This window comes from Coptis chinensis, chromosome 7, assembly GCF_015680905.1.
Source record: "Coptis chinensis isolate HL-2020 chromosome 7, ASM1568090v1, whole genome shotgun sequence".
NCBI classification, from domain to species: domain Eukaryota; kingdom Viridiplantae; phylum Streptophyta; class Magnoliopsida; order Ranunculales; family Ranunculaceae; genus Coptis; species Coptis chinensis.
In genome coordinates this window covers 93818629-93890717 of record NC_141462.1, presented here as the reverse complement: position 1 = coordinate 93890717, position 72089 = coordinate 93818629, and the positions used below count along the sequence as shown (strand labels likewise).

General features: G+C 38.1%; 1 protein-coding gene, 3 long non-coding RNA genes and 2 pseudogenes across 5 annotated transcripts; 3 read left to right on the top strand and 3 right to left on the bottom strand.

The window, feature by feature from the left end:
• Positions 1-8812: 8812 nt before the first annotated feature.
• LOC147490113 (beta-fructofuranosidase, soluble isoenzyme I-like) lies at positions 8813-10339 on the bottom strand (annotated as a pseudogene).
• A 1599-nt stretch (positions 10340-11938) lies between these two features.
• On the bottom strand, positions 11939-12841 carry LOC147490112 (uncharacterized). The gene has a single exon (XM_086574802.1). It carries the CDS (start codon positions 12839-12841, stop codon positions 11939-11941), a length of 903 nt encoding a protein of 300 aa, XP_086430928.1.
• A 32633-nt stretch (positions 12842-45474) lies between these two features.
• Positions 45475-47945, top strand: LOC147490111 (putative clathrin assembly protein At4g32285 pseudogene; annotated as a pseudogene). The gene has a single exon (XR_015200907.1). The product of XR_015200907.1 is annotated as a putative clathrin assembly protein At4g32285 pseudogene (transcript).
• A 4849-nt stretch (positions 47946-52794) lies between these two features.
• On the top strand, positions 52795-56822 carry LOC147490110 (uncharacterized). Its single transcript, XR_015202930.1, has 3 exons — positions 52795-53058; positions 53392-53490; positions 54988-56822. It is a non-coding gene; the product is annotated as an uncharacterized LOC147490110 (long non-coding RNA).
• Positions 56823-57265: 443 nt separating this feature from the next.
• LOC147490109 (uncharacterized) lies at positions 57266-60154 on the bottom strand. The gene is made up of 5 exons (XR_015202931.1): positions 59675-60154; positions 58720-58816; positions 58501-58635; positions 58008-58137; positions 57266-57906 (listed from the first exon to the last, which is right to left on the bottom strand). It is a non-coding gene; the product is annotated as an uncharacterized LOC147490109 (long non-coding RNA).
• A 2695-nt stretch (positions 60155-62849) lies between these two features.
• Positions 62850-63969, top strand: LOC147490108 (uncharacterized). Its single transcript, XR_015203144.1, has 3 exons — positions 62850-63010; positions 63267-63344; positions 63584-63969. It is a non-coding gene; the product is annotated as an uncharacterized LOC147490108 (long non-coding RNA).
• The last annotated feature ends 8120 nt before the right edge of the window (positions 63970-72089 follow it).

Here is a 72089-nt window from a genome sequence, read left to right as displayed (position 1 = left end):
GATCGGGTGGAAATTATCATTTTTACCCAATTTCACTCATAAAAAAACTTTCTAATTTTGCAAGTAATATATTTCCAATTCACAGCATAGAGAAAAAATTGAATCAATCAATAAAAAATAAACAAAAAATAAAAAAAAAAAAAAAAAAAAAAACTTGAATTTGAACCCAAAACCATATCTGTAAATTTGAAACTTATTTATCGTGATTTACCATTTGTAAATTGATTATTTTCCATATCATGATAAAATGAAGATGGGAGCGAGGATCTCTGGTACAAAACAATAAAATATAAACTAAAAGAATTCGAAATTAATATAAGAATGAATGATTTATCTTCTCCAAAATTCGAAAGTTGAATTTGAATTTTTGATATTTTCCCAATGTTCAAACTTGAATATCTGAAATTGATGTTGAACTCATAAGTTTGTATTCATATCTCTCAAATTCCTACAAAAGTTAAAAGAAATTATAAACAAAATACAAAAATATTAGAGTTAGAGTCTTGAAATTGTGCGGGTCAACGGGATTGGGTCAACGGATTTTGACACTGTGCGGGTCGGGTGGCTTGACGTGTCGGGTTTGAGCATAGAACCTACACCCATAGCCCGACCGCATAAAAACGGTGGCGGGGCGGGGCGGGTCTATTTTTGGGTCTGTGCAGATTTGGGTGGCGGGTGAAGACGGGGTACCCTACCGGATGATGGGTCAACAGTTTTTTTTTACACTCCTAATTGGGTCTATGAACTTGGGCAGTCCGGATGGGCCCTGGACCTATTGTAAACTTTGACAGATTAGAGAACCGGATGATCCACAACTAGGCCCACACCTGGTCCATGGTCTGAGTACACTCTAGACCGGAAATATGACGTAAGGTTTGCTAGTCCCACACCCGATCCATGGTGCGAGTCCACTTTGTACCGGAAATATGTTATAGTGGGGTACACACATTGCCCCCTCTTCAACAAAGGAGCAAACGAAGATGAAGGTGGTATGTTGAAGAATTAAAGTAACAATATAAAAAATAAAAATAAAAAAAGGTTGGTGGGTTGGTGAAAAGTGTTTAATAATTGGGTGAGGATGAGTTAAAAAGAATGAGATAACAAATGGGTGGGTGTTAGAGAAAGAAAAAGACAAGAAGACAAAGAAAAAGAAGATGACAAGTGAAGAACTAAGCATCCCATGTAAGTGTGCTTCCCTTGTTCACTTAATGTTTTGTGTATTTGTCACTACATTTTAACTAGGTAAAGCATTCCACTTCACCTTAAGATCTTTAGGGAATCACATAAAACACATAGCTTGAGTACTTTATTGGGTAAAATGAGTGGCCAATTTAGTGATATGGTCATAGAAGAGTCTAACCTGGCCTAAAAACGACCAAAATAAGTTGAAACTGACCTGACTCGGTAAGAAAACATACTGACCCGGTGAGAAAATTGTTGACCCGGTAAGAAAACATGCTGACCCGACCTGAAAACGCTTCAAAAAGCTGGCGAACGCCTAAACAAGCATGAAAACCGCCTGAACCGGCTGGAAAAAGCCTGGACCGGTTGGAAACCGCCTGAACCGATTGAAAAAATGCCTGAACCGGTTGAAAGAACACCAGTGCCGGTGGTAGAGGTCAGCATAACGAATAAGATCTGATAGATCTGATGGGCCTGTTGGATTGGCCTCTTATTTGTTTTTGTTTTTGTTTTGTTTTGTAGTTGTTTTTTTAAGATGGGCCTTTTGTATAAGATTTGGAAGGCTATTCTAAAATGAATAAGAACATAACCGAATGGGCTATTGAAAGGCTTAGCTGTGTAGAAATAAAATGAAATGGAATAGATGTTTAAGGTCATGGGCTAAAAAGATGAATTAGAACATAACCATATGAAACATATTAATTTGTCGTTTACTGAAGGACGACACATGCACCACCAATTCAACGATGGGTGTCAGGAGACAATTTGATAATGGATCGTACGGTGAATAGGCTTATAGTTGAAGATATCCGACATAGATTCAACATACCTGACTACATTGGGATCCGAAAACCGCGTGAGAGGGGAAAAACGTTAACGGATGCAGTGAGACAGGGTGAAGTGATTGTTAGTTACTATCAACTTCTATGTGGTCTGCGTTTTCCTCTAAACAAGCTCTTGGTCTATTTACTATCCATGTGTTGATAAGTTGGATATGTTGAATGTGTAACCATCTTCATCAAATATTAGACGGTGGTCTACCGTTGCCGCGACTATATCAATTCAACTAAGTCACTTGAAGAACAAGCCTAGTTACATTGCAAAGATTTTCCAGTAGATGATCCTTGTGGAGACCAATGGACAACCAAGAAGTGCCTCATTAGTTGGGTTTAAATCTGAGTGTAGCTTAGACTTCGTCACCAAGGGTATACGCTTGATGTAATCTAAACAATCGCACCCAGACCAAAAACGATATATTATCGTTCTTGGGTTTGCATTGTCGAACTAGGATACCAGGCATAGGCCCACTGCATCACGTAAGCCAAAACTGAAGTGCAGGATGGCCTTCGCCACCCGGGTTTAATAAGTGTAAAACTAAGTGACCAATTTGAAATTAAAACACAACGTAAATGGAAATGAAATTTAATGATGATAAATGGAAGGAAAGTACAATGTATGTGAAATTTATTGGTGGAACTAATGATAAGTAATTTACTTGTGAAATAAACGCAAAACCAGGGTTTGGTTAGAATATCGCCAGTCAAGTTCTTGAGAAAATAAGAACCCTTGGATGCGAGCCTTTCAATGATAAAAGGGCCCTCCCAGTTTTCATCGAGTTTCCCGCTGTTGGGTTCTTCGTTGCTCCTTTGCCTTGTACGTAAGACCTAATCGCCTGGTTTGAATGCTCGTACGTGCAATTTCTTGTCATAACTGCACTTCATAGAGTCTTGGTAAGTCATGAGATTCTGTAGGGCTTCATCTTTAAGCTCCTCCACTATGGCTTTGTCACGAGCCAAGATGTCAACATTCATCTCTGTGGAGATGGCTTGTGTTCTCGCTGTTGGAGTGATTATTTCAGTTGTGAGTACTACTTTTGTTCCATATGCCAATGAAAAGGGTGAGATTCCTATTGAACGACGGGGGGGTTGTCATGTACGCCCAAAGCACCCATGGTAATTGTTTTGCCCAGTTTCCTTGGGCTAATTCAAGCCTTTTCTTCAACGTATCAAGAATGACATGGTTCATTGCTTCCGCTTGTCCATTTCCCTGGGAATAGTAGGGCGCAGAGAAGTTATGCCGTATCTTCAGGGATTTGCAAAAGATGTGGATCTCAGTAGAATCAAACTGTCGTTCGTTGTCCGATACCATTTCAGTGGGACTCCGAATCGGCACACAATATCACGCCAGATGAATCGTTTAACATCTGATGAAGACTGAATCTAACTCAAGGATACAACTTCAACCCACTTCGTGAAGTAATCAGTTGCGACCAAGAGAAACCTTACGTTACCTGGTTGTAGGAACCGTTATTTAAGAATGCAAATTTCTACAAACTGCGAAAACCAAGCGCAGCGGAATTAATGGTTCTCATGATTTTGGATTGGAAAACATACCTGTAAATCCGGCTTAGTGATAACTTTGAGAATACAATAACTATGAATCCGAATCAATAATTAACCCCTTGATCTTATGTTGTATTCCTTTAGAATAGATTGGACGTTGTGTGGGCAACGATCTACCAACCCCCTTCTTTCTCACAAAGCTAGATCTAATTTTGGATCTATCTTTCCTTGCCTCTCTTTTCAATCCAGTGAATAGTAAAAATGGCCAAGAGAAAAAGGATTCTATTTATAGGCTACAACAGGAACCATGAGGAGAAATTAGGGTTGGGCCTCCTGACGGGCTTGGGCTTCCCATGTTCGCCCAGAACACACAACCTAAGTCCGTCAACAAATGGCTTATTCCACTAAAGGCCATTGTTGCACTACCGACCTAATCCCAAATTACGTGTCAGCGTTTATGGGCTCCATATTATATGCTCGTTGATCTCCTCGTGTTTAAGATATCGAATGTCCGTTGATTAAGTCAAGTTACTGACAACAACATCAATCAACTTCTTATGTCCATGAGTAGTACCACTCAACCTCATTGTCATGTCGGAATAAATCCACCTGCAGGGTTTACATGACAATCTTTTTGAGCTCCTCAATGGGACATTATCAACCCGACTTCTTGTGGGTCACGAATTCCTTCTATAATCAACAACACACATTACATACAATGTCATTACCCAATCCATCGAGTTTGTTGATTCACAAATGAATCTCACTCATTGATGATTTAAAGCAATGTACAATGCACGTAAATGCCCGTTATTATATCCGGATTAAGAGGACAAGCATCCATAATAACAGAGGCGTTTGTTTTCTTATATAGTCAGTATAAAGAGAAACAACCTCACTTGGTCATGTTCAATACACACAAAGTGTACTAGTGTAATCCTATAGTCAAGATAAACTAATACCATATTATACTACAACCGTACCAATGGTTTGTCCAAATCCATCTAGGTTGTGAACAATTACTTATACTTTATAAGGTATTGATAATATGATCTTCTATGTGTTCACACCATATCATCTACAACATAAAGTATTAGACACATGCATATAACTAATAACATATATAATATGCATAATATTTTTCCATATGATTCTCATTCAAAATATAAATAATTAGAGTTAATACAAAAGTAATGCTTTTATTATATAACCCTATCACTAATGCCTTAGATAAAGGACCCACAATGTCGAGTCCCTACTTAGCAAATGGCCAAGGGCTAAGTATAGGATGAAGCTTATTTGCAGGAAGCTTAACGATCCGAGCATGTTTCTGGCATGGTACACAGATATGGACAAATCGTTTGGCATCCTTTTGCATATATGGCCACCTGTATCCTTGGGTGAGAGCTTTGTGAGCGAGACTCCTGCCATCCGAATGATTTCCACAAATGCCTTCGTGAATTTCTTTAAAAATTTGTTGTTCTTGTTCAGGAGTAAGGCACCGGAGGAGTGGCCCTGAACCCATGGGTTTTCTATAAAGGTGGGATCCCCCCTTCGTGGTAGGTAACAACACAAACTATCACGCATCCCGTTTGACTTTGTCAGATAAAGCCTTATCTACAAAGAGTTCTCCAGTTTTTAAGAATTCAACCAGATTCTGATGCCAATTGGGAAGTAGAAGTTCCATTGACTTGATGTCGGAAAACTGATCGTCTGGTATTTCAGGAGTATTGTTAACAAGATCTGTTTCGGAATCACCTGCAGAGTCTTCCTCTTGTACAACCTCATTTTCCACCACTGCAGAGTCAGTATCCATCGTGGGAGAGATGTCAGTGTCCTGCTCATGGTTGCGAGGAGAATCCTGAGTGGGATGCTTTTGTGCTTGTCCCGCCCTTTGCTGCGCGTCGTGACAGCGTAAATCCGCGTGAATGCCTTGCATTCTGCAGCGTAGACATCAGCCATATCTGGTAATAGGAGGTCGATGCTAGGCATTAACTGGACCTCTACCCTAATATTTCAAGGTTCAATTGAATCAACTGTTGCTGAAAGGTAGGCCAATGCATTGACATGCCGAACATCATTCCTTGGTCTTTGCGAAATTGAGATGCACTCAAATTTTGCAGCGAGATCGCGTATAATATCTAAATAAGCTGCCATTCGCTCATCTCGTGCTTGATATGACCCTCCAAACTAACAAGCAACTAGCTTAGAATCCGTTATCATATTGATTTCCTTTGTCCCCACAGACGGCGCCAAAGAATGTCGGGGCAAAAAGTTAACCCGACACTCCCGATGTAGTGGTGCTTCCGAAAGCTTGAAAGAGATGGGGATTCAGTTCTTTTAAGGAAGAGAGACTGCACCAACGTTCTGGTTGCCTACGTACCTAGTGAGGAATCTAGGATCAAGTCTCTTAAAACATAATTCTGGAGGTTGCAGAAACCTCCGTATATATAGCAATCTCCTGCCTTGGAGGCCAAGAAAGTGATTCTCGAAGATTGTCTTCCTTCATGAATCCTAATATGATCATACTTCTCAAATAGGATAATTCCCCACGATTCTATTATATCATTGTGTAAGATTTTATCGGATTGCACTAGGGTTTCTTGCTTCCGCAGATCCAATTACTAGATCCGACTGATCAGAATGAATTGGGTCCATGAACTTGGGCAGTCCGGATGGGCCTTGGACCGGCCTGTTGTAAACTTTGACGGATTAGATAATCGGATGATCCACAACATTTTTAACAGCTACCAGGCTGGTCTGCCATTGGGCCCACACTTGGTCCATGGTCTGAGTACACTCTAGACCAAAAATATGATGTAGGGTTCGCTGGTCCCACACCCAGTCTATGGTGCGAGTTCACTTTGGACCGAAAATATGATGTAGGGTACACACATAACCAAAATACAAACAATCTCGGCCAAATACTTGGATTTGTCTATAGGTAGATGCATGACTACAACTAATTGGTTTTAGCTTCGAGTATTTTTCTTTAATAGTTCTATTTTGGTTCCTAGTCAAGTGGATATGTGTATCTCTAGTGGCTTTCACAAACATAATTAAAGTAGGAGAGCGGGGAGAGCGGGTGAGGATTTGAGAGAGACGAAGAACGAATACTTTGTTTTATTTTGTGGGGTTTCTTTAGTATGTTATTTACCTCTTCACGTGAGAAAACAGACAATGAGTTTAATCTCCCTGGTACTTAAATGGTTGCACAAAAATCCCCTGTAAGCGAACAAATGCATAAAACCTTCCTATTATTTAAAACATAACATCAAAGCCAAAACAGACCAAAATATCCCTATGAAAACCGGACTGACGTCATCAATCTTTACTTAGAATTTCGGCTTAAGGACAAACCGGGCTGACGTCATCCTATGTAAATTTGTATTTACATATGACAATATAAAATTACATAGTCTTCTTAACCTATTTAAATTTAAATTTTCATATGAATTTTTTTTTCATGGGAAAATTTAAATTTATATTCTGTCTGGTGTCATCGGAAAATTTTCAATCCCAAAAGTTATTATGTAAATTTAAGTTTTCATAGCTCCAATGACTATATAAATATAGTTTTACATATATATGACTATGTAAAAATACATTTACATATATTCTGTCAGGTATCGGGAAATTTTTAATCCCAAAAGTTACTATGTAAATTTAAGTTTTTATAGCTCCAATGACTATGCAAATATAGTTTTATATTTATATATATATATGACTATGTAAAAATACATTTACATATAGTCGGGAAATTTTCAATCCCAAAAGGGTAAAAAAGAAAATAAGATAAAATGGGAAATAAAAATAGACCAAATTTTATTTCTTTTTTGGAAAATAGAGAGGTTATTTAACGAGACCTAAATAATAGGGAGGTTATGCAATATGGGTCGATGGGAGGGAGTTTATACTCAACCGAGTTAGAACCAAGGGGCTGAACCTCATTTCTTGCGTGAGAAAAATAGACACGGTCAACCGGTCACAAAAAACGGGGCAAACAAGCGGTCTCCTTAGAATTATTGTTAAGATTTATGAAACCAAACTTCTAATAAATTGGGCACAACTAGAGACGTTTTTTAGTGCTAATATTCTCACTGCCCAACATATATAAGTTCACCCCAACACAACTTATATATGTATTAGAAAAAAAAAAAATGCATAGATGGGTAACTATACACGAAATTAAACATTGGCGTATAATTATTTTTTTTAGCAAATTTGGGTATCGAAGTGTACCACATTTTGCAACATTGGCTTCTGTTTTACTTCCGTCCAATTTTTTCATACGTGTCAAATTGCTACTAGATAGCTCACATAGGAAATTAAGTGACACATAATTAGAGAAAAAGAAAAAAAAAAAACTTGGCACGTATGAAAAAACTGAACGGAAGTGAAACATAAACCAACATTGTAAAACGTGGTACACTTCATTATCCAAATTTGCTAAAAAAAAAAAATTATACACAAATATTTGATTTCGTGTATAATTCGTTATCCATCTATGCATTTTTTTTTCCTATATCTATTATAACCCTCTCTTCCTCCACCATCATATCACCACTTTTTTTTCTAAAACTCGCTTGGAAAAAAAAAGAATAATCAGTCCCTGAAACCAAACTTTTTTCCTTTTTATCAAAAAAAATAACAATCTAGTCAATAAACATTGTTCGTGACCAACAGGTAATTAGTCGTTTATTTTATTTATTTGTTTGTTTTTTCACTTTGTTTTTGATAATTAAGGCCACAATTTCCAATAACAATACAAACCCAAACTGCTCCTATATGAATGACTTGTATCTTGTTGTCAGGTGTTACTTAAGGACTAGGGTATGCCCGTGCCTACGGCCCACGAGACCTCTACATGCCTGCGGCACTATCCCGAAAAATGAACAATCAATGTTCATATATGTTTTGGGTATGAACAATCAATATTCATATTTGTTTTGGGTTCATGTTTTTTTTGGTATGAACACGGATTGTTTATACCTAAAGAAGGTATGAACAATCAATGTTCATATTTGTTTTGGGTGTGAACATTTATTATTCATATCTGTTTTGTTCATACCTTCGGCGCGAAATAACTTCGGCGTAAGGCGAACATGCGCTTTCGGCGCAAAACAATATACTTGTGGACTTGCGGTTAGAGGTAATTATTAGAAGGCAAGTGGCTTAGTATTCTCAATTCTCAAACATCTTGGACCAACAGGCGGAACATAAAATGGAAACCTGAGTTAATTTTCTGCCATCCCAAAATCCAAAGGGGATCCGTATAGACCAGATGTGTCTCTTAAAACAGCAGCCTTATTTCTACGAGTGTCACCATGGCCTTTGCAATGTAGAAGTACACTGCTGTATGCTCAGAACGCGCTTCATTGGCTAGAACTAATAGACCAAATGGTCCTAATGTGCTTCTTCCAGCAGCCCCATTGCCGGTGCTACAATTGTAGCCAACATCAGCTTCCATGACTCCTAAAGCTTTCTTGTCGACCTCAAACTCTGCGGTTATGTCCAACTGTCACCAGTAAGGAAATGCCATACAAAAGTGAGTCTAAAACTGCTCTTAACATGTTTTGATAACATTACAAGTTAAGAGAAAGCACAGACCTGTGAGGCTTTGCCCACAATTGAGAGGCACAATTGACCCAGCTTCAAGCTTCACAGTGTTGAATCCATTCGTGTTCAATCTCAAGCTCTCTACCTCCTTTACAGGCCATTGAAGTACATTGGTCTTAGTCTTATCATCAAATAAAACAACCCTTGGAACAGTCTGTAAAAAGAAACAAGGGAAAAAAAATATAAGGCCATCATACATCTTAATACTCTTTTAATAATTGAATTCATCTAATATTAATGCAATTCAATTTGCAAACCTATACCTGAACTGATGCCCACTCTTTCTGAATATCAGCGAGTTCGCTGTCAGTCTCTCCAGTCCAGTCCCATAGTATTCTCCTCTCTTTGTTCTGATCGTAAAAGGTTTTTGATGCGTAAAACTTTCCATAATCATATCTGAGTCCAATTCCAACATCCAACTCAGAATCATCTGGTGTCCAAACATCCTTCTCAGCATCATAGCTTCCAAGTGCATAGTAATCATGTTTGTCGTCATCAAGGCTAGCTCTAAGAACATGCTTCACTCCGGGGCCATTAACAGACGTGTCAAGGCCATACGTCCCTGTCAATGAGACAGGATAAAAGTCTATACATTCCCACATTCCAATACCAGGAACTTGATGAAGCAAGCCATCCAAGAGTGTGTACTTACTGAAGTCTTTTGTTTCGTAGACAAGGGATATTCCGGTTTTGTTAACCTTTGATCCAATCGTGATTCTCCAATTCCCATTTGGTGAAGAGCATGCAGTGGTGGGGTCATGGAAGTCCTTAATGCATAGCATGACAATGGATCAAAGGTTCTGAACTTGGACACTCTCATTTGTGGATCCAGTATAGAGCATGACAATGGAACCATCTGGGAGGATCGTAGCTGACCCAGTCCAGACACCATTAACTCAGAAATGCATAGCAACATTTACATTAATCTTAGCTAGACCGTAATCAATATATTTGTGCGCATTTCACATTTATTTGTGCGCCAAAATGACAGTAACTCTGTCTCCAGAATCCAGACACAGAATGTCACCTCCTCATCACCTCCTGGGCCACTAAGTACCAACCAAAACAGCCTAAACCATAGTTGTTAGATCATTGTAAATTCTCAAATGAGTCTACATAAAAGTGTGATCAGATTCTAAAGCCATACTTGACATAGAGCAATATTCTGATTACCGAAGATGCGAAATTTCGTCCATCTTCTAAATGTACTTAAACATAAAACAACACCAATACAAGCATATATCAATAAGATATGAGAAGCATAATAGATTAATAGATAAAACAGTGTTCTACCAAAGTGAGGGTACATTGAGGAGAAATCCAGCAAAAGATTACAAAGAAGGGACTGTAAGAGGACCCCACAAAAGTATGCCCTAAGGAGAAATATCACTATTTACGATCATAACTTGTCCATAAACCCCATGAGGACCTTAATTTGAGTTGCCAAGGTCAGCACCTCTGTCGTAAATCCCATGCCTGAAGAACACTTAATTGAAGAATTAAGTAATTGTCTTGTATGTCTTCTTGGAAAGCATTAAATAAGAGCGTAAGTAAAAAGTGAAAATATTATCTAGCAAAAAAGGAACTAAAGATTCAAAGTGAAACAAAGACATAAGGCGATGTTATAGTAAAAGTAAATAGAAACTGACCACGTTGCAAAACTGGTTGTGAAAGACTCTTGGCTAGTGTGAACAAAAATTGAATATCTATTCAACTGCAGGAAGTAAAGTTTTTAAATAAAGTGAGTGCAAATAGATGGACTTGTTGAATAAGTAAATGTAAACAACCATGAAAAGAAAATAAAACTAATAATAAGGAAAAGAAACTACTTATGCACTGACCTGACAAATGCTTAAAGCAAGACTTCAGGGTATACGACATTTGTAGTAAGCTTTTCAGCGTTTGGAGGTAGAAGAATACTTATGCGGGCTGCGGAAGTGCACCTGGATAATGCCACATATAACTGGCCATGGCTGAAAACTTCAGTTCGAAGATCAATTCCCACAAACTTCACAGATTGTCCTTGTGATTTATTTATAGTCATGGAATAAGCCAACCGGATAGGAAATTGTCTTCTTGTCATATCGAAAGGAAAATTTGAAGAGGATGGTGACAAAGAGATCCTTGGAATAAATACACGGTTACCCGATTTTTCACCTGTAAGAATTCTGGCCCAGATAATGTGTGGTTGACATTGCAACACTATCAAGCGAGTCCCATTGCATAACCCATCTCTGGGGGCAATATTGCGCATCAGCATTATTGGACAACCCTCTTTTAGCTTGAGTCGAAATGGTGGCAAACCCATGGGATCAAGTGAGTTTAGGTACTCATTTTGATACTAATTAATATTTTTTGGATTATTTGCATCTGCCTCATCCAACTTGTCAGCAGCCAGGAAAGTCATAGTTTCTCCGGGAACACATCGTAAAAGGCTTTGCATTAATGGTATTGACATCATCATTCCTTTGCGAAAGAATTGTCCGCTTCGGTTAAATAGTCAGGGGTGACAGTGGAAGTTTCATCCAAATGAGGATAAGTAGCAGAAATCAGGTCCTGAAGATGTGTGCAATGATGGATCGTTGAGGGTAGCTCAATAACCGCTTCAGGATCGTTTCCAACCTGATGACATAAAATGTGAAATAGAATATTATGAGAATTCTAATATAGAGGAATATTATAAATTAGGACAAAAATGTTCGTACCTTTGTTAAGAACTCTGCAAATAGTAAATTCTCATAAGTGCCACGCTATAATCTCATGTTCTGTACCAGGGTGAGAACATTGACGTGATTTCAAAGAAAAGAGCATCGCAAGGAAGCACAAACAATTTGCTCTCGGGCCCCTCTGGGTATAACCGATAGGCATTGACGGAAGTCACCACCAAGAACCACAGTAATCCCCCCGAATGGGTTGTCATTGTCTCGAATATCACGAAGTGTGCGATCAACAGCTTCCAAACAAAACTTGTTTTGCATCGGGACCTCATCCCATATGATTAGGTTAGCTTGTCTGAATAATTCAGCTTGTGGTGAACGCTTACTGAACCCACATATAGAGTTATCCATAATATCTAATGGGATGCAAAAGGTTGAGTGAGCAGTCCGACCACTTGCCAATAGCAAAGAAGCTATTCCGAATGAAGCCACCATAATAGCAATGTGTCCTTGAGTACGACACGTAGCAGCAATGGTGTTGTAAACAAAAGTTTTTCCTGTGCCAACTGCTCCATTCAAGAAAAATAGTCGTCCGCTGTTATGAGCCACTGAATCTGTCACTTCACTATATGCAAAGTGTTGCTCAACATTTAAGTGGATGGCATTAGCGTGTGTCTCTTCATTGCATGGATCAAATTGAAATTGCCTTTGCTCCCATATAAGTCTGTTCCCAACAACCAAGCTCCAATTTCTAATTGGGAGCGGCATTGTAGGAAAATGAGCAAGAGTTTTACCACCTGACTTGTAGAGAATATCATTTAGGAGAAATAAACCATAATCTTGTACTTGTCCATCTGTAGGATGAGGAATGAAAAACATGGTTTGAAGCTTGTGTGGGAGGTCATCACAAATGCTTTTGCAAAATTCATTCCATAAGGCTTCGGGTTGCACGGATTGCACTCTGTGAGAATAATACAGAAAAGTCGACGAAGTTGATACCCAGTTTGCATGATTGCAGCCTCTTGTAAACATTGCACCCATTCTCTGTCGTCTTCAAGAAGTCCACGCATAACACACGCTTCTTTGAAAGTAGGAAGTGAAGGACCATTTCCAATTCTCTTTAGATCATCAAAGGATTGCGGACCTTTTACAACAGTTAGAAGTAACCGCAAATAAAACCGCTAACCAGAGTTAGGACTTGCAAAGTACATTATGCCAATAGCAGGTGCTTGAGTCCTTTTTGTCCATCTACACTACACCAGAAAAGGCAAAAAACGACGGCAATTGCCGTCCTAAATCGAGATTTGCGACGAAAAATATTGTCCTAGAGTTCGTCGCAAATAGCCCTGTCGTTAATATTAACGACGGTAAAATGCGTGGTAAAGCGAATTAGAAATGCGACGGGTGTAAGACACTTAAAGCCGTCGTTAATAATAGGACATTCAAAACCGTCGCAAATTGCCTTTTTGCTGGGCCTATATCTTTTCAAATCTAGAATGTATCGAACCGTCGTAAATTTTTGTCTTAAATATCTTATGGAAGTCAAGTACCGATAGTATTCTCCGTCGTATTTGTTTAAAGTAATTTTTTTTAAATAATTAAATTTTTTGGTAGAACCTATTTTTTCCCAACACAGCTACTAATACTACATGATTCTCATATCATAAAATCAATTACACAAACATACTAAAACAACACATTTCAAAATTTGATATATTATACATTGGTTTTCCAAAATTTACAATGTTTCCAAATTGTTGATTGCCAATAAATAACTAAGATTTTAAAGTACACAAGGCATAATAAGAACATAATGGGGAAAAAAAACAATTTGTGCTTTGAAATTCCTATCTTCATCACCTTTATGCAATTTGGTCTTTCATTGAGTCGCACAACGCCACAACCTTTCATGAGGGTAAAGCCAACTCTTCTGCAAGTTATGAAAACATGATTCCACCATATCGATAATGTTACAATTTGCTTTTGGACGGGCATTCACAAGCGGAATGTAGAATAAATATTGAGATTCAAAATCTTCCTAGGCGAAACTTATCTAAAGGACCATTGAATCTCCTCCAGAGTTCTACCCTTAGTCTCGAAAGTACCCACAAATGCCACAAACACAACAAGTAAAAGCACTCACAAATGTGTAAATGGTAAAGGTCCCCTGTCACAAATAAAGCTTATTTAGAATTTTAGATGTCTTTGCAGTGTGGTAGCTAGATACAATATGTAATCTGATGACTGTGAAAGGGGGGAGGGGGAGACACACACCTCCCTGACTCCAGTGTAGAAGCAAAATCTAATACTTCTCAAGATTCCAAATGAAATCTTCAAGCATATATTTCCATTATTTCAATTAAAAGGACCACCACTCCTAATTACACTTACATGTATAATAATAATGTTCACCTTTAGGCCATTATATAAACCCTAACTGAACCTTGAGAGTGTCAACTGTCAACCATCAATCATGTGACTCTTTTAGCATTTGCACTCTCAGGATAAGAAATAGTCAAAAGTCATGAAAAGGAAAAAAAAAATATAGTACCCAAAAAAAAAAAAAATGGAAAACAAAGGACTGTGTGGCCACAAAGGGTGTGGCATATGAAAATCTTGAATTCAGTTGCACAGCACGTTAGAAGTTTTTCAGAGCAATTTCGTGGTCCTTCTGCAAACTATAACAGTTTCCTATAGCACACATGTATGACCAATTCATAAGGACCACGAAATGCATGTGAAGTTAAAATAAGAAAGCAGAAAATTAGAGTCCAAAAGCTTTAGTTCATTTCAAGCATTTTAATTCATGGAAGGATGCAACATTTAGAAATAGAAATCGCTAGGGTCCAACGAAAAGGTGCAATCACAAAAGATATAAAAGCCATAAGTGGATGAACAAACATTCCCAGCCCACTAATCAAGCTAGCTATGACTTGGATATCCAGTGTCAGGTTCTGAAAGTGAAGAAAACAACATAGATTAAGGTTAATACCAAGATTGAGGAGCCAAGCGATCAGTTGAAATCAACTCCTGAGCCAAGTAGCTCAACTTCATCTCTTCCTTTAAATGCTGCCAAACAATAAGGAGGGTTTTAGTAAAGAAGAATAGGTAATTACATGACGGAATAAAAACCAGATACCATAAAGCAAAATAAAATGACCATTATTGACAACATAATTAGTATGTATGATAGTCAAATAAAAAATCAGCCGGAATATGGGGATTTAAGGGCTTAGGCGAGTAAGGTTGTAAGGTTGAAAAGAAAAAAAAAAAGCCAAACTGAAACGAAAAAAAATAGACATTAATAAAGCGAGTCCGGACTCGGAACCTCCAACTGGTAACACAAACTAACCATCTAGCAAACTAAATTAGAAAAGTCCATTAGGAAGGATCTTAACCTGTTATTTGAGCAGAACATACCTCTTGAATATAAGATTAAGATATATTTTTGCTAATCGCTAAACAAAGTTAAAACAAAAGAGAAGCTTACATAAAGAGGCGTCGAGTATATATCCATTCCATCTAAACTATAAGGGGATGCACAAACGTGCAAGAATAAAAAGCATGATCGACTTCTAAATAATCTACCAAACTCAAAATAAGCTTTCCCAACCTGAAATCGACATGCAAAATTTTGTAAACAAACAAAAGGGCAGAGAAATCTACAAAAAATCATTATGAAAATATTACATCGAAACAATAATGACTCCAAATTCAATAAATTAACGGCTTCAAAGGCAGATTTATAAAAAGGAGCTAAAAGGCTGCCCCAACAAAGATAAGAATATTTGCTTGGGTGATTTTCACATAATTATGATGCTCCAAACACATAATATCTCTCTCCAAAAATTATATATTTTTTGGATAAGTTCTCAAAAAGTTCTAATGATCACCTCCCAATAATAAACATTCTTATCTAGGTACCCTATTTGGTAGGGAAATACATTATACATTCTTTGAGCCTCATGGAACTTCTGCTATGCAATCAACTACAGTTTTTGGAAATTTTGGTTTGATATAACACCATTAACAATAATTAAACAATATTAAGAATTTCGGAGAGCAAGCTCATACCACAAGACTGAAACAAACTACAAAATAAATAAGTTATTCTGACAAACAATGAAAATAAACCTACAGATCTTGAATCTGCTCCAACCGCGGTTCTTCAAATTTAAACCTCCGAACAACCATTCTCTCCCTATCGTCCTGTGCAATTAAGATCATGATTTGGTTGACCAATACAGTTTTGAAGGGGTACCGCTAAACGAACATTATAAAGATTTATAACACATTAACATAATACCTTGTTTGAATCCTTGATATTGAATAAAGCATGTGACTGTACAGCAAGATCTTGAAGAGACACAGGAATCTAAGGTATTTATAGTGCATTATCTCATGTGCTTTTTATTGTCACTAAGGCATTTCAAGACATCTGATAATATTCCCTGCAAGAAACCAATCCTCAAATTACTCGCTCCTCCAAGTCACAAATAGATAAATGAGTAGACACATTTAAATTGAAAGCAAACTTGTAAACCTTGCTAGACTTTTCAACCATCGGTCCCATTGCAGATGCAACTCCACCAACAACCAAAGTTGCCATAACCAAATTTTTGTTATTGTCATAAAGACGACCTCTAAGATCACCAAATAACTCAAATTTGGGGAGGCCAAGTGAAAAGATAAGCTATTAATAAGCAATCAAAATTAGATAATAGCAGTCAAATGCATGAATAAAGTTAAATATGTGCATAATTGATATACTGAGGAAATAAATGAAAACCATACCAGTTCCAGTCGGTTGAATGCGCTTGTTAGCTTCTTCTAAAATTTTATTCACTGAATCGATGATAGACTCCAAAGCGGATCTTGAACATCAGAAAAACAAGCAAGCTTAGTACTACAAAGCGGTGAAGCGATGATTGAACACCACCACCGACACCCGATCATTGGGTGCTTAACAATATCCAAATAATTAAGTTAATGCAGAATGAACAAAACCCCAACACACCTTCCAATCGGGGCTAGACAAGTTCTTGAGAAAAGTAGGTGTTATCTTCCAACTAATATCTTCCGCGTGGGCGGCCATCCAATCCACCGGCGGACATAGACAAGGTGGATTACGATGCTTTCACAGTTTTCCTTAGTGCTGCGCAGATGTACCCTATTGCAAATGATATTAAATACTAGAAGCGATTGCTCTTGGAAAAAAATGTGTGGATAGAGCGGCATACCTCAAAAGGATTTTTCTCATACTTTCTCAAGCATCAAGTGCGAGAAGTCGCGGGCTTAACATCGAAGAAGAAATCCTTTAATGTCTGCGAGAAAATATATTGGAAGTCCTACCACTACTTTAGATCATCAAACTCACACAAAACAAATTAAAACAATTAATAAACCGAAAACTCACCGGACCAATAAACTTGTGTATGCGCCCCAATAAGCTTGATAGTCGCATTCGATGGTAGCATTCTTTGGATTGCAATCCGGTGTCTTTGCGAGAACTCAATTAAATCCTGCAGAGAAAATCCAGAAAAGCTTGATTAACATGACAACATAAAGATACACGAGCCAAAAATGAATGTCACTAAAATGTGGTAGGAAAGAAATTACAACCACCTTAAGCTTTATAAGTGAAATACCAAAGTCTTCAAACTGCCGAAAACCGTATATCCGGTAATCCCCTCACTAAGAACCTTCGATTCTTGTGTTCTTTCATGATTTTATACAGCTATAGCGGTGTATATAAAGCATGTTAGAATTATTTGGGAGAAAAAACAAGTGAAGGACAATGAAAACGCACATGAGGATGGCGTACATAACTTGTTGAGGAAAACATAACATAAGACAACTTCCACAAATGACCATTAATAAAAAAAAAAAAACAGGTAAAAACACGGCGAGTCAAATATACGCGACTCTAAAAATGAAGCTGGGCCGGACGGCCCGAGAAAAGGAGGTAAGACACTTCATCGCATGAATGCGCGTTTTAATATCTGCTACTCGTTCACTTAGACCTGCAAATGAAGCAAAGATACAAGTTTACATTATTACGTCAGAAGCAAGTTGTACCAAGTAGTGCAGACAAAAAATACAATGCATACAGTTAATACTAGCGTAAAGGGTGAAAGCGAGCTATGGAAAACGCGTTCATTCTAATAGAAAACAACTTTTTATTAACATAAAAAATTTACCACTTATTAAGATTCTTACCACTTCAACGCAATGCTCTTCAATGGGGCAAGTGCCGTTGTCATTGGTATGTAAAGCCACATACAAGACTGTTCTAGTAACAGGCCGGAGTGTTAGGATTCTTTTCTTTTTGAAATATTAGAAGAAAAAATCTATGTTATGTACACAATATGAGGTTTTTCTTTTAGTCGGGTACCACTTTCCACGTCTGGAATACAATTGAAGCATGGTCACGATTGATTTCACCAAGGGAACTAGAGAAATTCTGCAGATTTGCCTCCAATGAGGTCTTCCATCTTCATCAAATAGAACACACTTCTTTTCAACAATTGCTATAACAAAGAAAAAGATACCTTAGAAAAAAAAAATACACATCATATAATTTCCATTAAGTTAACAATACATTAATTACCATCATCACCATGCTCACTTTGTCCAGATCCATCCCCACCCTCTGAATGTTGAGACTTGGAAGACGTACATTATGCTGAAATCTTATACAAAACATCAATGACTAACTTGAAAGGGGGGAAAAATAGATGATAAAAATATGCTTAAAAATACTCATAACATATACACTTTCATCTATTAAACCTTCAACCATTCCATACAAACATGAAGTTGCACCCAGAAAAACAAGTCCACACAAAAAGAACAAGTACAAACTAGTACATACAAAGAGGAGCTGCATTCAAACAAGGAATGCGACACATGAAGTACAAACAAACAAATGGACCATAACAAAAATGATGTTGCCCTTTCGAACATCCATTTATTCTATCTCTTGTTCATACCCAATCACAACAGATTACTGTTTGCTTCAGTATAATCCAACTCAAGAATCAAGTTTACAACACCATAATAGGTCATGTCCCCATCAACATAGTTCTTATCTTTTGCACTTGCTCTAAAGCTTGTCATAGCATTCATAATAACCTCGTTGTTTTGTGTTGTCTTAGAAATTTCAGACTTTGCTGTGCAAAATGTATACCCATTTACGCTATACTGATTATATGACATAACTTTGAAAGACGGGCCTTCGGCAAGCCTTTTCAAAGTGGACATCTCGTCCTTTTATAACTGGTGGGATGAAAATGCATAATGTTAGAATTCTTGTAGAACCTAAATGACAGAAAATACGAGAAAGCTATATAAATTACTAAAGAAGAATATATGACTCATACGAACTTGTTCTCTAAGCCATGGAATGTAATGAACACTTCATGTAAGTTTCAACATATACAAAAACATTAACAATACAAGAATCACACAAAGATAGCTTTTTAGCAAATAACCAAACCAAATTTTAACAAAAGAAAATAATTTCTACAACAAAACTAGTTTACAACTAAAAACTGAACAAGATTAATTAATAATAACATTTGTCAACAGTAACAACTAAGATCTAACAACCCTAAAACAACCAGCACCAAATAATTCAATATCAATCAAATTAACATAACCCAAATACCAAAAAGTAGATGAATATTTCATACCCATAAAAAAAAAATCGAAATAACAAATACCCATGATAGATTCAGCGAACCCCATTGAATCCATAGTAATAAAACAATAAGAAATGAAAAAGAATGAAAAAAGGAAAGAACTTTACCTCAATTTGGAGAAGGAACTTTGATTTGATCCAAGTTGCAGATACCCATTTCAGTTTAGTGAACAATACATCAATTTAACAAACAAAAATCAGACGAAAATAAACAAACTTGAAGCTTTAAAATCATTAACTAATTAAATTTTATGTTTTGAAGAGAGAGAGAGCGCTTACAATTTCACTGAAGCTCACAAGCTCTTGCTTTGTGCTCCTTGTGTTCCTTGCAGAAGCTCTGAACGATTTGTTAGAAGTCACCTTTTTTTTTTAGTGTTTCTCTCTCACTTTCCACTAGAGTCTCTGCGCTGTGTTAGTGAAAATAATGAGCGCGAGAATGGAAAAAAATGAGCGCAATAGTGAAAAGGCAGTGAGAACGAGAATGAAAAGCCAGCCCACCACCTAAGCGACGAGTTCCAGAACTACCTTTACCGTCGTGTATTTACTACACCAAAATCCGCCCCTATTTTAGGTTAGATCGATTATCTGACGACCTTATGCCATATACGACGGTTTTTGCAGTCCTAAATTAAAGACGGTCATGACAGTCCTAAGCTAGTGTCGTTTTTCATCAATTCTGGTGTAGTGCTATGCCACCTTTTACTCCAAACATAATGTTCTGGAAATTCTTGATATGTAAGCCCTTGTGCATTAGGGTCTGAAGCACACCGCTCGAAAAATGCAGTTAGAGTTGACTTTTGTTGCTGAGCCCTTAAGAGAATAGCATCTGTTGATTCATTCGGATTGTAAACTACTCGGTGCATTCTAGGGAGATGAAGTGCTAATCTCACAACAGACGGGTTCTCTTGGTGAAGAGAAAACCCGAACAACCTCCAAACCGCTTCAGGTGGCCCGATATATCGTGCATCTAAATATTGTTGTATCTCATCCAAGTCATTGAACACCGTACCACTGTTGTTCTGTCATGTCCTTTGAATATGTACTTGTGAATGTATTTGACACAACGTATCCCGATACAAACTTCGACATTAATATGGCAATCGAACATCTTAGAAAGATAAGGATTGTATGGAACAACATCCCTATTATCAACTTCATGCTCTCTAACATTATATTTCTTGCCAGTGTCACGACGATGGTAGATAGGATATCCAGTCTTATCCATGGTGGTAACATTTTCGAAAGCACGGGGATACTGACTTTTGCAACGCCTATTTACCATATATGGACAACTTGGATTTTTTAAGCCACATGGCCCATGAACCATACATTTGATAATAGTGCGGAACAATTTAGGCTCAGTATCTGGATCAGGAAATTCAGCACAAACAATGCGGTCAACTTGAGCAGGCACACGAATTTTGTCTTGATGTCAAAGATATATAAGGGTGTGCATATGTGGTAGACCACGTTTCTGAAATTCAATTGTGTACACATGTGCAACAACAATACCAAGCACACCCTTGTCTTTGATCTCTCTCATTAAGTGTCACACCCCGAATTTCAACAGAATTCGGAAAAACAATATTTGTTTCCGACTCTTCGATCTTCGAGGTGTGACGCACTCTCAACTCCCAAAAACCCATAAACAGTTTAAATATGCTGGATAATTAAAAACCCATAAAATTTTTAACTTAAACAAAAGTCCTCTTCATTACAAAAATTTACAAATAAGATTAGGTTATAACTCTCATTTCAATAACTATTTATTTAAATTTACAAATAAAAATACAAATAACATTGTCTCAACTGAAAATCTATATCACCTCAAGGAAAACAAAACCTATCTTGAAATGCAACGCTAACGCAAACCACAAGCACCAACCAACCTTCTTCAACACTAAACTTGTCAAGACTTATCAACTATGTTCATTTAATGAACACACCCGATAAGCAAACATGCAAATCGGGTCAGCATTATAAAAATGCTGGTGTGAGTAGCCCTTAAAATACAATATATATTTATACATATATTTACACACTAACTAAGGCAATTAGTTCCTCCACCGAGGCGCCTTAACATCCAACGAATAATACAACATCTTTAAGTACCATAATTAAGGCAGGTAGTTCCTTCACTGAGGCGCCTTAGCTTTCCGACAATAATACAAAGGCATTTAGTTCCTCCACGAGGCGCCTTAGGTTCTAACTAAACTAATAACCAGCCAAACATATTCTATACTTACCGCATTTCATGCTCAATTACAGAGGGGGTCGTCTCTGCACAAGTAATTAGTTTGACCCACCCTTATGGAAAACCATATACAATCATCTGTCTAAAGATATATCATTAACCAATATATTACCATAATTATATTATTTAAGGCTTTCTTTGCGTGTCCCTAAAATCACGTCGTATATATGTCTTACCTAGTTTCCATGGCTACCACAATCGCTTCCCAACGCTAAACATGTACATCCACATGCCTCCCCTTACATAATGAACCACTCCGTGCGTAACTACCATGAGTGGGATGCCGCACACCAGGTAACCCTCACACGAAAGTCATTATGTAAGTACTACCATTATACGGCATAAAATATCGCGCGTCTCGTTCTAATTTTGCGAGCGGAATAATCAAAACCACCATTCGGGCTATGCGGAAGGGCCATTCACTTCATCGAAGCGCCCGGAAGGGCCATTCAGATTCATCAAAGCGCCGAAGGGCCAATTATATCACATACGCCCATCACAAAGGCCAAATCATATGAGTTGTGGTAGCTAGGTTCTAGGATTTTCGTTACGTAATTTATTCAGGTGTCATACATTTATATCTCAGAATAATCATTTCACTATATCCCGTGCATGTCAAATACATTATTGCCCTAAGCCAAATATATTTAGAATTATCTCAATACATCTCATAACAAATTTTCATTCTTTCACGTGCCAATATATTATTGCACTAAGCCACAATCCCGTGGGAAAATATCCACACATACTATACTACCTCATAGTAGCATCTCACATATATAATAATGGAGTGTTTATATCCATTTATTTCTCCAAAACTATTGCATTTAATATATATATCCCAACATGTTATATAATGTCACAATTGTTTCAAACGTATCGCATAACATTTTTATAGCGTTTTAGGAATATTGTATCTCCTAAAGTTTCTATCTCGTCACGTGTCAAAATATATACAATATCAACGTCAAATCTTTCTTAGATAATGACAACCAAATTTATACAATTTCTGACAATATTTTATTACTACATTTGTCCATATTCTTAAATATGTGAAAAACTGGAAAAATCAACATTACACAGTTAACGGTCAACTGTCAAAGTCAACACATCATTGTCATAGTCAAACTGTTGTTTCCATGTTCAACAGGTTTATGGTCATAGCCATGGTTCATGGCTAAGGGCAAAGGTGCATGGTTCATGGGCTCATGGCTAAGGTCATGGTTCGGACCCACTAGCCAAGCCCAAACCCCAAACCTTATAACCCAAAAGTCTAAATGTGGAAAGACCTATTGGACCCATTTTTAAGTCATATGGACCGGTCCAACCAAAAAGAAATGAACTGGTCCAACACAACTAATAGAATCTGGCCCAACAACTAATATAGATTTTAGCCCAAAACTAAATTAGATTTCGGCCCAACACAAAAAATTAGATTTCGGCCCAAACAAAACCAAAAGGCTTTGGCCCAAAGCCCAAGCCCAGCCGGTCATCTCCCTCACCAGCTCTCTTCCTCCACCACAAGCCCAAATTTCGGCCACCACAATCTCCACACACCACCCATTTTTAACCAAGCAGTTTTGACCCAAATCAAAAACCAACCCACTTTAACAAAAGCCCCCACTCAATTCGCTACCGAAATCTTACTCCTTCTAAACTAGATCTGTAAATCTTCATCCTCCATTAATGGCTTCTACAACCTCCGACAGCCCCCACCCAATCCAGTAATCACTCAAACCTCAACAACCAACAATTCAACATCAAAAAAGTTCAAACATCTCAAACATGAGGAGTTCGTTCTCTTGCTGGGGCGACGCCATTAACACTTCTCCAAGCTCCCCCAACCGCCTAAAGACTCAAACCCCTCACCACAAGTCTACAACCCATCATCAGTCAACAACAAAAACAAAAACAACAATACCAGTTACATAAAATTGTACTGGCGATTTCTTGGTATTGGGCTTTATCTGCCATTAACGCCCATGAAGCTTCGACAGTCAATACGACATAGTTTCAGATTTAATCGTTTATCAATACGACAGGAGGAAAAATTATCGACAGTAAGCATAACCAAAAATATACCGAGCCCGAAGCCAAAACTCTGACAGTACCGTAGGTTTGGTGAAAATTTAAAAATATAACCACTCACCTGTATTAACAGCTCCTACGAATTCCTCCTAGTCCGAGTCGTCGTGCTCCAACGCTCGAGCAAACAAGCCGCCTCCATTTTTATTATTTTATTATCTCAGAACCTTATTCTCCAAAACAATATATGTATATATATATATGGGTTTGAAACCTAAGCCCAACACAGACTCGGGCCCAGAAACCAGACCCACATATCCCAAATCCAATCCAATCAAATTTTAATTAAATAAATAAATAAATTAATAAATAGATAAATACGTATTTTAAATACGGGCGTTACATTAAGGCTTTTCGTTTGAGTTCAAACACACGGGCTACCACTTCTGGTCGATCAGTAGCAATTTTGTTCTTCTGCAAGGCTTTAATAACTTCTAATGCGGGTTCGCAGTCATGGTGAGGAATATATCTGGATGGTTGTTGAACTGAGTTATAGCCATTGAGTCCTGGAATATCTCAAACATATGCCTTGGACTGCCAACGTATGATGCTGGTAGAACTACGCGTCTTCCAACTTGATCTGGATTTAAGGTTTCTGCTGGGACATCAGTGAGATTTTGATATAATTCAGCACGAAGTACATCTTGCCTAAATCTGTAGTACCGTAATCTGTTTTGTTCAATGGCAGCCCATGCATCAACTAAGAATTCCTGAAATAGTTTTTTCCCTCGCAGAATAGAAGAATATTCGTTGGGGTGATGAAACAGCAGGTAAGAATAGAAGTCCATCTATGTGAGGCGGTTAGCAGTGGTGGCTGAAGTTGAGGGGTCTGAACGCCTCAGATCTGGGGACCACCCCAGCTCTCCATGAGGGAACATTAACACACAGTGCAAAGGTAAGTAAGCTGGATGACATTCACTGATATGAACAAATTCATTTCCCCCTTTAAGATAAATCATAATGTCTCGCATACTGTCCCACTCACTACCATCTCCAGGTAAAATAACAGCAATCTCATCAGCTGATGGCAAGTTGTAGCGGCGTCGGTCAGTGGCCGCACTATAATGTAAATAAGCATGTATGTTGAGATTTTCATCATTCCTAACAGAAGCCGATCTAAGAACCTCGTATGCATGGAGGAAAGTGTCAGAGAAACGATTATATTGGAGCATAGTTTCGTGCAGGATCCTAAGAACATCTACATCCCGATTAGGATTCCGAAGCTGTCGAATATCCAATGCTACACTTGGATCATAAATATAGAGTTGAGAGTATGTTGCCTGTCTGCCTGGATCGGGAATAAGAGCTCCTATTCGGTGTCGTAGTTCTCCATGTATAGTGAAAGGTCGTGGACCTCGGCCAACAAAGACACGTTCATCAACACCTAGACTTGTAAATGCAAATGACTGATTGTACTGTCTTCTGTACTTTCGAAAAGACTTTGACTTGCGATCATCTCCCTCGTACAAAGCTTTAAGGGCAGTAGGCAACGTCTGCAATGGAGGCATTTTTATTTTCCCTTGCAAATAGCAAGTCCCAAACCGAGGATTTGTTAGCGACGATCTAATTTTGCGAATGAAATAATCAAGCCACTATTCGGCTACGCCAGAAGGGCCATTTAGATTCACTGAAACGCCAGAAAGGCCAATCAAGTTAAGAAAGAGGACTTTGATTATTTAGTAGATAATGTACACAGTAAGATAAAAGGTTGGAGAGCTAAAGTCTTTAGCCAAGCTGGTAGAAACACTCTCATTCAAGCTATAACTCAAGCTACTCCTTTATATGCTATGACAACTTACAAGCTACCTAAATCCACATGTAAAAAATTGGATAAAGCCTGCAGATATTTCTGGTGGCATGGTACTGTTGACAGCAAAAGCATCCACACCATTGGGTGGGATGATATTTGTAAACCCAAAGCCTTGGGAAGCCTAGGGTTGAGAAAAGCTGGGGACATGAACAAGACAATGCTTGCTAAACTGGCTTGAAAAGCTATTAAGGATACCACCTCCATATGGGCTAAGACTTTCTTGGCTGTCTTTGGGAAAACTGGTTTGATAGTAAAGAGGAACCTCCTCTTAGGGCCTCTTGGTTCTGGAAAGGTGTGCATAGAACTGCCAGAGATATACTTCCAGGGTTAATATGGAGCATTGGAAAAGGGGACAAGGTGAGGTGAAAGTCATGAAACAACCTTGGCTCCTCCTAAACAATGCCTCTATTACTCTGGAAGAGCTGATACCCGACAGACTAGACCTTGAGGACCTTAGAGTGAGGGACCTGATGCTTGGGGATGGCTCTGGCTGGGACTATTAAAAGGTGGAGTTTCTTTTGCCACCTGAGATAGTAGCCCTGATAAAACAAGTGGTGATCAGACCCACTAGTCTGGCAAGTGACACTGTCAGATGGGTGAACACAAAAAATAGGCTTTTAACTGTTAAATTTGCTTACTAGTTTGTAACAAGAGAGGAATGGCAAGGAGGAACCTCCTCTTTGAATTCCAATAGCATCAAAACTCTTTGGAAAACACAGCTTACTGGCAGCACTCAGTTGTTCTTATGGAAATTGTATATGAACATTTTCCCTACAAGAGATGTCTTGATTAGTAAAAACATTAAGGAATAATATACTTGCCATTTTTGTTGGTCTACCCCTGAAGACCCCATACACCTCTTATTCCAATGTGAATGGATAAAGGTAGTCTGCTTTGCCTCTGAGTTAGGGGCTCGAGCTGAAGAGAATGCTAATAAGTCCATAAGGGATTGGCTGGATGTCTTCCTTGACTAGACTCAGACATCAAACCCTGGACTTGCTGAAAAGGGTCTGCTAGCAGCTTGATAAGCACCCAAAACTCTAATATTAAACCCCGAGAGACATAACATTTTGGTCGATTATGTGTTTAATAATCATGTAATAATTATATTTTCGTACTTTTGCAGGATTCCGCAATTAAAATAAATATAGTGATAAAACATGCATCGAAGTACGGGAATACGGGAATAATTGAAGTTTCCCACTCGACCCCCGTGAAGCCCAACAAAGCCTGACTAAAGCCGAAGTTTCCAAAAGAACAGAACCAATGCGGAACGGATCCACATATAAAGAAGCAGCAAACTTCCGAAGCTCAAATAGGATAAATCTAGATGCCGACGTTGGCTAGTGAAGCTGCCAAGTACAGGACTACGGGAATATTTGGAATTCCCACTCAATTCCCGTGAAGCCCAACAAAGCCTGACTAGAGCCGAAGTTTCCAAAAGAACAAAACCAGTGCAGAACGGGCCCACATATAAAGAAGCAGGAAACTTCCAAAGCTCAAATCGGATAAATCTAGACGCCGAAGTTGGCTAGTGAAGCTGCCATAGCAACCCAGGCGACAAACTCTGCGCAAGGACAAAAAGTCGTAAAAATGCCAAAATCGGCGTCGCCACTGGACACACTCTGCGGGCCCAGAAGGCATGATGAGTCAGCATAGGCAGGTGGCAAAGGATGGTTTCAAATTGATACCACCTGGCAAGAGAGAAGATACATACCAATTCAAACCATGTGGTTTGAATTGACATAAGCTAAAAACAAAACCTTAAATCAGCAAAAGGACAAAAATTAAAACAGTTAAAAACAAAGTTTTGTTTCGAACCATTCAATTAGCATAAAACAAAATCTAAAACATTCACGGATCACTCAGTATCAGCTCTATATATATATGAAGGGGTCACCTTCATTATTACCCCCAAAGATATTAATGCTTTAGCTACACGCCCTAGTTAGATTTTTTCTTCAAGATTACTTACATTTTGCCATTTCCATTTCAAAGAAATTTTAAATATTATAAGTTATTTTTACCTTAATAGAGTAATTTCTTTTTCTAGTTTAATTCTTGTCCTGTATTTATTTACTTAATGTATACAACAAGTTTTATTATTCCTTTCTATGACCATGAGCTAATCCCCCCTCCTCGGGGAGGGTTATCCGCTTCGTGTGAAAATCGGATTATTTCGTTAATATTCTAGAATCACTATTTAGGAATTAGGCATAGAATTGACATCCGGTCCCAAAATGACCGAGATCGCACAAAGTTGGATCAGCGATGCTCAGACGGTCTCGTAGCGACTCTACAGTGTCGACTGACTCTCCAATTCGTCCGGTGATGTGAAATCGAGCCAGAGCTGAAATAATATACCGAGAGAGATGCGGTATTATTAAAACTCCTTATGCTAGTGAAATGCGACCTAGAAATGTGGGCATGCACTAGGGATCAATACTCGACGCCGTCGTCTCAAAACGAGGCGAAGTAGAGATGTAGTGGCGATGGAAATATAAACCGTTGTTGAAAAATGATTCTCGCATGAGTATGACTAACTCTCTCCCCTGTTTTCTATTTTTGTTTACCTACATCTATTCGGCCGTAGTAATTTATATTATTTGCATTACCGTTATTTTAATTAAACCAACTAAAAGAAACCTAAAAATCCTACTCACCAAAAGTTGTAATTCGGTTGTGAACCTATCCGAGCCCTAAGGTTTGGACGATCCCTTACTCGACCTATCCTACCAAACCCCATGAGTAAGGTAATTTGACTAAAACGTACGACTATCTGAGGACGTTGGACTTTGGACTTCGGACTTGACTGTGGACCTCGGACTTTGGACTGTGGACCTCGGACTTAAGAAAATAAGTAACTGAAAACCAATAAACGTTCGAGAATAAATACGTGCTTAATCAAATGGCGCCGCTGCACGCCGAAGGACTCTGGACTTAACGTAATAACTAGAATACATCCATAAAAAACCCCTCCCCTACCTCCTCATCTTTTTAATTTTCATTTATGTTACAATACTAACTCTTTTCCGTAATTTTTTCTACTAACAAATATCTGTGAACCAAGTTGTTTATTTTCATTAGCACAGTCTAAGTACTCTGTAGGAATTTGAAGTACTGAACAGACAAAAGAGTCTCGGACGAGACTGAATTAGTAGCACGCGAGACTAACCTGGAGTATCAACACTCCGGTTTTCAGGTACAAGCCACTTTCCTTTTCAGTACTCTTTTGGGCTCTTTGGTCCTGTTTTGCTAGTAAGCATAAGCTCGGGAGTAGTCGATCGCTATACGAGGAATCGCGGGACGCCAGGTTTCAAACTCTTAAACTCCTCAAACTTTGTCGAGGATATTATTTGCTATAACCTGTTTTACCTCGTATATTTGTATGTTGGCATGAGAACTCCGTGCATGTAAAGGTGGTTCGTCATTACATATTCACGTAACACAATTAATATGATTTGAATATATTTTGATATACGCGTGGCGTTAAACCACTGCTTAGAATATTTTTGTATGTGTATGTTACATCAATTCAATTACCACGGTATTCAATTGCATGAGTTCGTTCTCGACATCCCCTAACTCATTATAACTTACACATAGTTGCACGATAAGTAATATAGATTTTTGCGGGGGTAGACTCTGCGTAAACTAGTATATGTTAGTTAGTTTCTATTTTGGCATCTATCGTTTTTAATTGCATATTTCGTAATCACGTCTCCATAATAATTACGTAAATTAAAATTAAAAAAAAAATCATAGTAATTAAAAAAAAAATCATCTAAATCATCTTAATAACACCCCGCATAATACACCATTATAAATTATCATCCTATTCCATCAGTGCCTAGGAAACTTGAAAAAAAATTGAGGTTGCCTAATTAAGGAACGCGTCGCCGCACACTAACAACCTCCCTCAATTCTCTCGGTGACTCGTGGTGCTAGAATATTCACACGTTATCCTAGCTTCCCGCTTTCGAGTTAGCAAATATTTCGAGGAAAAGCGTGCTTCAACTCCCTCCTTCCTAACTTCTAAAACCTCCAGTCATTATTCGTTCCTTATGAGCACTAAATTAAAATTTATATTTGTATGAGACTACGGTCTGGTAAACATAAGGAATTAGAACTTACATATCATCGTCGAAAATACAAGAAACAACTGTTTATGTTATCTCCTAGGCATAGTTCCTCTTCCGTAAATCAACCTCGTCAAACATCTCCGTTTCCATTATCTCCTTTAATTATGGCTGAAGAAAATCTCACAGTCGAGAAACCCCTTTCGGATTTCTATACTGCCTTACAGGAAGGACCTGCTTCCTGCATTAAACTCGATGCGATTGTAGGTGATTTTCGTATTCCGCCAAACATTTTCGGTTTGTTACCTGTTTACCATGGTTTAGACCATGAAAAACCGTACAATCATCTTCGTCGGATGCAACAAGTAGTCACCACTTTCCGCCATCCGACCGTTACCAACGAACAAGTCTTGCTTAGGTTGTTTCCCTTCACTTTAGCGATAAAGCTTCGGTTGGTTTCGCTCCGGACAAAGCGCCACAATCCATTGACACATGGGCCAAACTTGTTCTAGCATTCATGATAAAGTTCTATACTCGTAAGAAAACTACGAAATGCTTCAAAAGATTCAATTCTTTTCGCCAAAGACCCGTGAATCCTTTTCGGGCGTGGAGCGATTTATTGATCTACTTCTCGAATGTCCCCATCATCAACTTGACACATTTGTATTAGTCCGTTCATTCTTTAATGGTCTCTCTAACCATCAAAATGAAACATTAGATATCATGAACGGCGGTTGTTTCATGGACAAGGCGCCATCTTGAAGCATACACTTTTCTTGAGAAAACAGCCTCACGAAGCACCCATGGGGAAACACTCGATTCTTCTAGATCTTCTAAAGACACTCCTACCAAAGTTACGTCTATGTTCGAGGTCAAACCCGATCCGAATTAAAACTCTAATCGAAGTCCCTAAACAAAAAGGTCGATGCTCTTTCAAGACAAGTAAATGAACAAAACCCAAACAGTCATGGTCGCCAACGCTTCCCCATGCCCTCTTTGTTTAAGTCTTGAACGCGCCGATTCTTATTGTCCTTTGGTATACGAGTGTCCTCCCCAACCTTCGAAGAGGCTTGTGCTTTCAACATCCTTAATGCACCTTGGCGACAACATCCGAATTTAGCTTGGGCACCCCCTGTCCAACAACAAAATCCTTCAGGTGGCAACAACGTTCCTGTACGACCACCCGCGAACTACAATTCCTATCGTCAAGGAAATCTTCCACAATTCCAGCAAGGGCAAAGTAATTTTCCCAACAACGCAAATATAGGGTACCAAAACAACCGCAACCTTGTTCCCGCTAATCAAGGATATGGCTACAAAAATCAACCCGTGAATAATAATCGTGAACTAGTTCCTGCTACTCCCTTGGTACAATCCACAGCCGATAAAATGGCTGAAACTTTCCTGACATACATGAATCAACAGAATCAAATCTTAGCTTCTATCCAACAGTCTCTTCAACTGTTAGCTCAGGATAAAAGTCAAAAGGGCGTGTTTCCTGGCCAAGCAGTTCCAAACCCTAAGTCTACAAACCGCCTTTGAACTCAACAATGCACGGGACCTAGTAATCCAAGCCGGGTGAGGTAAATGCCATTACCACTCTTCGCTCGGCGAACCATCGACAATGATATAAGAATGCCAGACGAGGAATCGACGAAAGTCACGACTGACGTCCTTCCAACTCCTACCTCGCAACCTATAACGGACGAAGTTGTACCTTCAAAATCTACACCTACGTCCCTAGGGAAAGACGCCACTGATCCTTATACGCGATTCCGTCCAAAAGCTCCGTTCCCTGCCCGTTTGGTAAAGAACAAACATGATGAACATTTTAATGAGATCCGTGAAACCTTCAAAAATTTGACCATAAACTTACCTTTCCTAGATGCGCTAAAGCATTTGCCCAAGCATGCCAAGTTTTTGAAGGACATGTGCACCACCAAATGACGTACCAATGTACCTCAACAAGTGTTCCTCACTGAGCAGTTTCCCTCGATTACCACTACCAATGGTGTGGTAAAGTACAAGGACCCAGGTCGACCAACTGTACCATGCACGTTGGGCGACAAGTACACCGCTACTGCACTTTTAGACCTAGGTGCCAGTGTTAACCTACTTTCCTACTACTTATTTAAGCAGTTAGGTCTTCATGAATTAAAACATACCAATATGACTCTGCAACTCGAGGATCGCTCCATCAAGTACCCAAAAGGCATAGTAGAGAACGTTATAGTAAAGGTCCAAGATTTTTACTACCCAGTGGATTTTGTCATCCTACATACTGAAGTAGCCTGTGACTCCATCCCTATTATCTTGGACGTCCTTTTCTTGCAACTGCTAATGCTCTCATAAATTGTCGGGACGGTTCAATGACATTATCTTTCGGGAACCTTTCTGTCGAACTCAACGTGTTCAAATTAATGAAACAGTTTCCCGATCCTATAATGGAGGGCGAGATTAACTTGGTTGATAGTCTGGAACATGATTATTTCACAAACTCTTTTCCCCCAGACGAGATACACCAATTTATTTCTTTTGATAATCCGGAGTTTGACGATGACTCGTACATAAGGGATGTCCATGCATTATTAGAGTCAGTACCACTATTTGACCCTAATGTTTCGGTGCAAACTGATTCAGAAGAACCGGATTCGCTCCTTTCCATTGAAGAAATGATCCCTCACGAATCCTTGATCCCCAATCCTCCAACTCCAGATTTAAAACCTCTACCCCCTGATTTGAAGTACGTGCATCTCGATCCCGATGGTAGTCACCCTATAATAATTTCTGCTCACTTAACTACAGACGAAGAGGCACGTTTGATTCATGTCATTCGTGAACACCGCTCCGCTATCGGATGGTCCTTAGATGATATCAAGGGAATAGACCCTAGCATATGCATGCATCGTATACATCTTGATGACGGCACAAAGACATCGCGAGAACCACAAGCGCCGCTTTAATCCCGCCATGAAGGAAGTGGTGAGAGAGGAAGTTATGCGTTTACTTGATGCTGGTATTATATACCCTATCTCGGATAGTGATCGGTTAGTCCCGCCCACGTTGTTCCCAAAAAGTCCGGCATTCAAGTTGTGCAAAATGAAAATGGTGAGTGCATCTCCACTCGCATTCCTTTGAAATGGAGAATTTGCATTGACTATCGCAAACTTAATGCTAGAACCGTAAAGATCACTTCCCTCTCCCATTCATTGACCCGGATGCTAGAATGTTTAGCGGTCATGCTTACTACTGTTTTCTTGATGGCTATTTCGGATACTTCCAAATTGTCATCGATCCCCCGATCAAGAAAAGATAAATTTCACGTGTCCCTTTGGAACCTTTGCATACGCATCGAATGCCTTTTGGTCTTTGTAATGCCCTGGGCACTTTCCAACGCTGCATGCTTCACATTTTTAGTGATATGGTGGAACGTTATATGGAAGTCTTCATGGACGACTTTTCCATTTACGGAAATTCCTTTAACGCATCATTTCTAACCTTTCCAAAGTATTAACGCGTTGCGAAGAGAAAAATCTGGTACTCAATTGGGAGAAGTGTCATTTCATGGTTACCAAAGGACTTGTTCTAGGTCATATTGTTTCAAAAGACGGGATAGAGGTTGATAAAGCTAAAATTGTTAAAATTTTTCTTCGCTACCCTTCCCGCGTCGCATTCGGGATATCCGTGCCTTTTAGGCCACTGGGTTTTACAGAGATTCATTCAGGATTTTTCTAAAGTTGCTCGACCCTTAACCAATCTCCTGCTTAAGGATGCAATATTCGACTTCAATTTCAATTGCAAACAAGCTTTTGATACTCTAAAAACCGCTTTGACTACCGCTCCTATTATTCAACCACCTGATTGGTCTCAACCATTCGAACTGATGTGTGACGCTAGTGACTTTGCTATTGGTGCCATGCTAGGCCAACGACGTGACGACAAACCCATTGTCATTTACTACGTTAGTAAAACTCTTAACGACGCTCAACATAATTATACCACAACCGAGAAAGAGTTCCTAGTCATTTGTCTATGCTTTGGATAAGTTTAAGCCCTACCTAGTTGGAACATCGACCATCGTGATATACCGACCATGCCGCATTCGGTACTTACCGAGAAAAGGGACGAAAACAACGATTGTTCCATTTGGATCCTTCTCTTACAAGAATTCACCCTAGAAATCAAAGACAAGAAAGGAACCGAAAATGTCGTAGCCGACCATTTATCAAAGCTGGTTGGTGACATCGATAGTGATTCCGAAGCTATCGGTGATTCCTTCCCGCATCGAATACTTGTACTATATTTTCTCATCTACATGGTATGCGGATATCGTTAACTACCTAGTTATCGAGGAAGTCCCTCCTTTTGGTCACGCCCCGATCATAAAAAGTTCTTATCCATCGTAAAATATTATTTACGGGATGAACCCTACCTCTTTAAGTATTGTTCGACCAACTCATTCGCCGCATTTCGACCGGGAACACACCGACGTATTATCCTTTTGCCATGAACAATCTTGCGGAGGTCATTTCAGTGGAAAGAAAACTGCGGCCAAGGTGTTACAATGTGGTTTTCTTGGCCTACCTTTTTCGCGATGCACACCTAACATTGGCGTAGCTTGCATTCGTTGTCAACACCTAGGTCGAATTACCAAACGAAATATGATGCCCCTAAATCCTATCTTAATTGTGGAAATTTTTTATGTTTGGGGTATTGATTTTATGGGACCCTTCCCTATTTCTCAAGGTTTTTTATACATTTTAGTCTCTGTAGACTATGTGTTCAAATGGATTGAGGCACTCGCATGTCACTCAAATGACCATAAGACTGTCGTGAGATTTGTAAAAGAAAACATTTTCTCTCGTTTTGGTGTTCCCAAAGCTATCATCAGTGATGGGGGTACACATTTTTGTAACAAAATTTTTGGGCTTTTAATGAAGAAATATGGAGTTACTCACAAGGTTGCTACTCCATACCACCTACAAACGAGTGGCCAAGTGGAAGTCTCCAACAGAGAGATAAAGTCTATTATGGAGAAAACTGTCAACCCATCAAGAAAGGACTGGTCTCTCCGCTTATTGGATGCCTTGTGGGCATACCGAACAACATTTAAGACACCTATAGGGATGTCTCCTTACCGCATTGTTTTTGGAAAACCTTGTCATCCGCGGTTGAACTTGAGCATCGTGGCTTTTGGGCCATCAAAAGCCTCAATTACAATATCATCGAGGCAGGCGAAGAAGCGAAAAACCGCAATTAAATGAGCTAGAGGAGATTCGAGTGATGCTTATGATCTCTCAAATCCTACAAAGCTAATATGAAAAGAGTGCACGACAAGCACATTTTGCGTAAGGATTTCAAAATTGGCCAAAAAGTTTTACTGTACAACTCCAGATTACACATCTTTCCTAGTAAATTGAAAACACGATGGTCTGGTCCTTTCATTGTGTCAACTGTGAAACATTATGGGGCAATCTCTTTGCTTAATCCAAAAGATTAACAGCGAATTTCAAGTCAATGGACAACGCCTAAAACATTACCACGAATTACGCTCACCAGATGTTGAACAGACTCTTCTTCAGAATCCAGTTTACACTGACTAGATGTTTCATTTGGCGTACTCAATCTTGTTTCTATAGAGGGTACGCCATGTTGGTAGCCGGGCCATCTTCTATCTTATGATCTCCAAAGTTCTTTGAAGTGTGTGGTTGCAAAGCGGAACCTTAGTCCACGAAAACTCTTTTGCGTAACCGAAAGTATAAACGTCTTTCGCAACACACGAGCAAACGTACCTTTCGTTAAATGATGGGTACCTAAAATTTCACCTCCTTCCTTCTCTTCCCTTTTCTACTCTCTACCTTGCGAACTTCAGCTAATCATTTGGTGTAAGTCTTACTCATCACGAATAGGGAATGGTCATAGTTCTTTTGCTCGTAAACGACGTGCGCGAATAATGGGCTGGTGTATGCATTGCCAAACACCATTCTGTCTAGGCCCTGACTTCCTATCCGATACTAGCCAGTTTAAGGTATACTTTTGTCTAACACCAGCTGCGCAGGATAATCTTCGTCGCCGCGCCGTTTCTCCCACAGGTTGGGATTCGTCTTGAGGATCTGACGTTAAAAGACTCACCTTGTAAATATGTTTATTTTGTTACCTTTTCCCTTTGCATTAAGTTTTGCACATGGGATTCATGTCAAACCTCAGATGTTGCATACTTGGAACACAAACGGGCAATGGATTCCACCAGACCAACCCTAGAATTGGTTACTTTGAGTCCCTTGGGGCGGTTTGAGGATAGCCGTATGTAAAAAGGACAATTTTATTAGATCAGAAGCGACGGTCCAGGATGGTACCGCCCCTCGCCCCTTAACCCCATAATACATAGAGGTGAATCCACAGTCTGGCTAGATTAGGTTCGCTCCAGAGCCGACATGACAGTTGTCTATGATTTAAGATGGTGACTCCCCTGGACATCCAGTGTTTTTCACGTATATCTCCCTTGTATGTAAATAAAACCTTTACACTCTCCTTTTCTAGTTTAAAAAAAAAAAAAAAAAAAAAATTGTGACTTTCAAGAATGACTCATACAATTGGATAGAATTTTTTGTGCCAATCGTTTCGATATCTCATTCGTTCAATTTGGAGTCCAAACGAGTCGTGGGTACGCAATTAGATTTTTAGGTTTAAATCAGGCTTTAGGCTTGATTTGGGCTTCGAGAAAACAGGTTTAAATCAGGCTCTACGACCAGCAATGGCCGGAAACAGGCGGATTTGTGTTGAATTTTTTTTTGGGAATTTGTTTGAAAACGGGATGTTTGCTCCATTCTTTGATCACGAAATTCAGTCTAGAGGATGGGAGAGTTTGTTATATGCCAATGGAGGGCTTTATTCCAAGGATTTGGTGATGAAATTCTACGACAATGGAAGCTTTAATGGCGACCATTTTTGGGTCACCGTCGAGGGTGTGCACCACGAAGTCATACCGGTGTTGCTCTCCGGGATCACGGGCATTCCACTGGTCGACCACGTACTGACTCAGCAGCAGTCCGTGTACCCACGGACTTACGACCTAATGCTCGATACGCTAATCGAGGGAGAGTACAACATCGATGGGAAATGCGCGTATCAGCGCTCGGTGCGATGGAACCAGCTAGCAGTGAGTCAATGGCTGGGACTAAACGTCATTGGCACCTCGAAGCCTTCCGACATCAACAAGATCTTCCTCCATCTTCTCTGGATCCTCCAGGAGCGAAAGGGTAACTTCTGCATCGTTACCTTTCTTTTTGATATTATCACACATGCCACTCTTAGGTCAGCCCCCCTTGCCGTTCTAGTAACGCAAGTCATGATTAATCTGGGTTTTCTGTCTGCCACCCCCACTACTCCCTATACCACAAAATGAGAATATGCTTGTCTTCAAGAAATGCATACAGGACCCTTGGGAACCCACAGCACCTAGGGCTGCCGAGCACGCTAGCGTAGGATCCTCTCACCCACCATACTTTGATGAGACTGCCATGAGTAAGATCACCCAACCCATAGAGGCCCTACGTGCAGTGAACAGTGATCTGAAAGACATGTACACTCACTAGGTATCGATGAGACGTACCTTGGGCGAGTTAAGGACAGATATGACCACTCGCCACGAGTCGATGATGAGGGCAAAGATGGGCGAATTCAAAGCAAGAAATGAGAGCCTCCATGACTGCATTTCAAGACAATATGCTTACTCGCCGAGAACCGGTTCAATGAATGCTCATGGCGAGCCAAATCGGGTTTCAGCTTCGGTGATGGATACTCTTGGTGATATCCGGGAGCAGTTAGCCTCCACGGGGAGCTCGTCAGACGCGCGACGTCAGCAGGACTCCTGGTTCTTCTTCCGCAGACCCCAGAGGATTCTCTCACAAAGACCGAGGATCATCGAGCTATATTTATTTTTTCTGGTCTTGTATAATATTTTTATCGATACTTTATTTATGTGTTTGCATTTTCCAGCTTAATAGTAGATGGTTCCTAAATATTTCTTCTTGATATATTAGCTATATCTAATATTATAGTATATAGGTAGGAACATATATTGGTAATAATAAATTTTAATATATATATATATATATATATATATATATATATATATATATATATATATATATATATATATATATATATATATTTCACATGTCATACTTAAACAACAAATTTTAACGTAACTAACACGTTCAGAAACCGATAATGAAAGCGAAAAAAAAAAAAAAAACGGCCGAAAACGGTCATGAACCACATCTAAAAACGGTCGAAAACGGAAATTTTCTTTTCTAAATAAATTCTTCCTCCATATTCACTAATTTCATATTTTTCCCTCTACACTTCTTATTCTAAAAACATTTTTAGATCACTCCAAGCTCAAGATCATGGATGCACTAGAAAAGTTTGAGCAGCAAAGAGATTGAATATGCTACTCAAGTCTTCATGCTTTCGGTTGTTTTATTATAGTCATGTTGTTAATGTGACATATAGTTCTATCTAGTATTTAGGTTTGTATTTAATTCCTCAGTATCATTATGATATGTCTCCATACCGTTGTAACGTTCTTACATCTTTTGTGATAGTATATCTACATTTTCCTTGTCCTTCTACTTACGCTTTATATATATATATATATATATATATATATATATATATATATATATATATATATATATATAAAGGCACTCCTTGTCACATGCCCCATTCTTCTCATCCACACTACATCCACTTTTAGCATATCTTACAAGATACACGTGGGTCTAACTACCCCCGTGACACCTCGAAACGTATTTTTACATTTTCGGATGGGTGCCTATTTATAACAAGGATAGACACCTCAAAAATTTAACTTCCCTTTTTCCAAAATAATTTTTCACCACTCCATCTTTAATGGCCCTCACTTTCGAAGTTTCGGTGCCGAGCAAAATTTTATGGAAAATTTCCAAAATGGTCTTTTTTTTTCATCTTTTTTTGACATCGAAATATTACGCCGAGGATGGTACCCTCTTTTACACCATAAGCAAACATTTTATTCCGAGAATTGGTCTTGTTATTTTATAAAAGCGGTTATTTCCAAAACGGACAATTTTTGTCCGTGCGAATGGATGCGAGCATGAATTGACTATGGAAATCATCTATGAGGTACTTCAAATTCCTATTACTATACAAACCAAGGAGTACACCTTCAGGATTCACCTTTCGATAATATCCGGCATCTGATGTTTGCAACTATCCTTCACGGCGAATACAACCGGAAAAACCGTATTGTTTATCAGCGATCTTTGCAAAAGAACCAATTATTTGTGATCCAATGGGTAGCTCATAATGTCATTGGCACGTCCAAGACTTCCGAAATAACCAAACCACTCCTCCATTTACTCTGGGTGTTGCAGACTAACTGCAATGATTTTTGCATTATTAAATTTCTCCGAATGCGATCGCGACGTGCGGGGAAAAAGGCAGCCCCTTTACCAACCATTGTGACACTTATCATGATACATTGGGGTTTTTCTAGTACTTCTCCTCACACTAACATTCTTACCATTGTAGGAACGGATTCGAACCCGGCGACGCAAAAGAACCATGTCGGTGCAGGGAACCAACGAAGATTGTTCCACCGACAACATCTTTCATGAAAATGCATTATGCAACGTATTTAATCCCATGGAAGGGCTACGCTTTAATTCAACAAGGACTGATGACATTATTCAAACGTCGTAACATTATTATCACCGGCTATCTTGAATTTTCAGAACTGCGCGGACAATAAACGAAGAGGGACAAGCACAATTCTTGCACGTGACCACAACCAATTCTTGGCAAATCACACTCTCATAATGGAGAACCAGCGAGATTTTACCGATTTAGAAAAGCAAAATGTAGCAACAGGCTGTTGCACGGATTGACGGCATAGAAAATCTTATAAACGCATCCCTCCCACAAAAGGATCCTCGCCGTTACTTGGGCCAATGAAACCATTTAAATTTTGCAATTTTATATTATTTATCAGTTTCTTTTTAGTTTTAAATTTTCGTATGGTAATTTGTTTTTACTTAATTATTCTCATCATACTCTAATATTTGTTTATCCTTGTCTAAACAGGTCACATTTTTTCACACAATGGAAGCTCCAAAGATGATCCCAGAACAATCTTTCCATTCATTGCTAAATTCTCCAGCATATGGACATCTTTTCAGAGACTACATCACTCAAGTTGGTTGGAACTCTCTCATTCTACACCCGGAGCAGGCATACTCCCCAGGTTTGGCAGTTTATTTTTATGATAACATGGAAGATCTACAGTTGTCTAGGGTTTCCCTTTGAATGGGTTTACACTCACGTATTGGTAACACCCGACACGCTTTTTTATGAGCCAACGGTGGCTATGGCTCTAGACCTTCCTCCTCTTCAGCCCGGATCTCCCATTCAATACATGATAGAGAATGACCTTAATGACTATTCTAGGGAAGATTTTTTTGCCCCGGTATGGCGATGGCCTTGCCCATGTTAAAGAACGTGCGCGAAGGCGGCCGATGGCCGAATTCACTATTCCACTAGCCGATTATGACCATGAATGTTGGAACCGCCATGTTATTTATTCTTCCGAACATCATGGGAGATTGGCATTTTTCCCACGGCATCAAAGGCGTGTAAGACATTCCATGCATTGGCCCAAAGAACGTACCACCTTCGACATTCTGAACTAGTAATTGAGAATCTTAAGAAGGTTCGGTTTTTCGGCAACACTATATCACCCGCCGATTAAAGATGCGGGGATAGTGAGGACGCATTTCTTCGAAGTTTGCACCACCTTTCGGATTGGGTAAAGGTCGACTCTATGTGTCCAACAAACAAGATAATTCATTCTTTTGCGATTTCGGACATGGACACATACTGCAAGGTATCTTAAGAAAGTTCGTTCTTTCCCTAACGATGATAAAATGATAGCTCATCTAGACAATGCAAAGAAGAGGAAGTGGAGTGAAGTTCCGGAAAGCTATGATAGATTGGCGGGATGCAAAGGAATGACATTTCTACAGGGACGAGGCAAGGAGGGACTATCCCCCAGTTCAAGGTTGGGGCAATGTGAGTTGATGCATGTACATATTTGTTTTACGTTTTGATGTGAAATAAATAAATAACCTAACGGCGTGCTACTCTAACAAAGCAGGCTTCTACTTTTATGATGTATAATATATAGTGTGTTACAATAAATTTCGTGGAAGATGTCACTTTATTTTTGCTCAAAGCCTCTCAAGTACTCTTTCTTCCTCTTAACACTTTGAGGACACAGTGTCCAACTGTTTGGGGGTGGTGAGAACCTTTTGCAAAAATTAGGCATGCATAGTTATATATAGTTTACTTAATGTCTAAATAAACGTATTTAGTGACAAATTCTCGTTTCTCTTTCTATGATGAAAAATATTTAGAAATCTCACCCTAGCATCGTAATTAGGATTTGTTCTTAGAAACTTAATTTAATACGTATGCAATAGTTTTTACATCTTTTCATGAGCATTCATGCACTGACTATCATTAAATGTACACAGCAGTAAGTTTCTGGGACCCACGGTTAGATAACTTAGTTTCCATATCCTGTAAGAATCTAACCAAAAGCCTCAAAATGTGTGATATATGAGTAATGACACAGAGGAGTAGTTCTTCCGAATAGAGAAGTTCACACGTCTACTTACTTGATCACTACCCAAATCCTAGGCGAGAATTTAGGCCTTCTTTGGATCGATATAGCCAAAAAATTCACACCTGTAAAAAAAAATTTACCGCTAGTCGCCACATTGAACCTTTCATTAATCCTTCACCAAAAAAATCATTACCCATCTATTAACCACAAATAAATAAGCCTACCTAGATGATGAGTATGAGAAATAGGATGAAGTACAGAAAAATGAAGAGAAAAACCTTGTCACAAATCAAAATCAGTTACCTGTTTAAGAAGAAAAAAAAAAAAAAATGTTTCCAAAAATCAAAAGAAATGTCAAGGTTAGAATTCCCCCCAAAAAAATCAAATCAAAAGGGAATACAAAATCTTGAAAAATCCAAGTATGGAAACCCATGTTAGAAGTAGGAAAGAAAATAAGGATTCTCTAGTATAAATATCTCGAAGACCTTATTCTCTCATACTTATCATTTTTGAACTTTCCATTCTATTTTTTTCTACACTACCACCTAACCCCCATAACACCTAATAAGACCTCTAGCTCAATTAGGAATAGGATAGTGTGATAATAAGTAGTAGTTGTGACTTCTCGACCTCGGCTCCTCGACCGTCATTGAGTATGTGAGGAAACGCGTGCCCACGCGACAATTGGAGATAGCAAATCTTGAGTGGAAAAATAAGAGAGAAATTATGTTTCTACACATACCTATGAGAACCTACTTAAGGACACTATCCAAAGGATCCGTAAAACGCCCCCGCCAGACATTTCATTATTAGATCACCGCATGCATGCTCATACGTAGATGTTTCGATTAATGTATGTATATTAACTTGAATTCGAAAAGAATAAAATCCTTGTTTCCCGCAAGTGAGATGTCTAGATACCGAGATTAATTAAAGGAAACAAGCCTTTGTTATCGAAGTCGTTGTAGTATAAATGAAGTTTGTGAGTATCTTCTATGGAAAACTCTCACGAGGTTATAACTCGCCCACTAGGAAATTCCTAGTGGTTCAAGGCCTTGTTGCATACGGTCAATGCAACCGCGACTCTGAAATGAGATTTAGCTTAGACAACACATTTTTGACCACTTATCGTTTTATGTCTCTTCTTTGCTTGAGGACAAGCAAAGTCTTTTTGGGGTGGTGTGATAAGCACCAAAAACTGTAATATTAAACCCCGAGACATAGCATTTTGGTCGATTATGTGTTTAATAATCATGTAATAATTATATTTTCGCACTTTTGTAGGATTCCGCAATTAAAATAAATATAGTGATAAAACATGCATCGGGCACGGAATACGGGAATAATTGAAGTTTCCCACGACTCCCCGTGAAGCCCAACAAAGCCTGACTAAAACCGAAGTTTCCAAAAGAACAGAACCAGTGCGGAACGGGTCCACATATAAAGAAGCAGCAAACTTCGAAGCTCAAATCGGATAAATCTAGATGCCGACGTTGGCTAGTGAAGCTACCAAGTACAGGAATACGGGAATATTTGGAATTCCCACTCAATCCCCGTGAAGCCCAACAAAGCCTGACTAGAGCCGAAGTTTCCAAAAGAACAAAACCCGGTCGCGTAACGGGCCCACATATAAAGAAGCGGGAAACTTTCAAGCTCAAATCGGATAAATCTAGATGCCGACGTTGGCTAGTGAAGTCGCCATAACAACCCGGCGATTTAACTCTGCTAAAGGAGGAAAAGTCGTAAAAACGCCAAAATCGGCCGCCAATCGGACACTAAGTGGACACACTCTGCGGGCCCGAAGGCATGATGAGTCAAAGATAGGCAGGTGGCAAAGGATGGTTTCAAATTGATACCACCCGGGCAAGAGAGAAATTGACGCACTAATTCAAACCAGGTGGTTTGAATTGACATAAGCTAAAACAAAACCTTAAAATCGCAAAGGACAAAAATTAAAACAGCTTAAAAACAAAGTTTTGTTTTGAACCATTCAATTAAGATAAAACAAAATCTAAAACATTCACGGATCACTCCTGTATCGGGCTTTATATATATGAAGGGGTCGCCTTCACTATTACCCCTTCAAAGATATTAATGCTTTTAGCTACGCCTAGTTAGATTTTCTTCTTCAAGACTTACATTTTGCCATTTCCATTTTAGCGGCTTAAATATCGTGTAAGTTATTTTTACCTTAATAACAATCGTCATTTCTTTTCTAGTTTAATTTTGTCCCCGTATTTATTTACTTAATGTATACAAAGAAGTTTTATTATTCTTTCTATGACCATGAAGCTAATCCCCCTCCGGGGAGGGTTATGCCGCCGATGTGAAAATCGGATTGACTCGTTAATATTCTAGAATCATTACTTAGGAATTAGGCATAGAATTGACATCCGGTCCCAAAATGAGTGAGATCGCACAAAGTTGGATCGGCCGATGCTCCAGACGGGTCTCGCGACTTCGGTGTCGACAGACTCTCCAATTCGTCCGGTGATGTGAAATCGAGCCGAGTGAAATAATATACCGAGAGATGCGGTATTATTAAAACTCCTTATACTAGTGAAATGCGACCTAGAGATGTGGGCATGCACTAGGGATCAATACTCGACGTCGTCTCTGAAAACGAGACGAAGTAGAGATGTAGTTACGTGGAAATATAAATTGTTGAAAAATGATTCTTGCATGAGTATGACTAACTCTCTCCCTGTTTCTCTATTTTTGTTTACCTACATCTATTCGCCGTAGTAATTTACATTATTTGTATTACCGTTATTTTAATTAAACCAACTAAAAAGAAACCTAAAAATCCTACTCACCAAAAGTTGTAATTCCAGTTGTGAACCTATCCGAGCCCTAAGGTTTGGACGATCCCTTACTCGACCTATCCTACCAAACCCACGTGAGTAAGGTAACTTGACTAAAACGTACGACTATACGGACGTTGGACTTTGGAGTTCGGACTTCGGACTTAGACTGTGGACCTCGGACTTTGGACTGTAGACCTCGGACTTAAGAAAATAAGTAACTGAAAACCAATAAACGTTCGAGAATAAATACGTGTTTAATCACAGCTCTAATCCTGCAAGAGATTTGGGAGATGAGAAATAAAGCTAAGTTTGAGGGCAAAAGCCCCAACATAGAGTCTCTTGAGGAGAGCATATGCTAAGTGGAACAGGAGTCTCAAAGCTTACAGTGAGAATCAGGGAGTGGTTTCTTCTAACTCACCCATCTCACTCTAAGACATGGCTTGATACAAATAACAATTCTATTTTCCCCATAGTGGAAGCTAACACTATTTGAATTCATTTTGATGCTGCCTATTATAGGGCTACGAGGGCTGCAGCAGCAGGAGACTTGTCTTAGGATAGGGAAGGAATGCTATTGGGAGCAGCTACTCGATGTTTTGAAGTTGGAAGTGCAGAGGAGGCAGAGATGGTGGCGTTAGAAGTGGCTGCCAAACTAGCTAGGACCATAGGAAGTTTGTCTTGTCTGTTTGAGGGAGACTGTCGTCAAGTCATTTTGGGTGTACAGAACTTGAGCGATCAGAACTCGGAAGTTATAACCTATTAGATATATGATTCAAGGTTTATGTCAGCCTTTAGTTTTTTGTCGGTTTAGCTGGATTAGTAGACAGTTTAATGGTGAAGCTTACAAACTGGCTAGGTGGGCTTTCCATAACCAGGATGTGAACTCTCTGCCCACTTTTCTTTTGGACAGTAGTACTGTATACCTTTAATGCTTTGATGAATATAAAACATGTTTCTATGGAAAAAAAAATAATTCTAAAATATATTTCAATTTTCAAAAGATTGAAAGATTGAAAAATTGAACTAGCAATTCAGTTCTAGTTATTTTTTCTTCGATAAAACATTTCAGTTCTAATTAAAACTAACAAGAATATCTGTTTCCATTTTCAAAAAGCTCGGAAAGGGCATGTCAAAATTTGCCAAAAATAACAATATCTAAAAAGAGGAAATTATCTATATCCTTTTTACTAAAAATCTATCGCTATCGTTTGGGAAAGTACTGTACTTGCATGTTATATGTCGGCACGACTCTGACCAGCATTATACGGAGTTTCTGACTTAAGAGTGTTGAAATTTCGAAAATGTCAAAACTCAATAGTAACATATTTTTCAACTCCATCTTAAATAGTACCTTTACCCCGTTACTTTTGTGGTCTCTGTCAGTCAGACTTTGGTTCTTCCGATTTCATCTCTGATCAAATCTAATAAACACCACCAACACCTCTTCTAAAAAAAACAGATCCATCCTATTTTTTTTTTTTTGGTTTCTAAGATGTCGTCCAGCACAATGAGGAAAGCGATCGGGGCAGTAAAAGACCAAACAAGTATTGGAATAGCAAAAGTAGCAAGCAATACAGCACCAGATCTAGAAGTAGCCATAGTCAAAGCCATGACACATGACGACGACCCGACGGACGAGAAATATATCCGTGAAATTCTAACACTTACTTCTTATTCAAGAATGTATGTCAATGCTTGTGTAGCTGCTATATCGAAACGCTTGGGAAAAACACGGGATTGGGTTGTTGGATTAAAAGCTCTGATGTTAGTTCACAGGCTTTTAAGTGAAGGAGATCCTGTGTTTCAACAAGAGATTTTGTATGCTACGAGGAAAGGTACGAGGTTACTAAATTTGTCTGATTTTAGAGATGAGGCCCATTCTAATTCTTGGGACCATTCTGCTTTTGTACGGACTTATGCACTGTATCTTGATCAGAAGTTGGAGTGTTTAGTTTATGAGAAGAAACGACAAGGTAGTGGTGGTGGTGGTGATGATAGGTTTGGTGGAAGGCGAGACGAGCCTTATAGATCGGGTAGTGGAAGTGGGCATGATGATAGGTTTGGTGGAAGGCGAGACGAGCCTTATAGATCGCCACCTGGAGGGTATGGTGGAGGGTTTAGAGATGATTTTGGTGGGTATGGAACAAGGCCACCTCCGAGATCGAGGTCTTATGGGGATGTGATTGAAGCCGGCCGTGGTGGTGGTGGTGATGATGAGAGGAAGAAAGGGCCGGTGACACCACTTAGAGAGATGAAGATGGAGAGTGTATTGGGGAGGATGAGTCAATTTCAGCGGTTACTTGATAGGTTTCTGTCTTGTCGTCCGACGGGTTTGGCGAAGAATAGTAGGATGGTTATGATTGCATTGTATCAACTTGTTAAGGAAAGTTTTCAGCTTTATGCTGACATTTGTGAGATATTGGCTGTTTTACTTGATCAGTTTTTTGAAATGGAGTATTCTGATTGTGTTAAGGCATTTGAGGCTTATACTAGTTCTGCCAAGCAGATTGATGAGCTTGTCGGGTTTTACAATTGGTGTAAGGATACGGGTGTGGCAAGGTCGTCTGAGTTTCCAGAGGTGCAGAGGATTTCCGACAAGCTTTTGGAGACTTTGGAAGAGTTTGTAAGGGACAGGTCCAAGAGAACAAAGAGTCCAGAGAGAAAAGTGGAGGCCTTACCTGCTCCTCCTCCGGAAGAGGAAGAGGTAGAAGTGCAAGACATGAACGAGATCAAGGCGCTTCCTGCACCAGAGAATTATACTCCACCGCCTCCACCTCAACCTGAACCCAAACCCCAAGTAAAGCTGGAGACAGGGGATTTACTGAATTTAGCAGATGATGCTGTTTCAGCTGAAGATCAGTCCAACAGGTTGGCCCTTGCCCTGTTTTCTAAACCAGCTGCATCTGGTACTAATGGATCATGGGAAGCATTCCCTTCCAATGGGGAATCTGAAGTTACTTCGGCCTGGCAGACACCTGCAGCTGAGACTGGGAAAGCGGACTGGGAATTGGCCCTTGTTGAGTCAGCGAGTAACTTATCCAAGCAGAAGGCTGCAATGGGTGGTGGATTGGACCCATTGTTGCTGAATGGCATGTATGATCAAGGGACAGTAAGGCAGCATGCGAGCACATCCCAATTAACTGGAGGGAGTGCAAGCAGTGTAGCAATTCTAGGGCCTGGAAAGACCAGTGCCCCAGTGTTGGCACTCCCTGCTCCTGATGGGACTATCCAGGCTGTGGGTCAGGACCCATTTGCCGCATCACTAACCATACCTCCACCATCGTATGTACAGATGGCAGAGATAGAGAAAAAACAGCAGCTTCTTATGCAGGAGCAACAACTGTGGATGCAGTATGCAAGGGAGGGAATGCAAGGTCAAGTTAGTTTGGCCAAGATTGGGGGTGGTACCTATGCCCCTGGTCAACCTGTCATGATGCCGTATGGGATGCCACCAGTAAATGGAATGGGACCAAGTGGATATTACTACACACGATAATGATTTTTCTACCTGCATGAATCACTGGTTGATGCTGAACTGTTTTACATTCTTTTTTCTTTTTGTACTTTTCTATATATCTACTTTAATTGTGTTTCTCCATTGTACTTGTTTATGAACTGCGACTAGTAAGGCAGAGTGGAAAACGTGATAAGAGATTATGTATCAATTCTTATAGTGCGCTTGTTGATTGTAAAGGGAATTTTTTTCCTCTTAAAAAGAAAAGAGCGTGTGTTTTTATCCATTTTCCTACTCCGCTTTGATTTGCTTTCACATATTCTCATGGAATGTAAGAGCTAATTTATTTTTAATGAAAATAAAGATGGTGTGAATTATTTTTTTGTGTAAAATCTCAAGTGGAGACCTATCATTGGTCGGAATCTGTCAGAAGTGTGTGCGTGCTGTTAGTATATCAAGAACTGGAACTCATGTTGTTTGCTGGCGTTCCATTGCATTGCTTGGAGATACAATAATTAAAGTAAGTTAACAAGCTGCTGCGCAGATCCTATTCAACTATTGAATGCAATCCGAATTTTTTCATACATCTGCTTTATATTCTCCTTCATAAATCATAAGATGTTTATGCTATTTTATTTACTCTTCTCAAGGATTGGTCGGACTTGGATGATTCACTTTTCTCGGGTAAAGCAGTTTCTGGCGGCATTATAATCGTTGTAAGCATACATTTAGTTACAGTTTGATTTTCCATGTGTTGCGAATTCGGATTTGGTTTATAGCAAATTAACATAGTGTGCAGTAACACCATTTTGTTGAATTAATTTTCTTTTTCCATTTCTTAGATATTATGTGTAGTCGATTGCTCTATTTAGTACCTGCTAAAACAGTGTATACTGTCTGATAGACTGATATGACATGGATCTTTAGATTATTTTTAGACACTTTTACCTTCTTCTTTCAGTCATTTATAGCTCCCCAAGAAAATGAAGGAGTAATCTAACGGATAATAGCTGAGATTATACAAATATACCCTTAGTTTTTTGTTTGTTTTCTGTTCCAATTACATAACATGGTTGCTGAAGTCTTCATGAAAGTTCAGAAATTTAAATTACTTATTTGGAGAGTTTTTTTATTAGTGATAAAAATTGTTGCTTTAGCGCTTTTTTGGTTGGTATTAAAAAGTATCTTTCTCATGATAAATCTCCATCATTGATAAGTGAACTGGTTTTTACTTTTGGGTTATTTGTTTCTTTGTTAATTTGTGTTTGAAAGATCAACTTTGGGTGGTAGGGTTGGAGGTGATCTTTGGGTGATTAAAAACGTTTTCAGGGTACCCACAAAAAAAGTATTATAGAGGAACAATGCTTGTAGATGTAGTATATTCATTAAGAGCACATTCAACGAACTTGAAGATGCACCTTTGATAGTCTGTTTATGTCAAATACTTGTATGTGTAGTTTATTTCTGGTGTATTTACTTGCTAAAATTTTGTAATCGTACTTGGGGACTGCAAGATTTCGTGAGATCTACTGGTATCCAAAATCTTGATTTTTGTGCTGCCTCGAAACAGTTTAGAGTTTAAGAGTCAGCAAGAATTTTTTTTTATTTTGTAACGTTTTTGGTGGGAAAAAACCAGATCATAGTTCTCTGGAACCTCAAGGATCATTCTTCTAGTTCTGCCCATCTCCCACTTCCATCAAAGTGAATTGAAGTTCTCCTGGGAGAAGTGGAGTTGATGCTATTCTATGAAAATAAGTCTATTTTATTAGAGCTAGGGTTTGGAAATAATGCAATTCAATCTTAATCAATCAATACAAATTTATGTTAGAGGGGGGCAGTTGTACATTTTTTTCAAAGAAAAACTTTTAGGAGCTCATGCAAATCTTTCGGGGGGGGGGGAGAGCATTCTTGGAATTGTTCTATTGTTCTTTCTCTTTTGTCTTTTTGTTTGATTCTAATTGGTAACATCAAACATGTGATCATATATACCTTTTTAGGAGTCTTTCTACTGAGCTACTTGGTCTTGATTTTGGTGGCTAAACTCGTGTTTTCTTGCATACACTTTGTGCAATATTACTAATAATCGACAGTGGTTTTAGTGGCTTTGAAATAGGTATTAGTAGACATGCTCTTTTGAATGTCAGTATATTTTTTAATTGCTATATTCCGGGATCTTGTAGTTGATCTAATAGACTAATACCTTTACTTCTATTTTTGGATAATATTGTGCCTATTGCAGAATACCTCCTTGCAATGTTGATCTGTCTTAGTATCTGTCTGAATGTTTGAACATGCATTTAATTGGGTCCTGGAAGAGAACCCTGGTCATTTTTTGCGGTCTGGTTATGTTGATACACTCTTCTCGATTTTGGTTTTACTTTTTGGTTTTTTTTTTTTTTTGCCTTCTCATACGTTGTTGTTGCTGTCTATTAGGGCACTAATAATACAGCACTTGGCGAGTTTATGTATACTTGAACGAGGGCATCAATCAAGCCTTCCAACCCCAGACTAGGCGACAGAATTGAAGTTTGTAGCTTGGAAGGAGCTTACAATTCAGTAATCCATCACTCAGTTTTTTGTTCTTTTATAAAGTAGGCTGTTAGGCACTGCTTGCTTTTAGAATAAGGTCGAAGCATCCATGGAGATAGACATGGAATGGAATTAAACTACTGTACGTTGTTGTATGGGAAGAGTGGTTCAAGACGATTTATCTGATTTTATTTTTTCCTCTCTTTTTAGTGTTCCAACTCTATAAAATCTGTCAGAAGTTTCCATTACACATCCTTTTACATTATCGCTATAACATGGTGGACATCCTTGAGTTGATGTTCAACATTTCCAACACATCCTTTTACATTATAACTTAAAAATAGGTAGTACGTACTACGTAGTGAATCCAAAGCAATGTGATCGACCTCACTCCGGGTCTATACACATATTTCTCAATGATTGATATAATTTAAGTTAAAAAAAAGGAGTTGATATCTTCGAATCGTCTGAACGTGGTATGTGGCCGTCACTATGCTTGACGGTACCCTCAGAGTGGTGGTCATTCTTGGAATGATGCTTTTTTCAGTAGGTAATTCTGAAACTTACAGTAAAAGGAAGACTGTCAGGTTGGATTCTGCATCGAAGAAGTTACAAAGGCTTCTCACTAACACATCATACAGATCAAAGCAAAGTGCTTTCCGCACGCTTCACTCCCTCAAGTAAATAAAAAAAAAGATTCATCATGGTTTTGGCAAGGTATGTTACATATACTACCTCTCATCATAAAAAACTCAACTTGGCATGTGGGTACATGTATAAATATTAATCTTTGGAATGATGTTTGGATACTAGCTAACCTAAAATTCAAAGTATTCACTTGTTTGATACTAATCTGCAGGACTCCTTGCACGGGAACTTAACAAAAAAATGTGTAAGTCTACGTATAATAAACTATGAACACACAACACTCTTACCCCTTCACTTCTGACTCATTATCTGGTTTTTTGGAAAAACACAAATTCACCGAGAGAGGCTTTACTAGCATGGAAGCTCTACAATAATGTAGTCCCAACCAGAGATCATTTGGCAACAATCATATATATACCTGACAAGAGTTGTATGCTATGTGGCTCTCACGTTGAAAGTATACATCATCTACTTTTAGAATGTACATTTACTAGAGCTCTTTGGTACCAATCCCCTTGGCTCATCAAACTTGATAAATTTTAGCATCTTCAAGTTAGAGAATTGATCAATTTGTGGTTTAATCCACCTTCAGACTGGCTGATAAACAATGAGACTTGGATAAGATTTTGTTTGCTATTGTATTCCAATATTTGGAGAGAAAGGTGTTCTATGTTTCACAACAAATCAATTCCGTCTTTATTTAGAATTTCAAAAATCATTAATAGTTTCTTTTCTAAACCTAGAAATCATATAGTGCATACCAAAATCAATAAGATTCCTATATATATATATCTGTGAAATGGAAAGCACCACCTCAAAGCTTTAACAAGCTGAATGTGAATGCTAATTATCATATCATAGGTAACAGAGTTGGCTTTGGATATGTATTGAGAGATGAAAAGGTGTTTTCATGGCTGCAGGTATTGATTATGGATTGGCAGTAGATCTAACAGATTCAGAATGCAGAGGACTACTCAAAGCCCTCAAATGGTGCCGAGGGCACCTAACTACAAACTTAATAGTGGAAATGGATGCAAAAGTTGTAACAAACTTCTTACAATGGAAGCCATCGAGTATAGAGTATAGGATGGAAATCAAAAGGAATACTATATGATGCAGCTAGCTTTTTGGAAAGTTTTGGGAATCTAAATATATGTTATGTACACAGAAGTGGAAACAAAGTAGCACACCTATTAGCTAACTTTGCACTAAAAACTCCGGTCCTATAGCTCGACAACTAACCCTCCATCTTAGCTTGTAAATGTTCTAGAGGTGGATTATCAAGATGTATTAAGTTATTAACTAGTGTACGGTCTAATATAGTCCCAATATATTTTGATTTCGATAAGATTTGGAATCATCAATATTTTTATGTTGTATTTTTCCGTTTCTTTTAAAAACTGAAATGCAGAATTCTGACATTCTGTTTGGAATTGTGAACACTAGTATAAAGAGAAGTGTGAAAAAAATAAAATGAAACTATGTTACCTTTGTTTCATGAACCGATAAACTTTATTTATTCGAGCACTCAAAATTGTATCTTTGAAACTTGTTAAATTAGTACACTTTGAACGGTATAATAAATTAATACAAAATGGGATTAAAGGAAGAATACTCTTTGGCGCATTGAAAACAACTTGCAACGCCATACGCCATGTGTTTATTATATACACTTGTATTGAGTCCGACTATGCAATAACCGGTTATTGGGATTGAATCCGTAATCGTGTTGAAATGCATGCCACTTGTCCCTCAATTTAACAGAAAATATCTCCGCCACTCTCTGTTTCCTTTTTCTTATCTCACTTTCATCTTAATTTATTGTTTGCTTCAATGCACAGGCATTCCAATGTGCACTAATCTCAGCCCCACATCTGATTTTTGTTGGAAAATCCATGATTCAATACAAACTTGCTAACCGGATAAACTGGTTTGAGAAAAAACAAATACATGAAATACCAAATTTACCCAAAAACTAATCCACCCTAATAACCACTGTGGAAATTGGAAAGTGAAATAATACTTGGCTATTTACTTCGGGCTGGTTCGGAAAAAAAAAGGAAAACAGTTAGCGCCAAACTCTCATCCTTTTTTCGGGTTCATCTCCACTAAACTAAGTTCATCTCCATTGTTTCCCTTTCTCACTATCTTCCAAGAGAAATTCTCTGCATTTCAAACTCTGGATTGGGCATCTCTCAAATACTCCTTCAGTACTCCTTCAGGTTTGGTTATGAGTATTTATAAAAATCTAAGATCTGAAGTTTAAGCTGTAGGGTATAATTTAAATTCTAGCAAAAAGGTTTTCAGGTTTCATGCTTGATTCTGTTTTTGGTGAAAGTTGTTTCTCATCCTGTCTGAATAAAAGAAATTTGAACACTATTGATTTTTATACAGAAGCGAGAATAGCCATGCGCTGCAACTTTATATTATTCTTTACATATTTCTTTTTAAACTGTTTTCTTGTTTTGGTTAAATCCCATTATCGTTTGACTTGATTTGGAACAGTCATATTGGATACTGAACGATGTTGGTATTATCCATCCTGTCCATTACAGATATTGAAGACTCTGTTTGAAATTGTTTTATTTGAGGATTGTGGCAACCAATGGAGTCTTAGCAGACCAATGCTGAGCTTGATACTCATCAATGAACAGGTAAAACTGTAAAACTGTGGAATCTTTGCAGTCCTTTTTTTTTCTACTTTGGAACTTGAAATAATCATAAAAATAAATAATAATAATAATAATAATAATAATAATGATAAATGATTTCACTAATAAAGATAATGATTTTATTATCACTAGTTCACTACTACTATACCATGATTATTATAATTATACATTATTACTACCATTATTATGGTACTTTACTGTTTAACAAGTAGCACCTGGTCGTTGTATCCTGGCATTATGTGGTTTGTGGGATACTGCATTCGGTTTTTTGGTTTGGGGGAGGGGTTGGTTAGTCTCCCTACAAATGAGGGATATACGGTGTATCAAAAATAGAAAAAACACACTTACCTTGGGCAGAGACTAATTTTATTTAGTGTTGTTTTTATCTTAATTTCTTATTTGTTTTTTATTCTTGCCAATCTATTACTCGAAAAAAAGCTGATGTTGCCAAGTCTTTGGTACAAAAGTGAGTAGTCAAATACTGCTTGACAACCTGGATCACTCTTGGTAACTTTAATGTCGTTAACATACACCTGTGACTCTGTAATGTTGCAATATCTTCCTCAACTCTTTTGAAGAAAACTGTGTGACCAACCTTACATCTACTGATTCCATGAAATATAGTATGACACTGTCAAGTACGAAGGGTAGTTGCCTTTTTGATGTGATAAACTAGTGACCTTATAAGTCATTCTTTCTTGCGGCAAAATTCTGTGGCCTGTGTATGAACAATCTCTATGCGTGGCGTCGACACCGTACATTTTAACATCCAATTTGTGAGGAGCACAGCCGTGTGCAGCTGCCAAAGCTAATTGGAATAGAATTTAATCTAGCTAGATTTAGTTTCTTGGCGATCCATACCATGCATTTTATATTCTCTGGGATCTAGCCCGACCTTCTATTAATCACATTTTATATCCTTTGGTTACTATTATGACTTTCTATCAATTAATGTCCCCTAATCGCGAAGAATTTTTATTCTTGAAACAACCAACTTAACTGCCCTCAGAAGTGCCAAACTATTTAATAGCATAATGTTTTTGCATAGGGATTGTACTAGATGCACTGGTTGTCTGGAGATCCGCATTACACAACATAGTCTTCACCTAAAAGTGTACCAGTTAAACATTACGCTCTCAACAATCCTGTGTATATTCTATAATAGTTAAGTTGTTTGAAGTTTGATTAGTTTCACATTTGTTAAAAACTTAGCAGTTGATCGATCTTCTGTTCTTTCTTATTACTTGATCACCTTCACCTACTTTGATACTACTACTGGTGCTGGTGTAGTTAAGAAAATAGTAGTAGTATTGCTGACCTGCAGATTGAAACCTAGCTTAGAGTAGTAGTAGTAGTGCTAGTATTACTGTTTTGGTGTGTGTCGGTGTTTAAAACTAATTGATTACGGTCTAGCTAAGATTAATGTAAATGTTGCTATGTATTTTTGAGTGTTCTGATTGTACATGATACTGGATGCAGGTCCTTTGTTCTACAAGGGTTGGTATCATTTTTTTTTCTACCAATACAACCCAAATGCAGCAGTATGGGGCGACATTGTATGGGGTCACTCATATCGAAAGACCTGATCGAGTGGTGGTGATGTGATAGTGTGTGTAGTTTGGTGTGGTAGTATGGACTGGTGTGCATTGAGTGGATGGGTGTTGGTTTTGTTGTTGGTTCCAGGTGCTGCTGATGCTGCCAAGTGTTGTTACTGGCATGCGGGGGTTATAGATGATACTGATGTGGTCACTTTTGTTATTGTTTTTTGTGTTTGGTTGCATTTGCTACAAGCCTTCAGCCACTCACGCCAAAAGGATTGGTGAAAAAAGGTGAAGGAAAAAGAGGTTTAGAATGTCATTGTATTTTGTCTTCTGATGTGCTGCAAGTCGCAAGTATAATCGGGTCATGTTATCGTACATGGGATAGAGTATAAGATGAAATTAGCACAGCCTAGACTAGCTTTGATGGCGGTGGTAAGACTCAAAATGATCATCAAGTTTTCTTCATCGTATCGCAATTAAAGGATTTGATTGGGTAGAATATTGAACATGCACATAGCAGAAAACATGAGAGAAGAAAAGGCTCAATCAGTCAGTTGTTCAAGCAGCTTCTGAATTCTTTGGTAGCCTTTGAAATTTGATCAGTGTGTCATTAGCCTATCTGATTTCACTCCCTAAGACAAGTTAAGTTAAAAGTCCAAGTGATCTTTTGTCACTGAGGTTAATTATGAGGAAAGCACATTCTGAACTTCTGATTCACTTGCGTCTTTTAGTTTCGCTACTGCATTTCAGTAATTCATACCCGAATTTTTCTATCAGAATTCACACAGGCCAGGTGATAGGAACACTCATAGGAGGTCTCAGGATTACAACCAACTATGTGGCTGAAACAGTTGATGGCCGAATGAGTACGTTTCTACGAATGGGCAATGATGTGGGTTTTAAAGACTGGCAAAAAATACATCACACTCTATTACTTCCAGGTGAATCACATTACTTTGTGACTTTGGAGGGGATATCCGTCCAAGGAGTGCGCCTCCAAATTGATCCAGGTGCTTTTGCACGCATACACGGATCACAACGGTGGTTGTCTTCTCGATACTGGATCCCCGTGGACAGCAATTCATCGAAAAGAATATGACATTGTGAAATCTGCAATGCAAGCACACTTCTCGGCTTTTCATTTGGAGCAAGTACCTGGAATGTTTGATTTATGTTACCTAAACCGAAATCAGCAAAGACTTCCATATCCGTGTATGACATTCCATTTTCATGGGGCAGATTTAGAACTTGGTCCTACCCAATTATTCCTGCGAACTCTAGACGGATTCTGCTTCATAGTTGGTTTCCATGATCATGAATTTTTTTCTGTTCTCATTGGAAGTTATATGCAGACCCGCATGTGGGGGTTATGTTACTGCTGCAAGGTGTTGTAGGTGGTATTTTGTGTATTAGGTGATAGCGTGTTGTGTGGTGCAGGTGGTGTGTGCTGGTGTTTGTTGCAGGTGGTGCGGTATGTGTGTGGTGTGTGACTATGTGGGCTGCTGATGTGCATGAGTACACATTTCCAGTCAACAGTTCATATGTGAGAATCATAAACATTGGATCGTCGTGTCTCAGATCTGACATTCATTCAAGGATCCACATCAATGTGTATTTTGGAATTTATTGTTCTTGAGAAGGGAGATGGAGTTAGTTTACCAATCAGAAATAATTGTAATGTGAAAATAGTTTACTAATCAAGCGTTAGGTAGAACAAAGTGAGGAAAATTGTCATTCTTTCTATGGTAAATATATCATTCAGTGGATACTTAAGATGGGCTTGATATGTTAGCAACAGGACTCGCAACAGAAACCTTGCAATTCTTTTCTTTTGCAGATTAATAGTCCGTTTCCAATATCCTTTAGCTTCTATGCAAACAGACCAACTTAATCAGTTCAACTAGTCTTTAGGAAAGGCAGAGTCATCGAAAAGAATATGACATTGTGAAATCTGCAATGACATCAGATTCACCCGGGAATTAAAAGAATAGGGAGCAGCGCATGGAGGAACCAGTAGCTTGTACCATTCTTACATTCTTAGGAATAGGAGGCGTGGTGTTGGACAAGATCGATAATGTTTCTAATATTAAGATAAATATAGTTTACTTAGGACAGTACAAATAAGGTTATGTTTTGGGGAATCCATTATCCGGTATAGGGAATCAGCTCATATGAGCTGATTAACAGGACACACTGCGAGGAGCACTCAAATGAGATGATTAACACAACATATTATAAAAAAAAATACAAAAGAATCTCAACATTCTTTGACAAAAGTGTTGTATATGCACTGGCAACATATAACAAGAGACATTACTGATCCACAGTGGGAGAGCTTGGTATAATACAAATGAAACTTAAAACATTTTTGACATAAACTTATATTTCAAGTGCATTCAAAGCTTCTGTAAACTCTTTTCACACACAACCCTCCCACTGTATCCCTTGGCCAAAATCAATAGCACTCAAATCCCTCCCATTGCAGTTTATCTTTTTATTAACTTCACTTCTGAAATCCTTTCGGGGCAGCGCATAGATCTGAAACCACTGAATCTGGTAGATGCAGTGAGACCCATCTGTTGTTCTGAAGTTATATGCCGTTGAACTAACCCGTGAACTAAATTTTGGGATAACATTTGAACGTCACAGAGTAGTAACCACATGTCCACAGCAAGAAGCTAGGTGAGATTCCCAGATGAATTGCTCAAGATGACTTTGCCATCAGCTCTGGAAATCCATGATTCCAACAGCTCAGATAATCCGAAAGTAATAGCTTTATGCGATGCCTAGAAGCTTTGCTGCTTGTCAGCGGCACAACTTATTCCTTAAGCTTTGCCAGATGTTGCTTTGCTTACTACTGCAAAATTATAAAGTTCAGTCCAAAGTCACACATCAGATAGAATTAGAGAACAAGAGAACAAGAGAACAAGAGAACAAGAGAATAAGAATAAACTTAACCGGCCACAACAAGCAGCATGGATTTGTCTTCATCTGCAATGGAGCTTTAGTTTGCTCTTGCAGCACCAGGATTACGGCCAAATTGTATGATCATTGGTTTGCCTTTGAACACATATCCGTTCATTAGGTTCTGCATTACTCGAGGACAAGAGGAAATAAAAGATAATAAATACATGAACACAAAGAAGTTTCCGAATAATAAGACTAAGAATGCTTTGATTGTAAACAAAAGAGTGAAATTTATAATGGAAAACTCTCTCATGATTTGCATAATAAAAATCAGACAGGGGCACTTAGGCAGTTGGTTTTTACAGGCAGACATTCGTATTTTTCATGGGGATAAATCAGTATGCGATTAGCAGACAACACCAGGTCAATTGGCAGAGCCTGTACATTCCTGTTCTTTTTCAAAAACCAAACAGTACACAGAAGCAGAAAGACCCAACCAAACGTCAAAAAATAAAAAAAAAATCACACGGTTGAAAAAACCAACCAATTTGTCGCCTTCTCCACATGTGAGTCCATAAGTTCAATAGCTCATTGGTGCGTAATGGCTTAACAAGATAATCAGCTGCTCCAAGTTTCAAGCACTTCACAACAACAGAAACCTCATCTTGAGCAGACATCACTGAGCGATTCAAAAGGATAAGAAAAGTGAGAATCAGTTCACATACATGCAAAGATAGAACATACAATATCAAATTGAACTTACTAATGATAGGAATCCGCCGTAATTGTTCGTCGTGCATAATGTACTTTAACAGCTTTAAGCCTTTGGTTACCGGAAGGTCAACTTCGACAAGTATATACTAGAGAAAAGATTAAGAGATGTGGAATCCTCTCAAAAGAAAGAGTTTATAGAAAAGCTTGTATAATAATAAAACCATGGGAAGAGGAGACCACCATAAGAGTAATTGAGAAAAATATCAAGAAACAAAAACTTTGAGTGACTTCTCTTTCTCCAAAATACTTGCCTCCGTTTTCAGAGCAAAAGACCCATGGACAAACAATAACCAAAGTTGAATGCAAACAGACAAATGGCTTACCAACAAGAATTGATGCCATGCAAATAGTGACCAATATAAATATGCAATGAGATTGTTAAGAATTCTAATGGCAAGGGCAAAGCGTCTCATTAGCCACCCTTATCTCAATTACATAAATCCTATAGTGCCATTCTACAAGCCCAGTCGGAGAGATACTAAGAGATAAAGTCAGCCAATATGATCTTGGCTTTCACGACAAAAGCCAAACTCATTGTACAGGTAATAAGATAACAAATCCAAAAGCAAAATTCCAAGACTGTAGCTCAGTTCACTACTTTGTTCAAAAATCTAAATCCAAATAAAGGATAAAGTATGTACATCATAAGGTTATTACCCTACAGGAGAAAGTATGTACATCATACATTCAGAAGGGAAGTCGAACGACCGCTACTTCAAAAGGATAATAAACATTTCCAATAGAATATATCTAGAATACTATAGTCCATACTACGTCTTGGTTGGCAATACTAAGCACGTTACTTAGATTAATTTCATAAATGCAACATCCTAGGACCTACATCCTTTCACTAAATCAACTACAAAGATTCTGTAACATAAACCCCTGCAATGTTGGTGAAACCGTGAGACAAAGATGGGTATTCTTTTGACTTAAAAACATACCACTGGATTCGTATTGCCTTGATGTAGAGGAAGCTCCAAATTCCTCCAACTGTCTTTGGCTCTCATCAACAAGTGTATTCTCCATATCGACTTTTTTCTGTCTAACAAACAGTAAAAGGGGAATAGTTCAAACAGTTAACATGAGCTTTCAAAAACAAACTCCATTTCCAGTTGATAGAAAACTAATTATAGCAAAGAACTCTACGTTGCCCTTCAAGTCAGTATTTAAGGCATAATCTTAAAGGTATTCATCAATCGAAGATGATCAATGAAAAAAATTAAGTAATCTACATTGCAACAGATATGAAAAGAAGCAGGATGGAGAAACAAACAAACAGTTGACTGTTGATGGTTGATGTCTCCAATTGGGAGGGGAGATAATAAATGGAGCGGAAATAGAGAATGTGGAGATCCATTCGAAAGTGGAGGGGGAAACATGGTGATCGTGGGTTTGGACGTGGTGTGTGAGTGTGTGACCGTGTGGGGATCGTGGGTTTGGACGTGGTGTGTGGGGAAGCCGGGAAGATAAATTCTTCAAATTTTATGAAGTTTTGAAATTTTGAAAATTCCGATAAACTGAAACAAAATTGAAAATTGTACTTCATCGAAAATGTGGCCAACGGGGAAAATCCACATGGCCCAATTTTTACATATCTGCCGATATCCCCTCCCCCACACACACACACACACCCAAACCCGAAATATATCAGTCAATATCGATATTTCAGAGATTCCATCTTTTTTAAATAGTTAAAATTTTGATATATATCATTATATTGCTGATATATTGCCGATATATAACGATATATGTCAGAATTATCTGTCAACAGTCAATATAATCGGTCAAACAGTCAACAAGTCAATCGATATATATCAAATATATCGGATATATTGCTGATATATATCGATCTAAGTCAATCGATATACATTATTTCCATATCGTGTACTCATATTCCGATATATTGATATATCGAACGATATTTTCGGCCTTTGTTGAAGAGAAAAATAACTAAGTTAAGGGTTCAATAACGTTTTTATTTTACAATTTTTGGTTTAGGAGGGAAGTAAAATCAGCTTATGTGTTTGCTCAATAACCCCAAATAGATATGAACAATGATTGTTAATATGAATAGTGATTGCTCATAACTCATGTTAAGGTATGAACAGTGATTGTTCATACTCATATTGAGGTATGAACACTTATTATTCATACCTAAAATAGGTATGAACAATGAGTCTTTATATAAACAATGATTGTTCATAGCTTAGGTTGAAGTATGACCCCCTCCCCCCCAAATATGTATTAACAATCATTATAGGTATGAATAGTCATTGTTCATACTCATAGCTCATGTTGATGTATAGGATGAACAATGAGTGTTCACAGCTCATTTCGTCCTTAAATGTGGAGATTGGGTTTGTGAGTGATTATAAAAAAAAAAAAAAAAAACATATCCTTAAGACTAGACAATACCATGGTGGTTTCTCAAGCTTGTTGATTGCATTGCTAGCTCTGGTAGAGTCAGATTCCAATTCAACCTCTTTATCGCCTTCTTCAATACATCGACCTAAGTATATATACTTCAATAGCTTTTAACTCTTGCAAGTAGTTCTTTATGTCTCTTACCTTCTTGTTATAGACAATTGAAGCTGGCTTAGATGTTTGTTGAAATCTTCTAGCATTTTTTTCCTTCCAAATTAAATGTCGTCCACTGAAGCTCAGATAAAGACTTTATATATCTCTCTCCTGTAATGACAAATATCCCGGATTTGAAATAAATTTTTTCCGATTTTGCATTTTATGTCGTTTTGGTCATTGCTCATATCTTATGTGATGTATGAATAGTGATTGTTCATACCCAAATAGGTTACCATACTTCATACCATAGTACAAAATATAAGGATATGGCAAATATCGATTCCTGGTTTATGGATATGTATCGTGGATATATCCCATTCTTTGGGGATATTTGACATTGTTTCATATGCAAATATCGTGGATATATCCAAAATATCGACAAATATCATGATATATAATTTATATTTATTTGAAATATAATGGTAAATATTAAATAAAATTGTTACATACACAAAACATCGCCAAATATCTATAAATATATAAAAAAATCTCAAAATATCGATAATATCGATTTTTTTTGTAGTTGTAAATATCTCTAAGCATATCGCGATATTTACTTATCATTTGCTGAAATCTCGATATATATCGCAATATATCACGATATATCGTGATATTTTATATTATGCTTCATACACTATGTTAATGTATGAACAATGATTGTACGTACTCCAATATGTGTTCTTATTGATTATACATTATGTTAAGGTATGGACTTATGAACAATGATTGTTCATACTCCAATATGTGTTCTTACTGATTATACATTATGTTAAGGTATGAACTTATACATTATGAACAGTGATTTCTCATAACTCATGTTAAGATATGAACAGTGATTGTTTATACTCATATTGAGGTATGAATGAGTATGAACAATGATTGTTCATACCCCAAATAGCTATGAACAATGAGTATTTATATAAACAATGATTGTTCATAGCTTATATTGAGGTATGAACCCCCTCAAATAGGTATGAACAATCATTATAGGTATGAATAATCATTGTTCGTACTCATAGCTCATGTTGATGTATAGCTCATTGTTCGTACTCATAGCTCATTGTTTGTGAGTGATTATAAAAAAAAATCATATCCTCTAGAGTTGTTTTGAAACGAACTTGTGCCCTGGGGCTAATTTATTGTATTTATAATATATTGCCTTGGCTTGACCTGATTTGGCTAACGTAATTTCATTGTGTAATGAAGTCAACTGCTGTTTGGTAATACTCAAGGTCTGCAGGTTTTGTTTGTTTGTTTTTTTTAAAAAAAAAATTGACCAACTTATTTGACCTACTATTTGAACCTACTTATGTGTCAAAAGTCCTAATCATTGATTTACATAGAGATATGTGTCTGTGTGTATTGCAATGCAAACCAACTTCATACAAATAGTGAGTTCAATAGTAGATCTAAAAAGTAGGTCCGTGTAGTCAAGTGAGTGGAGCTTAACGATCGATCTTAGGGCGTGGGGGGGTCACGGGCCCAAAATATCACTTGGTTGGTTTTAAATGCGTCCTAATTTCTTTCTTGCACAAACTTTGCGAATTTCTCCTCGCTCGTTCATAACCGATAACCGATTGGAGGAGGAAGACCAACATCTCGCTTCTTTGAAGTAGAAAGACGAAGAATCAGTTGCATACGAACAACAACTCAGTAGCAGAGGGTCAACGATAGGTTGAAGGAGAAAGACAAACCAGGTAAATCTCCACTATGAGTCTATGATTGTTTAAAACTTAAGGTGTTGTTCTTAGACTTTGCTTCTTCAATTTCAATTCGATTTTTCGATAGCTTCCTCTAGGTATGAAGTCACCTAAATGGGGAGTCTTTGGTCCTGAAATTGATAATACTGTTTAAGATTGAGAGAAGGCTACAATTGAACTTATACAGTTAGTATTTTTCTCTCACATCAATTATTGTTTTGTTCTTACATATTCAATATTCTTATTCCAACAGCAACTGGGGTACCGAAAGTGATCCTTCATCCTTCATTCAAAGGCTACCACAATGGGAACTCAGAACCTCGTGGCTTTGGTATGTATCTTTCTTTCTTCACTTGCAATGCTGTAGCTCAATCTATGAAAATGCCTGTCTTGGATTTTATATGTATAACCACTCAAGAAAAAGATGAAATATATCTAGGCTGGTGCTTGTGAAACTTTTATGATGGATATGCTATAAGGTTTTTTATAGTTAGTGTCGTGTTTAAGTTTAATATATCATTGAAGCACTCAATCTTGTCAGCTGATTTCAGTCGTTGCTTTCATTTTCAGGTCATATAAGCACTCTTCCCTCTCCCTCTCCGGTCGCGCCCCCACTGCTTAGCAGTATACTAGTAGTTCTCAAATTTAAGTCCACAAAAAAGTCCAAAAGATAAAAAATCCCACGAATCCATATATTGAAAACGTTGACAATGTAAACGAACTCAATGTAAACAGACGCTAGCTAAAAAGAAACTGCTGAGGTTATTTTGGAGGTATTTCGGAACTCCCAACCCCCACGTTCAAGGTTCAAACCCACCCCCCACCCCCACGTCTCTAGTCGTTTCTTCATTTGTTTCGTCTTCAACGATCATTACCCTAAGAGGTGACAATTTTGTTAGCATTGGTTCATTAAAGGATATCAGTGGACTTAACATTTCCGAGGTACACGTATCCATTTCCCGTTGCTTAGAAGTTTTTAGCTTTTCATGTTTTTTTTTCTTTTTGTTCCTACTGATCCGAAATGTTTGATTTGCTACAAAATCACTTTATGGATACAGAATTTTATTTTTAATCGGTGATGTCCTCTTTCTTGGTAAGCTATCCTATATACATTTTACGGAATTTGTAGGCCAAATTGCTTGTTCGGGGAAGGGTTAATGGACTTGTGATTTCTTTTTTATTTCCCATTTCGTTTGTTGTATTACCAAGTTCAAGTATGTTAACATTTTAATTTTTTCTCATATTCTATGCATGCATCTCTCTCTAAGCGTCCATTCTCACTTCAAAGAATAGCAACCATGGAGATGAGTGTCATAGTGACCTGCATACTGACTAAAGTAAAAACTTAACTCAACTATTAACGGCTTCACTTTGGTGTATTTGGAATCAGTATAATATTATGTGAGGGATATATAATATAGTTCGACTTGCAATTGCGGGACAAAAATTCGAGCTAGAACGTGATTGAGAATCATAGAGTTTCTATGGAGTCATCAAGGGCCTCTTTTCTCATCTTCCTCTTGTTCATCTTCATTCTCCTCGGTTGAGTGTAACAGAACAAGCCAACCGAGACCTACTCCTTTGATCGAGCCATTAACCAAGAACAAGCATCAAAAGCCCCGTCTTATGGGCAAGCAAATTCTTACGCTCATTTGAGGAGGAAATCTTCGATTTTAGAGGCGTGGTGAAGGATTCAATATACAAGGAAGGCCGTGCGTTATCGGTGAAAAACTACAGCTCAAAAGGATACAAATGAGCCATGGCGTGAAAAACGAGAGATTCCCCTAGGCCATTGCGGTGACAAGATCGTAGATGAATCTGTTGAGAGGGGGATCAATGGGAAGTATAAGGTGCCTTTTGTCTCTTTTTGCAACTTATAAGCATCCAATGGACAAGAAATTCAAGCAAGGAGTATTAAACAAAAGGAGAAGGTATTTTGTAGCTTTTAGCGTTTTATATGTTGCTCGTACATTGTTGTCTTTAATCAACTCGGTTTATGGCTTTAAACACATCAATGTTTTAATCACCCCACTTAACCAAAATGGGTCCTCTGTGCTCGGGCCGACTCTCCACCATTGATGCCTCTCGAAACAAGTGATGGTCTTTGGGGAGCAATTTTCCACAACGGCGTCGAGGAAGGAAAAGCGTTGCGACATCGATATTGAGGAGCACGTTTTCGTGAAAGCATCGAAGAAAAATCTGTTACGATCGTCTGAGGGTCTCATCATCTGAAAATGGTGGGGACGTGGGCGATAATGAAATCCAAACTAGCAAAGAGCTGCAGATGGATCTTAGACACGATGGCACTACTCGGAGATTTTCTACCGATTCACTACCAAATGAGGTGGAAAAAAATGATGGTGCTAGTAAGGTGGAAACTCTCCCCCGTCAATGATCTAGAAGAGGCGAGTCTATATCGAGAAAACAATAGACGAGAGCAAAGAGCCATTTGCTTTAGATTCACTAGGCACAAGAGTTGATATCGTAGATAGAGATCTTCCTACTGATTTGGGAAAGACATCAAAACTGAAAATGAGGGTACTTCTCGGAAGATTGATGATGAGGGGTCTGAGGCTGGGAAGTGTGGAAACACATGGTCACAATCATTCTCAAGCAAAAGATGCCAATACAAAGGAGGAACCTCTCTTGGATTCAAAGAAGCAACAAGAATTTAAAACTGAGACTTCAGGTAAAAGAAAAGAACAAGAGCAACTTGATGAGGTATGTCATATAGTAAGAACATATTCAATTGCCGATCACAAATATATACATATTAAATTTGTCATTGGGATCCTTTTACATATATAAGTGTTTAACATTTAGGTCGTGTTTTGGTTCACAGATTTTTCTTTCACATGGAAATCACAATATCGAATCTAAATACCTTAAATCCTTTTTCCTGAATTTTACTTTCTAATTGTTTGGTTTGGACTAGAAAATATTTTCTTTGAGACACTATCTGCAAAGCCTTTGGATCATACCCTCAGTATCCTTCTAAAACAACATTGAAACCCTTCGACATCCCTTTCTTGCGAAATGGAGCGTTAATGGCTGGAAGATTACTTATACATACATCGATTAAAATGGGTTTGAAAATTTGAGATTATCTCGAGATGAAATTAATCGATTTGTAGATTGTGTCGGTCGTTCTCCATTTTTTGGTAAAGTTTATAAACCTTGGTCAAGACAAGGAGGAAGAAAACGACTTCCTCTTTCTTCAAAATGATGTTGTTTTCCCTATTTGTGGTACCCAAGAATCTGTTTTCCATTTTGCAACTTTCTACAATTCACCAAACGGATCTAAGATTTTAAATTCCGGAAAACCTTTTCTTTTCTCACATTTTCCACGAACCAAACGTAGCCTTAGTGAATCTCGATTAGTCCCTTTAGTTGGTTGGCAGGCTCAAGGACTACTTAAAAGTATCATTTCCACGGGTCAATCAAAGGAGGCCAGGTTAGCTAGGGTAAGATATAAGTAACTTTGTCAAGTTTCTCTACTCATCTTTTATATGGAAATATTTGCTCACCGTCATATACCCGTGAACGATACAATTTTGTCATATTCATGATGCTATTATGTATACGTTCATCTATGAAACACAGGTTCAACTCCATATTTCTGCTTGATAGGTATTTTTGCATGGATAACTGACTTTGTGAACACGTTAGATCACTCTGATTAGAGCTTAAGCTTCGAAACTTTTGCGCTTATACATGCAGGTTTGTCTTTGGACTTTCTTCCGCCTTCAAGAGTACAAATCCGAAAATGCACAGCTGGAAGAACTTCTTACTGCAGAGGTGAGTTATCATATTGTTTTTCCATTTGTGGATAAACCAAACCTTAGTAGAATCATAAATTGATTTATCCGGTACTTACGAAGCATTATAATTTCAGGAGAGAAAGGAGCAACTCCTATGGATCTCGCGAAAAGCTACAAAAGATTTGTCCACTTCTAAGGTTGAAGTGTCTAGAGTTGAATCACATATGGTTGAGGCTTTGGCTGCCAAGAACTTAGAAATTGATTCCCTAGTCAATTCGTTGGATACCTTTGAAGAAACAGGGCTTGGGTTCAAGGAAAGTCGGCTTCCTTACAAGGTATTATTCATGTATCTAATTACACCTATATATTATGTACTTGAAGTGTGATCTTTATGAGGGCACGCTATTGGCAAGGAAGGTTCTGTGCTATACCTGTCACAAGACTGATTTATTTAAGTGGAAGTTTTAATCATTAGAACAAGACATGCTTACTGAATAATATGTAGAATTTTGCTTTTGATAACTATACCCGGATACCTTGATATCTCTAATTATCTTGAATGTGCTAGCTATGGAGGCTCTTGCCTTGGATTAGAAGATGTTTGTGGTCATCATAAGTTCATAACAAGTGTCCATGTATGTTGTCGATCGGGTAAATATGGAGTCCATCATGAGAAATCGAACCGACGAAACACGGATGATGATGCGGTATCTCGGTTAGCTTAGTCAAAATTAAAAAATGTCTCTTGTTTGGAGTATAGCGGTTTCTTTGTATTTTTCACCTATCTTTGGGAAGTTGACCACCGAAACACCATTCAATTGTTAGGCTCTCCGGGAAGATTTTGGGTTCTGCAGATCGTAGAGCGAGGAAGAAGAAGCGTCAAAGACACAACGGGCGGTGTCCTTCATTGACAACCAAAAAATTCATGTTGATTGAGTTTTGGCTAAAAGCTTTACGCAATTCTCAGCTACTTGATGAGGCTTAATTTTAGTGCTGATGCATGTGGGGCAAGAGATGTCATAATGTAGAGGTCCTCCACTTCTCAATGGTAGCCAAAAGTCGGATATCCTTATCTGTTCTAGGTTTGTGAGGGAAGTTATATACATGATATTTGGCATGCCATACTAGTTGGGATCTCATCCGTCAGTGCATGCTGTGATTGTAAATTGGGGTCCATGCTGTGATTGTAAATTGGGATATTCTTTTCTTTCTTCTTGTTCGGCAATTTTTTCGTAGTTTGTAAAACTTTCTTGTATAAATGATTAAGTTCAAAGAAAAAAGGAGAGATGCATTTGCTGCATTATGAACTAGAGCCTAGCTCAATGACTAATAAGTAAGTCGATTTCACTAGCTCAACAAGGATTAAGCAAAAGATTTCTGGACACCACATCCCATGCAGTTCTCTGTAGTCATGTTCCATACTTCTGGTCTCAAAGGAATCCCTCTGACAAAAATAAGATGTTAGTTAGGCATTGCTCTCTGTGCCAGTTAGAAGATGCATGGGTGATGTTACCTGTTTTCCTAATTAGCATTCAACTCTAAGTAATACAAGTAATACACCCACTTCAATCTACTACACTATCCGTTTCTTTTAAAGCCTATTCAAATAGCAACTTATTTAGAAATCTTATATAGCTCCAAATTGGCAAACCAACGAAACACTCCGGACCTTACAAGTAATTCAAACTACATACTAAGATACACCCAAATCAAGATGAGCATCTCGTGATGTAGCGGACACCACAGGCCAAATGTAGCCTCACAAATCCATCGAGCAACTGAAGCGCTATGAGAGAGGTCCGTTTCTTCAATTTTCCTAATTTCGAGGTTTATCCGGTTGGTGGTTGACGGTTGAGGAAGAAGAACTAACAACAAGGTGTAATGAATTGTAGCATATGCACCACGTATGGAAGTACTCTAATAAAGGAACAAAGCAGTGAGGTTGAAGTGAAGTCTAAGAAAAGCACACTACACCAGATAATAGACAAGGTCATCCAGTGGCTCACAGTACATAACAGTATAATACACAGAGCAAGATCAAAGCTTTCGATGGAGGGTGATCAATAACAAAAAGTAATGAATTAACTTTGTAATACTTTCATCAAAATTATTCTCTAGTTTACAATTCTTCCTAAGAGTATATTTGGAATCAATCCTCTAATAATGGAAATTCCCACGACTATATGCTAATCTAACATAAACTTTTCTGATAAATAGGTGTAGTAACCTTCATTATTTCTTTTATCCGACAAACTGATATCTTCGAACTGAATGCTAATAAGCACAAATCCGACATTCTATCAAAATCGAAGCATGACGACACAAGAAGCTTGATGGTTAATAAGTGAATCCGAGGCCCCCCTCTATGCTCTCTAGGTAGACCTTGATGTCAACTGTTACACAAGCTACACCAGTAACCAACAAGAACCCAAACTCAACTCGAAAACTGCGAAACAAAACAATGGAATTAATAGAAGAATAATATTATAGAGAAATATTTTACCAAGCTATATCGTGGAAACCAAGGGGATGTATCGAGGAGGCTCTTTCTAATAACCCTTAGGATCACATGTAAGATCCCTCACAATTCAGAGAATGGATGAAGTGTAAAAACTTGGAGATCATTTCACGTTAAAGATTTCTTGCACTAATGCATCATCATCATCATCACATAGCTTACTAAAAGATGCATCAAAATTTTGAGTACTTGTTTTTATATAAAAGGCGAACATATTACGAAGTTATAGATGTTCAAGGCAAAGATATGTTAGCATATCGATTGCATCATCAATATTTCGACTACTGTTTTATATGAAAACGAGTATCTACAAGGCAGTAAGTGTTAGCATATCAGAGACAAACAGCATGTTGTCGATACGAACACTAAATTGAAGATTTCCATTAGTGCAACTATCTTGAATTGCCTCTAATTACTTCCAATAAGATCTCATCTATGCATATTGCTAAAAATTTTACTTTGCAAGAAATTTTCAGTATTCCATTTTTTTTCATAGGATGACCAGACATTACCGAAGGAATCCATCTGCTGAAAAAACAAATGCTATCGAAAGCGCCCACTCATCTACAAGGTACAAGTAAAACCATATTTGACTAAGACTTTGTATAATCATAGAATGACATTTAGTACTAACTACTAAGAAATAAAATACATAATGAATGGCCATGAACACCATTAATCATTATACACATAACAAAGTTGAAGCTCAGATTTATAAAGTGTCCAAAATAACTTACCAATATTACCATTGAATTGAGCCAGGTAGTGATACCCAAGTCATAGTTTATGGTAACTGCAATGTGTTCATATTAGTGGCCAACGTTGAGAATGTGCATACGAGGCTATTTCACATAGTGTCTTTGGCAGCAGCTATTGCACCACGGTCTGTGGCTCCACTGTTCCATCCATCTTCTTCCAATCGTCCAGAAATGTCAGAATGGAACTTCCCCATTTGATGAATCAAAAGAACCCTACCAAAAGTCGTATTACTATAACTGCCAACTCCTTTGCAAGGCAGTAATCTCTTGACTTAATCTAGATTCAGCAAATAAGAGTATTAAATAATAAGGATTTATCGGAAGTTAGGTTTTTAATTGAGAAGGGATGTTGGTTTTGTTATTTGAGGAGGAGTCGAGCCGTATAGAGAAAGGTCAGAATGCAATAAAAATATTTATGCCGGTTTTATTCCGGTTTTAGCCTTTATCCATTTTTTCATCTTTCTTTCGGCAGATGGACAATCTACGCTCCAAATCACTGCGTATTGAGTTGCATTTTAAGCTCTGCGCATTGTAGATTTGGTAATTTATTAAAAATAAAAACTAATACAAAAAATGACCAAATCCACCCACTGAACACAACCCCGTAGTCTTATTCCTTTATGAACAACGTTTTATTTCATCTCCGACAATGAAAACATACCATACCCTCTAGGTGAAGAGCAGATGTAGTGTCATTCCTTCTCTGTGAACAATTTGATTGTTTTTCTCTTGGCTTAATTTGGTTTGTAAGATATTTTTTTTCTTTTGATTTCTTCATTCTATTTTAATACCTTAGTCAGTCTTGAAGGGAAAGTTTCAATTGATAAATACAAGGTTAGTAGTCTTGTTAAGTACTTGAGTTACAAATAATGGTGGGAGTAAGGGACTGAATAATATTGATAGATGTTGCTGCTTGTTTTCTCTTTTTCTTTTGACTCCTTCATTCTATTTTAATGTCTCAGTCAGTCTTGAAGGGAAAATTTCAATTGATAAATATTAGGTTAGTAGTCCTGTTGAGTACTTGAGTTACAAATAATGGTGGGAGTAAGGGACTGAATAATATTGATAGATGTTGCTGCTTGTTTTCTATTTTTCTTTTTCTTTTTGGGTTCTTGGTTCAAGCAAATGAAGAAAGGGGTTTGGGGTTTTGGATTCTTGTTTTTAGGCTAAGGAAGTAACGAGAGGTGTTTGGGGTTGTGGAAGAGAAGACGGGTTTTGTTCGAGTGAAATTCTCCCATTACTATATTTTAAACAATACTAAATCCAAGGCCCAAAATATCGCCGATATATCCGATATATCGCCGATATATTTCGGTAAATTGATACACTGATATCGATATTTCCGATATATATCCACTGAATATAGAACCCTTTTTTTTCAGATATATATCGGAATTTCCGATATAAAACTTTATATCGCCGATATAATCGATATATTCGATATTTATAATATATATCGGTTGACTTTTTGACCATTTTTTAATATAAATCTGATATTTATAATATATTTCCGATATTTCCGATATTATATGTCCGATATTTCCGATATTTTAAATAGTTTGGACTGGTCACAAAAAAAACAGATATATCCAATATATCTCGGTTTTTGGGTACACCGATATATGAACCGATATCAAAATTTTGGGCCTTGACTAAATCTACAATGTGCAACTATTTTAATGCATTCCAATACATTCCAATACGCACTAACCCTAGCCACATGCTTAGATAATCCAAAAGTAATTAAAACTTAAAAATGGCAAAATCGGGATAATTTTTTTTTAACTGGATGGGATTATCAGGTTACACATTTACACCCATTGTGCTTTGATCTTTTTTTTTCACCATTAATTATATATATACAACAAGTATGCGAACTGTGCTACACATTGTTTTTTTTTTCAAATCTTTAAACCTGTCAAAACAATATAAAAACATTAGGAGGGGTTGATTATAATATCAGTAACGTAAATGAGGTTTTCTAAATTATTTTAAATAATATGAAAGCTAATTCTAATTTTAGTGAGGTGAGGGAGTTT

Excerpts from the sequence above, each read along its gene's own strand:
- LOC147490112 (XM_086574802.1), bottom strand. The coding sequence starts at position 12,841 with ATGGGTGCAATGTTTACAAGAGGCTGCAATCATGCAAACTGGGTATCA.